Genomic DNA, 72,089 nt, shown 5'->3' with positions numbered 1-72,089 from the left:
AATTATTGATAGTAACTTCTTGTAGTGGGGGGGTGTCTAGAAGTAATACTAAAATTTTTTCACTTCAATATCATCAAGTTTAATAACATATTTTAAGTAGATTTTTACATTTTTTTCTTATATTAATACAACAAATAATTTTTTTAATAGCAAAGTACTAAAATATCCCTCATCAAACACAATACAATTTATACAAAAAAAAATATTTTTTTCCTCATTTCAATATCAAAAATAAAAAAAATAAAAAAAACTCTCTTCTTCTCCCCCAAACCAAACCAAAACCCAAACCCAAACCCTCTCTTTTTCTCACCCGAACCCAAACCCAAACCCAAACCCAAACCCAAACCCGACCCTCTCTTCTTCTTCATTTTCTTACAAACTCTCCAAAAAATCTCAAAATTCAAATAAAATCAAAACCTCACAAAACTTATAAAATGGAGTCACAAGACAATAAAATGGTGGTTTACATGGAATGATAACTCATTAAAGTATGTATTCATGTCTTTTTTGAGCTTCAAAGTCGATTTTTTAGGTTTTTTTTTGAAATTCGCCTAAAATTTTCAACACATACAGGTCGAATTTTTTATCAATTTTCAACACCAACTTGTCAAAAATTGTATTTAAAAAAAAATCAATTTTGACACATACGTGTCGAAATTTCGACATGTATGTGTCAAAAAAAAAAACATTGCTACAAAATTTTTTTTGCAGTGTTTTTTTCGACATTTTGAAAAATTTCGACATGTATGAGTCGAATTTGGTTTTTTTTATTTATATTTTTTTATTTATGTTTAATACAATTTTCGACAAGTTGGTGTCAAAAATTGACCAAAAATTCGACCTTTATGTGTCGAAAATCTATGGCGGGTTTAGAAAAAAAATCTTTAAAATTGGCTTTTAAGCTCAAAAAGACATTGATACATATCTTAAAGGGGTTCTCCTTGCTCGTAAACTACTATTTTATTGTCATTTCACTCCATTTTGCCAGTTGTATAAGATTTTGATTTCTTTAGTTTTAAGATTTTTTAGGAAGGAGGAGGAGGAGGAAGTAAGGGGTTTGTAAAGATGGTGATGTGCGTGAGAGGATTTGTGTGTTTGGTATTGAAGAAAAAAAAAGAGATTTTGTAATGTATTTTTGGTTTTGATTTTCATTAAGGGTATTTATGTCACTAACTATTTATTATTTAATTATTTTTAGGTGGTATTAAAGTAAGAAAATTTTAGTATTAATTCTATACATAATTATAATATGTATCTTACGTCACATAATATTTTTATAAAAAAAATAAATAAAAACAATTTGGCCATTTCCTTGAGTTCTTTGCTGTTCGAGATGAACTCAACATTAGTTTGTTGAGTTTGTGTTGATCAACATGATAACAATGCACTGGGTTCGTGTGGAACAACACGAACCCATCCTTTTATTCTTTAATTAAAAATTGAATAAGTATAATGTGAAACTACTTAAATAAATATAATTGTATATTATACAAACTTCATTTGATTGATATTTATTTTATTAAAGGGACTATTAGTGAAAACCCCCTCAAGCATTTTTTTAATAATAATGGATCTAGTCACTTATTCTTTATTAGTGATAAACCCATCTTTTATTTATTATCAAATTTACCCTTTTCTACTATTTGTTGCACATACCTTTTTTTTATTTCTTTTCTATTTTCCATTTTAATTTTCGTTCTGTTTATTTAAAAAAATAGTTTTTGAAATAATTTTTATAAATAATTTTTAATAACTAAAAAATAATATTATTTTCAACAATTTTTAGTTTCGTTTCTCCAAAATCAACTATAATATTTTCGAAATCGACTAAAATTTTTCTGAAAATCAACCAAAAGATTCGTTTTTTTTTTCATATCATTTATTTTGAATCCAAAACGAATTTTTTCCCAACTAATTTACCAAATTGACAAATTACTACATATTATTGAAATAACTATAAAAAATCAAAATCAACTAATTTTTTTAATTCATATTTTTTTATTTTTCCAGCAGGTCATATAATTGGATACGAAAATAAAAAATCAAAATCAACTACCAAAAACTTGAAAATCAACCAAAAAAGTCGAAAACAGCTGAAACTATCAAAAACAACTAAAAGAAATAGTAGGATAACGAAAACAGCTATAAAAAATAGCCGAATAACAAAACAACTATTTGCTGTAAAAATACCTAACATCAAAAGCATAAAAAAAAAAATCGAAAAAATCAGAACTATGGCGACGACAGGGCAGATGCGGGGGCAACAAAGTCTCTATATCGGCGGTGGAGTTGAGGGGTGGAGGTAGGGAGGGATTTTTGAGTTTTTGATGTCGTCTTCTACAACTAAATCGAGATCAGAGCGATGGCAGCGGCGGCGGGACGAGAACTTCAGATCTGGCGGCTTGGACATCAATATTGAGGGAGTGGAGAGCGATACGAGCGCGTCCTTGAGGCTGTTCCTAAAGTCATCGGCTCATGCTATGCTTTTCAATGGTGGGTGGTGGAGGCTATGATGGAGTGATTCTTTCCTTCACCATGGATTTATTCAGGAGAGAGAAAATAGACGGAATGGTGCATGGAGAGAATGATAGAAATCAGAGAAAAGAAGATGGAGGCGGTTGAATGGCGTAAAAAATTTAGGGCAGATGTGAAATAATATAGCATTAAGGGCAAATTAGATATTATTCATAGCAATTTTAAAAAGAATAATTAAATTTAATAATTAAGGGGGGTTTGACTAATATTGAAAAATGAGTTATATCAACCCTAATATATGTAAATGATGTGGGGGGTTTTCACTAATTATCCCTTTATTAAAATATAAAAATATGAGTACTTATATTTAAACATCACATAGGAGAGATGGACCGACTAGGGATGTGAACGAGCCGAGCTAGCCTATTTTGGCAGGCTCGAGCTCGACTCGAGCTTTAAATAATAATAATAATAATAATAATAATAATAATAATAATAATAATAATAATAATAATAATAATAATAATAATAATAATAATAATAATAATAATAATAATAATAATAATAATAATAATAATAATAATAATAATAATAATAATAATAATAATAATAATAATAATAATAATAATAATAATAATAATAATAATAATAATAATAATAATAATAATAACATTTTTTATTGTATAGTAGATAAAACAAAAATAATAAGAAGCTCGCGAGCGAACAATTATAATTAAACTCGAGCTCGAGCTCGGACAAAACCGAGCTTGAGTTCAAGCTTTTGTCGAATCAATTTGTCGAGTTCACGAGCCGCCTTAACTCGTTTACCACCCCTAAGACTAGGGGTGGTAAACGAGCCGAGCCGGCTCGCGAACTCGACGAGCCGGCTCGAAAAAAGCTCGAACTCGAGCTCGGGTTTTTCGAGCTCAAGCTCGAGCTCACGAGCTCGAGCTCAAAATTAGTTGTTCGTCAGCTCGCGAGCCGGCTCGCGAGCTGCCTTCTATTTTTTTTTTTTTTTTTTTTTTTTTTTACATATATATATATATATATATATATATATATATATATATATATATATATATATATATTATTCTTATTCTTATTATTATTATTATTATTAACTAAATAGTAAATAGTCTATAATAATAAATATATCTAGTATTTAAATAGAAACAAATCTATATTACTTAAATAATTCATAATAATATAAAATATTATAATAATAATAATAGAAAAAATAAAAAATATATATAACTAGAGTTCATTATTTATTTTATAATTTTTTTTTTATTTTTCTATGAATAATTTTTAATAAAAAATAAAATGATTTTAATAAAAAAATTAAATAATAATTAAAAAAAAAAAAATTAAATTAAGCCTGAGCTCGAGCTCGAGCTCGAGCCAAAAAAAACTGGCTCGATGAGCTCGAGCTCGAGCTCGAGCTCGGGAACATGGACTCGAGCTCGAGCTCGAGCTGGCCAAAAGAGCCGAGCTCGGCTCGAGCTCGGCTCGTTCCCACCCCTACCTAAGACTGACGACGTTTCGGGAGGGTTGGCCGACGGAAGGGTCGAGGAGTAGGCATCAGTATTTTTTTTAAAGTCTTCTTCACTTGCTATTTTTTTTAGGTGAAAACTATATAATGGGAGTAGGGGTGAAAATTGAAATATAGAATTTCAATCCCATTGTTTTTGGAACAATATTTTTCATTACGAATTTCGAATTGGTTTTCATTCTTCTAAGAACGAAGTTGGATTACATATTAGATTACAATTGCAATACTAAATTTTAATTTTTGAAAATATTTCTATCTTTTTTTATTTGTCAAAAATTACACTTACAATATAAGTATTATTATGTTTTTCATACTACAAGTGACTGTGAAAATGGAATTTTGAAATTTCACCAATTTCAATCCAATTTTTTTTAAATTTTGGACAATTTTTTTCATTCCAATTTTTGATTGTTTATTTCAGAACTCCGAAAACTGGAATTTTTTTTTCTGTGATAGTGCCTACTCCGATTCGATCTGTCCGATTTCCACTATACGTAATAACATTGCTAAACAATAAGATATCAAATTCTGATTTCTTATAATGATTAATCCTATTTTTATTTATATTAATCTCATCAAAATTATATTGCTCAAAATTTTAAAATGATATCTATATAATATATAAAAGTTGAATTGCACACCTAATTGATTGACATTTGTCAATTTCAATTGGTGACATGTATTCAATTTCATCCTATGTGGCAAATTAATTGGTGAAAATAAATTATCAAAAAACATGTCACCATTTTCCAAAATTAAAAAGATATTTAATTATTCAATTATATATTTATATCATACCATTTATAAAATGATCTAAATATATCAATTTTCTTGAAAACTCTAAATAGTTTTATTTTTTAATTTAAGTTCAATAGTAATTAATTCAAATTTATTTAAATTCAATTTAAAATCTTCACTTCTTATAATTGTATGATTGATGGTGTTACGAAAATTTTGTATTTTAATTCATAAACTTGGATTTATATAAAAAAAATATTGCAGAATAAATCATTTGATATATACATTTTACATGAACATGACCAGAGAACATGTTTATCATTTTTACTAATTTAATATTATATTCGTAATTACCAAAATTTCCTTGATGTTTGTTTTCGTCTTACATCGACCCCTTACGGTAAGATTTTTCACGGAAATTTTTTTATTATGTTGAATATTCCCCGAAAAATGCAGATTCCTGCACACGACATTTGTTTATGGTACTTTTTGAAGACAAAAATTACCCTGAGGGGTACTTTACACGAAATATTTATTCTTTTTAAATAACATTTTCACAACTTTTTAGTATTACTATTACCTCCCCTAAGGGTAATTTTTGTATTTAAAAAGTAAGATAAAAGAAATGTCATATTTGCAAGGGTACACTCCACAATTTTTGGGATATTACATGGAATAAAAAAAGATTCCGTAATAAACACACCATAAGGGGGTTGTGTAAGACATAAACAAACATCTGGGGGATTTTGGTAATTACCGATAAGTGGAGGTGATTTCCGTAATTTAGCCTAAGTTCATGAGGATTTTTGTAATTTATCCTACTAACAACGATTATCGTTATTTTCACGTCTTAATGTTTGCTTATACCCTTATATTATTTTAAATAATTTTATTTCAGTTTGATAATATAATTAAATATTAATTTATAATATATTTAATATGTGTTTTTTGATGTTTCAGGTACTACACATAAGGAATTTGATATAAAAGTGCGAGATTGAATAGAATTTTTTTGATACAAAATAATAGATAATTGCAAAACATTGATGCAAAATCATAATTAGAATTGTGATTAGTATTAGCTTTAGAATTAGGATTATAATTAATATTCTTTGAATTAGTATTTGTATTAATACTAGGATTAGGATTCGGATTAATATAGTATTATAATTAATATTAGGATTATGATTATGATTAATATTAGTATTAGAATTATAATTAAGATTATGATTATTGATTCGTACTACAATTAGTGACATGTATTAGTATTATGATTATGATTAGCATTTGGATTAGGATTATGGTTAGAATTATAATTAGAATTAACATTAGCATAGCATTAGTATTATTAGTAATAAAATTATTAGGATTATAATTAATGTTAGAAATAGGTTTAGGATTAGAATTATGATTAGGATTAGAATATGATTAGTGTTATGAATAAGATTAGGAATAGGATAAGGATTTGGATATATTAGTATTACAATTATAATCAACATAAGCATATCCAGATTAACATTAACATTAAAATAAGTATTAGCATTAGAATATGTACATTAGCATTAACATTAACAATATTAACATATTAGTATTATAAATAGTATTAATATTAGTATTATTATTAGTATTAATATTAATATTAAGATTAGTAATTGTATTAGTAATAGCATTAATATTAATATTAGTATTAATATTAGTGTTAATATTAATTTTAGTATTAGTATTAAATATTAGTATTAATATTAATATTAACATTAGTCTAAATATCAATATCAGTATCAGTTTCAGTATTCGTATTCGTATCAGTATCAATATTAGTATCAGTATCAGTATCAACATTTGTATCAATATCAATATCAGTATCAGTATCAGTATCAATATCAGTATCAGTATCAGTATCAATATCAATATCAGTATCGATATTAGTATCACTGTCAATATCAATATTAGTATCAGTATCAATATCGATATTAGTATCAATATTAGTATGAGTATCAATATGATTGTGAGTATCAGTATGAGTATGAGTATCAATATTAGTATGAATATGAGTATAAGTATGAGTATCAGTATGAGTGTCAATATTAGTATTAGTATTACAATGAGTATCAGTATGAGTATCGATATTAGTATCGGTATCAATATCAATATTAGTATTAGTATTAATATTTGCTATGAGTATCAGTATTAGTGTCAATATTAGTATCAGTATTAATATTAGTATTAATATAATATTACTATGAGTATCAGTATAAGTACAAGTATTAGTATCAGTATCAGAATTATTATTGTTATTAGTGTCAGTATTAGTCTTAGTATTAGTATTAGTATCACTATTAGTATTAATATTAGTATCAATATCACTATTAGTATCACTATAAGTATCAGTATTAGTATTAGTATTAGTATCGGTATTAGTCTTATTCTTAGTATTAGTATTAGTTTGAGTATGAGTATTAGTATTAGTATCAATATAACTATCATTATCAACGTAAGTATCAGTATTATTATCAGTATTAGTATGAATATTAGTATTAGTATTAGTATCAATATGAATATTAGTATTATTATTAGTATTAGTATTAGTATTAGTATCAATATGAATATTAGTATTAGTATTAGTATTAGTATTAGTAGTATTATTATTATTAGTATTAGTATTGGTATGAGTATGAGTATGAGTATGAGTATGAGTATGAGTATGAGTATTAGTATTAGTATCAGTATTATTATTACTATCAGTATTAGTATCGGTATTAGTATTAATATTAGTATTAGTATTAGTACCAATATTAGTATTAGTATTAGTATTAGTATTAGTATTAGTATTAGTATTAGTATTAGTATTAGTATTAGTATTAGTATTATTATTAGAATCAGTATTAGTATTAATATTTGTATTGGTATCAATATTCGCATCCGTATTAGTATTAGTATTAGTATTAGTATTAGTATTAGTATTAGTATTAGTATTAGTATTAGTATTAGTATTAGTATTAGTATTAGTATTAGTACCACTATTAGTACCAATATTAGTATTAGTATCACTATTAGTATTAACATTAGTATTAGTATTAGTATTAGTATCAATATCACTATAATTATCAATATAAGTATCAATATTATTATTAGTGTTAGTATCAATATTATTCTTATTCTTAGTATCAATGTTAATATCAATATGAATATTAGTATTATTATTAGTATTAGTATTAGTATTAGTATTGGTACGAGTACGAGTATGAGTATTAGTATTAGTACCAGTATTAGTATTAATATTTGTATTAATATCAGTATTAGTATCGGTATTAGTATTAGTATTAGTATTAGTGTTAGTATTAGTACCATTATTAGTACCAATATTAGCATTTGTATCACTATTAGTATTAACATTGGTATTATTATTAGTATTAGTATTATTATTAGTATTAGTATTAGCATTAGTATTAGTATTAGTATAAGTATTAATCGAATTAGTATCACTATTGGTAACAATATTGGTATCAGTATTGATATCGGTATTGGTATCAACATTGGTATAAGTACTGGTAGTGGCGTATACATCATATTTTTTATGCAATATTTATAAGTTTTATTGTTGTTTGAGTAATGTGCATCACTTATTGAACGTCATTAGTGATAAGCTTGCAGGTTATTTGAATATCTATCGTGTTACTTCTTTGCTACAGTGTTTGTTGTTACCTTAGTTTTTTTGCAGAAGATTCACATGGTGTAGTAGATTGCAATCCAAGAAATAAAATTATACCATATGTTTAAAATGATTTCACTTAATCTTGATATCGTGTTTTGCGCGATTCATGTTTTCTTATTTGTAATATTTAACTTAATTTTATATGTTATAACTCTAAATTAAGAGATAAAGTTCATTGTTTTTTATTTCTTTCCATTTTATTTTACTTGAATTGGTATTGTCATAAAGAAATAGTCGTTTAGATAAACTTATTTTTCTCATTTTAAAACTCACCTCCGTGCAACGCACGGGTGAAATACTAGTATGGATTAAGTTTAAATTTTACATAAAATAAATGTTCAAATTTTATAAAACAATTTTTTTTTGTGGTTGGCGTAGTAAAATGAGTAGTTTAAAACCTAATTTCTGTTTGTAATTTAAATGTTAAAGAATATTTGTTTTATGGTGTTTCAGCCAGTTTTAAATAATTTTAGTGTGAGTTATTTATTAAATTGTAATGGAGATTACTTTTTCTTTGGAGGTATCCGATGCAGTGCTACGATACATGGAAATTTCTGTACACAAGCGTTTCAACATTTCGGACACGTTTTGAAAACCAAAATTTCATGACATCTGCCCGAAATATTCTGGGACTGTTCCCTTAAATACCTAGAAGTTTCTGGGACGTTTCTAGCAATAATGAAAAAAAACAGAAACTCATTTTGCCCAATGAAAAGAAAAGCCTATTTCAAATTAAGACTCAAAATTGCATATGTATAAAAAAATATTAAATCTTATGTCTCTTTTTATTTCTAGTAGCCTTTTGATATTTTTTCATAGATATTAATCCTATAGTAACACGGATTTTTATGTCGGTTTAAATAATATGTGCATTGATAATACGGAATGTGGCTTGTAAGTTGAATATAATTTGTGGATATACATCTATAATTAACGTTAAATATATATGTTAATTTTTGTAATATCTTTTGAATTTATGAAGATAATTCTGTATTTTTAATATTTATACGGTTCTCCACATTTTTGTTTTCAATTATTCGAAAGTACAGGGTTTTCCCTTGCATGTACGTTTTTTCCGTTTCGTCGCACCGACATTCCCGTGTCCATGCTATATAGATGCAGTGTCATCCTTATGTAAAATACTTATTGCATACTCTATACGTAAACGTACAATATAACTTTATTAATCATAATAGTATTAGAATTAAAAAAAAACCTTTTCTTTTTCTCTTATGTATTTATTTAGTTGTTTATTTGGTATTTGTATTTGTATTTGAAACTAGCTGTCGAAAAATGGATTTACCGAAGCTTTAACATCTTTTACCTGAAATTAGCTTGCATTCAATTCTGCCCAAGATTGTAAATTGACTATTTTAACCTTTTTCCATTTTTCTTTGGCCAAAATAATTCTTTATTTCAGTAAATACTTGTGAGAGCTGAGTACAAGTCACACTATGTATAAATTGTTCAAATACATTGAACTTTGGTCAGTGGCAAAGTGGTCTTGAGTTGATTGTGAAATATATAATTTCCATAAGGGAAATGATGAATGCATGACGATTTTCAGTAAATGTAGGACATTTTTTTTTAATTTAATTTTTATCTCTATTTTAGAATCTATTTTAGTAGCTATAGACACTTTAATATAAAAATTAATTCTCATCCAATATTTATTATTAATTGTCTAGATAACTACATTTATTCTCTACAATTTTCAATCTCCAACACATCGAAGAAATTCTTTAAATTCGTTTATACTACAAAATATTTTGTCTAATGGAAAATATTCACTATAATCGACTTCTTTAAACGTCTCGAGGTGATCTTGGTCCAAATTAATAACAAAATTAATATATATTATAAAATTTAGCACATAAAACAAAAAAAGGGAACTTTCGCACATAAAACAAGAAACTTTTTTCGCAATGAAATGAATTCTCACTTTCAGCCGTATCATCCTCCAAAATCAATAAATCCATGTTCTTGGTGATTAATGATAAATTAATTGTGTGATATTCTTCCAAAGTAATGTCGATAGATGCTTATAAAAAAAGAGTTTGAAAGAATAAGATGAGATGTATTAGGTTTTGAATTTTTAAATAAAGTGTCTACGTTTACTAAAAAAATTCATGTGATATTCTGCCAAAATATGTCGTTAAAAACTTCAAAAAGAAAGGGATTTGACAAAATAAGATGGGATATATATTAGCTTTTAATTTTTTAAAATAAAATATTCTCCTGCATTTATTAAAAGACGTCCTGCATTTATCACCACCCTTTCCATAAATGTGTAACGATTTTTTTTTGTGAATTGCGAAAAAATAAAATAGGGCAAATTACGGCCACCCCTGAGTTATGGTCAAATTACGAAACTCTCCCAACTGTTTGGGTAATTACAGCCACCCCCTCAACTATGTATTATCTTACAAAAATACTCCTCTAGAGGTAAATTTAGGGATGTTAAATCGGTAAAATCGAACCTAAATTTCGGTACGCTAACATTTCATACCGTTTACCGAACTGAATATACGATTTTTTTCGGTAAATAACTGAATTACATAAATTTTAGGTAAAAATATTTAAAAGGAGGGGTGGTTGTAATTACCCAAACAAGATGGGTTTTTTTGTAAATTGTCCATACCTCAGGGAATGGCCGTAGTTTGCCCAAATAAATAATATAAGTCGAAACTAAAGTTCAAAACTGGAACAATTCGAACCGTACGTAGCTTATTTCATTTCATTTATTCGCACAACAAATATACGAACATTGTGATAAGGTCCCAAGGATGAGTGTGCAATTCTAGCTTCATGCATATATACTTGAATTACGGATACTTATTAGGGGTTGTCTATGGTCCGAGATAGTTGTACTTCTCGGACCATAAAAAAATTGATCTTAGCCGTATAAATTATTTCATAAAAAATCTTGTTCGTTGATCTAATGTACAGATGCAGTACGACACCAAGACCCCATCAAATAATGTACGTACCTATGAAAACACATTCGTACTCGCATCATACCCCATCGTACTTCACGTAATTTACCTTCTTAACCTTATATTCAAATTAATAATCTTTTTTTGTTTAGAGTAAATATTCAAATTAATAATCTAAATATTCATTTATTCATGAATTCAATGGAAAATATACGAGAGGAAACAAAAATTGAAACATCAACATAAATCCATAAACTCTCTGAACATGTGCGAATTCAAGAAATTAGGGTTTATATGCTTTTATTTCTAATTCTCCATACAATTGTCCAGAATCTCGTCAGATTTTTTAGGAACAATTCAATTGCTAAGACAGGGGTGTAGTTGGTAATGGGTAGCGAGTCAAAGATCGACGAATTGGGGTGTGGGTGTTGTTGGTGGGGGGGCTGATTTGATTCTCTGCAAGCGGTTCTGGTAAATATCAATTGTTGAATATTTGAGTTCTTTTTTATTTTTGAAATGAGTTCGTGTTTTATAGAATTGTTTCTAACCTATTTTACATTTACATTGCATTTACTGGCAAAATTCGAATGCAAGAGGCATATTATATTATTATGTCTTTCAAACAACAATTAACCATCAATTGCACTGGGATTGTTGGTAGTTACCCGAATTTTACTTTGACCCTAGTTTAGATTATGTTTCATGAAGGTACAGTTCTTTTTTTTGGGTTTCATAGTATTTAATAATTATATTGTTTGAAGTAGTTTTCGGCATGATATTAAATAACTGAAACTGCCCTTTTTTTACATGCCTCTCTGTTCATGTAGTTTGCAATTTCTTATTATTATTGAGATGGTTCATGTTATTCTTGTAATCTGCATATTTATTGGTGGGTTTTTTCTTTTCCCATAAAATTTTGACATTGTTTTTACTATATATTCGGGTAGTCTGCATTTTTATTTAAGAGACTCCATGAAATTTTTATTTGAACATTACTTAGGCATATTATATTTTCCTATTGATTAAATTTTGGCATGCCTGGCCCTCTTGGTGAAGCTTGGCGGTGTTTTATATTAAAACAAGACTAAAGATCCTTCTATTTTTTATGTGTTTTCAGCACTTCTAGTTGTTAGGATTTCACAGTAATATGTTAACTAGATTCTATGTTATAATTCTGTGTTTAGATCTGTTCGTTTTTTTAAGGGAGAGCACTATTGAATTGAAGTTTGATACATTGGGAGATAAATATCATATCTACTGTCCAGGTTTAAAAACTGGAATTTGTTGTATTCATGTGTTGTACATTATTCGTTAATCTTGAAAAGTTGACATGACTACATGGTGTGTTCATGGGATGTTATAACACCTAGCATTTGACAGTTTAGTAGAGAAAAAATGGGTTTTGCTAGTATGTTTTTATGAAAACAGACGTGTATAAACGTTACTTCCATGATTGTGGGCTGATTTGTTGAGCTGTATTCATAATTTGACATATTTACTCGTGCAGGTTTGAACTGCAGTTGGAGAAGACATATGACAAAAGGATTACTTCAAAGTACACCTCAAAATTGTATTGCATGGTTTGCAACAGGGAATTGAAAATTAAGGCAACATGTCAAAAATGGTTGTCGGGGATTTGTGTATCTTGATATTTTATATTCTCTTATTGTAGCTCAGACGTCTGTAACCTTTTTAAATAAAATATGGAAACACCAACACGAGCTGGTGGGGTGGAATTTCTCGTGTCATTCTTCAATTTTGCGGGATTCTTTTGTTTGATTTCCTTTTAAGGAAGATCGGTTGAGTTTTTGCTGTTTTGAAATTATACTGAACAAAATCCCAACAGAAAAAGGAAGAAACTAGTAACCCTTTTAGTTTTCTCGGCATATTTCTTAACCAACACGACAAGGTAAAATTTGTTAAAACCAGCAGCAAATGAAGTAACATGTTGAATCCTCCACAATACTATTTTCCTTACACACCATCACATAAGTCATTACAAAAAAAATAATAAACAAGTAACCAGAGTTTCTTAAAGTCTACAACTTGTTTCAATAAGATTCATTTAACATGGGAATTGCTCCCAGAGTGTGCTGCTCCGACTTGTTTACAATCACAATTTTTTTGTCAGGAAGACAGATATCGAAAACAGATTCGTCACACTGCCTCCAACATGATCTTGATTGTAAATAATTATGTCTTCACTTGTTGCAAGCACTTCGGGAACCTAATTACAAAAACACATCGGCGTTTAAAAGTATTATCCTATTTCTATGGTTGTGGTTGTACTTGAAGCTTGATTAACTTTGCGTTCTTGAGTTTTCGGAAAGAAAAAAAAAATTTAAATAAAGGCACAAAAAGCCTCAATTTCTGCATTTTGCCATTCACATAAGCTATAGGAAACGAAGTGTTATTACATCAAATTAAATAACCAAATTATATCACACGAAAGGAAAAAAGTAAGTGTATGGATCATCTCAATAGTAACTCTTTAGCAACACTTCTGGTAGAATATCCTTTTGTGTTCTTATATTCTACAAAATTAGCTTACTACTCCAATATGAAAATGTATGAAGATTTTACTTAGTGATCCACCAAATCCATCAATTGAAATCAACACAAAATTTATCATATAGTTATTGAATTTCAAACAAACAATTTAACAAAAAAATGCACACAGTCATACAGTAAAAAAAAAACACCATCTGACGCTAAATTGAATGAAAAAAACTTAATAAAATGATCAAATTATTTACTCTGATTGAACATTAAAAATTATTAGGTCATCCAACGGTGACGAGAAATCCTCCGAATGTGAATTGAATCATTTACCAATTTTTAAAACGGAATAGATATTTACCACAATACAACGAACATGACCATTGCAAAAGCTTTTACGCAATCTTACACTACAAGCGGCGCCTCAATTTTTCCAGGGAGAGAGAAGCGAAAATAATAGATGATGATGAAAAAGGAAACGATGCTTCACGGGCCGGAGGTAGCGATTGATGACGAAGGAGAAGCATTGCAAGCACGATTGATGTCAATGAAGTAGGGTTTACGATTTATTAGATTAGATGCAAGATTATTATTTATTTTAATACAATTTTTAATTTGTTGATTTGTAATTAAACTTTTAATTTGTTTTTATAATTAAATTTTAAGTTTAATTAGAGTGGACATTTATGTAATTTTACATGTAACCCAGGGTTCGTACGTTTTTTTACTGGGTACGTACTAATCCTACGTGTCATATTTGTATTGGTTGATTATGGTCCGAGAAGTACAACCCTCTCGGACCCTAGACAACCCCTACTTATTATGGGAAACTGTTTTTTTCTTTCTTTTTTATATATATTAAGAGTTACTTATTTTATTTATTTACTTATCTATTTATTTTGACGAAATAATTCGCAGACAACCATATCGATATAGGTATTCTATGTAAATACTAAATATTTAATCTCGTGAAGGCCCGTTCCTAGCACTATCGAACGATTTTTTTACTAATTTTAGGGAGCCTAAATTTTAAAAATAAATACACCTTATACATTAGTATTTACTTATAATATATCGTCTTCAAGGGTCTTATGTTTTTCGTATATTTGCATTTTTGTTTTATGAATACCTGAGTACTTTAAAAAATAAAAAAATTGGGGCGATGCTTGCGAACCCCCACATATTATGACCTATCCACCGTTGTATTTAAGGGAAAAAAATCATCATCCATGTTAGGGGCTTGATTTCAACCACATTCATAAAGTTCGCCTCTCTCTCATGACTGGGCCTGCTCTCGTGCAATAACTTGCACATCATTAGCGAAAAAGAATTGTTTTCGTGCAACTCTGCCACACCCTAGACTCTACACTAGTGAACATCTAAAAATACAATCGAAGTTGATGATGTCGCCTCTCTTGACCATCGTATCCTGAAGTTCGACTACTCTTGGTAGATGCATCACAAGTTCGACTACCATCAAAATTGCGTCTAATGATTCCTCTGATGGTGGTAGTATGTGATTGTGCGTTTCTTCGTCCCACAGATTTTGTCGATCCTCCCCCCGTTTAATTAATTGCTGCATTGATGTTTGTATTTCTCGTACGGAGTGTTCAACAATTCTAATCTCTCTTGGTTCATGGGCAATGTTACTAGCATTTTATGCTCAGATACTAATTGATCAACACACGATTTAGCTCAGATACTAATTTACGTTACTTGTAAATTTCTTTTAACACGAGACGAGAGCCTTTTTTCGCAATTCGAGATTACACAAAGTCTAACTCTCAAAATGTCAATTATCCATTTTATGAAAAGCTAATTCGCCTACATGGAATATAATAATCTACAAACTAAAACAATCTTATCCATGTAACAATGGTCAAGCTTTTGCAAAACTATACCTTACTCATTGAGCATGTGACACGTACGCATTAAGTATGACTAAATTAAAATAAAATAATTATAATTAGCTCCCCAAAAAGCTTAATAAATTAGCTCAAAGAAAACTAAATTGACACTGCCGCCATATCCAACCACAAATCCCTAATCCCAATTTGTTGAATAATTATTGGACAACACCTCACCTAACCATGGTTTAGGCGTATTTAACCAGAGGGTTGACCAACTAATTTTTTTTTTTTTTTTTTTTAAAAAGCCAACTTAAGTGGGCCATGTTTCGTTTGTTCCGACATGTACCATGAAAAAAAGACATGTTTACTTGGCGTTGTTCGATTGGCCGAAGACCCGCAAACTATGGTATAGTTTGATGCTAGAATTATTAGGCAATGGCCAGCTTGTAAGAATTCTATATTCTGATCTGCTTTAGAATAATATAGCAAGCAAATCTTATTAAATAATGATTTCTGATTAATATAGTACAATGATTGAATGTTTCATAATTTGCCTAACTTCTTGCATCAAATTATATGGTAATATTTTCGAATTGACCTGTAAAGTATTTGAGCAATTTCAATGGATAGACATTAAAGTGGGCTCTTAAATATTCAACTGATACATTTAAAAAATGAGAATTTGAAAATTTGGGAAACGTGTAAATATTAAAAGTTTGTATATTTATAAATATACAATATAAACATATATAAGTTTTTTATTTACATATAATTTTCTTTTCATATAAATATATTCAAAATAATATTATTATCAACTACAAATCGCAATTGACAATTAAATCATGTAAATAATTAGGAAAATAATAAAATATTTAAAAAATTGCTATTCATGTTTCTAACTTTTTAGAAATTGCAAAATGATCCATAAAATGTCCACCAAAATATGTTAAGAAGTTGAAGTTTCCATGCAAGTTAATATGACATGGTACTTTGATACTTCCAAAAAACTTTTATGTTCCAATCTATAGGTATATATCAAATACATTGTTGTTAAATAAAATTGAACCAAAATCAACTTAATAGATATATGGGATAATTAGTGAAAACCCCCCAATTCATTTACTTATATTAATGTGGATATAACCTCCTTTTCATTATTAGTGAAAACCCCCCACCTTATATTAAATAATTTTTTTTTAATTAATATTGTTTTTGACATTACTAATATACCTAATTTGCCCTATTATATCTAAAATAACCAAACCTATTTCACGTTCTCTCTATTTTCTTATTCTTCTCTCTCTTTTCTCTCTACATATCGGCGCCTCCAACTCTCTTCCATCTGTGTTCTGCCACCGCCTCCAACCCTCTTCCGTCTTTGCGCCGCCATCGTTACTCTCTTCTCCCAACGGCGTTTCTCCCTCCACCAACGCGAAAAGAAGACGATCTTCACCCCTGGGATTCTCTCGTCAAGAACGATGTTAGGGTTTTCGCTAGGGAGAAAGACGAGATTATGCAGCGGCGCTAGGGTTGATATTGCGTCTGAGATTTCAATACAGACCACCGCCACATTGTTTCATTGTTGTCGTTCTTCTTCTTCTTCGTCTCTGATTTTTTGGAACCCGATTCTCGAATCTTAATTTTCTTAATTGGAGTTTTTGGTTGAATTCTTATACAGAAGGCTAATTTTGTGTTCAATCAATAGTATAATGGATGTTTGTTTTTGTTGAAATTGTGTGGTGTTATTTACAGATTTATAGATATTTTTGTACATCAATATAGTTGTTTTCGTACAGCAATATAGTTGTTTTCGTACAGCAATATAGTTGTTTTCGTACAGCAATATAGTTGTTTTCGTCCAGCAATATAGTTGTTTTCGTACAGCAATATAGTTGTTTTCGTGCAGCAATATAGTTGTTTTAATTACTTTTTAGTTGAATGTAATAGTTGATTTAACAAATAGTTGATTTTGATAAATGAGAGTTGCTGGAGATATATAGTTGTTTTAATCATATTTTTTTAATAACAGTTGTTTTAATAATAGTTGTTTTATTGAAATATAGTTGTTTTAACTGAAGACAAAAAAATATAGTAAAAAAATATAATAAAAAAGTTAATTTTTTTTTTAAATAAGAAATAAATAAAAAAATCGAAAATTAAAATTAAAATACAAAAAAATAAAAAAATAAAAGTGTATCAAAGTAGTGTATAATAGGTAGTAAATAGAGGAAGGGTAAATTTGAGAATAAAAAAAGGATGGGTCTCTCACTAATAAATGAAAAGGAGCTAGATCTATCCTCATTAAAATAAAGCTAGAGGGGGTTCTCACTAATAGTCCCTAGATATATCTATTATGTAGGAATTTGTTAATATTTTTAATTTTGTGTTGAAATTACGGTTCCTAATATTAAGGAATATTTGAATTTTTTTTCTGGGATATATTTTTGTACCTCAATGAAGTGAAGTATCAAAAAAATTGCTCATTGAATACCTCCATTTAAAGGGGATTTTGTTTTTGTGGTATCAAAATGGTGATTTCATCATTTGATTCTCCATTTATTTTCTTCATTGGAGTTGCTCTTATATACCTTTCAAAAAAAAATTTGCCATGATTTTTTTTTTCGCATTACTTACGATGTTAAAATATCAAAGTATACTTTATTTATGAACAATTTTTACATTATCCTAGCTAATTAATATTCACGAGTATATATATTAATGCTAATATAAAAGGATGAAATTATTTAATTTGACCATTGGTTCAACTAATTTTTACCATGATGTCACAAAAAGATGTCATACCGTTACACTTGAAATTATGTCGATCACAAAGTCATTATTTATGCTTAACTATATTTAATTTAAATAAACAAATTAAATGAATAATGCAATATCATTCATTCATTCTTCAACTGCTACAAGGATATAAAATTGCAAGTTGACTGGATATTGCTCTGATCTCATGAAAATGATAGTGATCATCAAATACAATGTACATGGTATATGAATTTGTCATATTTCCTGTACTTTCGAGATTCTAAATATTATATATATTTTCTGGACAAAATTATTTTTTATGGGTTAATTAGGGAGACCCCTCAAATCACATTTGTACATAATATCAACCCACTTGATATTTGTTTTTTAACCAATATTCTCCTCATTTGACATTTAAATTAACTGAAATGCTAATTGCAACGGGACTTTTAATAAAATTACCTTGTTTGTAGCGGTAGTCTCATTTCTCAGTTTTCTAACTTTTTAAAAAAAATTGAAATTCTCTCATAAAAAAAAATTTCAAAATCTTGGAAATCGAACCTCGTTTGACAAATTTGCTGCCGAGCAACAACACCAACTTCAATGTCCGATCCAAATTACAATTACGAGGTAAAAACGAAGAGAGAATAAAAAACGGGGGTAGGGACGGGGGGTGGGGGGTTATCGTGCAGTGGGGTGTATCGTGCAATGTAGCACGAGACCACCTATGTTTCGTGCCCCAGAGCACGAGATTCTTGGTGGGTAGTGCAGTAGAGAACGAGTTCACCTCGTAAAAAAATTAGTTCTTAATTTATATTTTATTCATTAGTCCTAATTTACTAATTATTAATTTTTATAATTTGGTAGGACAATGAAGGCGAATTTGACGATGAATATGAGAACGAGTGCGAGAATCCCAACACGTGTTATGATGTTCCTCAAAACACAACAACAACATCTAAAGATCACAGTGAATATTTCAATGTGGATATTGAATTTAAAACTAGCAAAAAATTATTGGTATGGACAAAAAATACCGCTGATACTCATGGTCATCGATTGATAGAAGTTTCAAGCGAGAAAAACGTTTATGTACTAATTACATGTCATCTGTATGGGAATGGACGTGAAAAAAGAACCGATGTTGAGAGGCCACGAAATGTGGGAACAAAGAAATGTGGATGTACGTTTCCTTGATACGGTAGCAGAAATCGATATGATGGACTATGGCGAATGAAGTTAAAAGATGGCATCCACACTCACGACGCTACCGTATCCTACAGGACAAGGTCCCATGATCCATTTCCCCTTATCTTGGTGTGCCTTCTATACAAAATTAACATTCAAATTAATTAACTAATATTTTTGAATTAAAATAAATAAAAAATAAAAATACATAAATAAATAATATATAAAGGTATCGCGCTTTGCGGCACGATTCCACGGAAATCTTCAAAGAGATCAAGCTTTAAAATCTTCAAGGGCTCATGCTCTAGAGCACGATTCTTTGAATATTTCCATGGAATCGTGCTCTAGGTCACGAGACATTCAAAACATTCAAATTGCTTGAAGGTCTCGTACTCGAAAATACGATTTCATGGAAATTTTCAAAACAATCGTGCTCTAGAGCACGAGACCTTCAAGAATCTTGATTGTCTTGTGCTCTAGAGCACAATCCCTTTGCAACGAGCGGAAACTATATAACTCCCACATTTACACACAAGACTACAAGAGATGATTGGTTAGAATGTGCAACTTGAATACAAGGACCAAACAGAGATACGAGACATTGAGATAGTCACACTAAAATCAAAGAACACTCGGTTCATACTATCAAACAACACTCTGCGCATACTATCCTCTTCTCCTCACAAGTATTGAGGTAATAGATCATCGTTAATCGGGTCAAGATTGTAGTCTCCATATGATTCAAATTTAAATACAATTTTAAGAGATATGACAAACTCAGGCAACATGTTTTTTTTTTTTTGAGGAACAGGCAACATGTTGACTGACATAAAAATTAGCTAATGTTCAGAATCCGACACTGATGTATCTTGCTTTTTATAAAACTCAAACAAAGAGATGCATATATCAACACTTGCCACCACCACTAAGAAAAACGTGTTGATGTTCCTCCTACAATTGACGGTAGAAATCCTTTTCATTCAAGGACTATCTTACTTGAAAATCATACACTAAGAAAAATTGTTACAAAAATGGAATAACTACAAATTTCAGAATACATATGATTGTATCAAATATGAATAGCAACGACTATGTGTCTAATACTGTCAAATCAGCTGTATGGGCTATGGAAGACATAGCATTGTAAACCTTGTTGTTCAAGATCGACTTATCGATCGCAACCATCCCCATAAATTTATAATCTTCATGCATCTTGACCATTGTTTGCACATCTTTCACTGTATGAACCAGTATATCTTTGAATTACAGAGCCGTTGCCAAACCTCTACTCGAAGTCCAACTACCCACCTTCTTCTTATTGCCGCCGGGAGGGGAGTGATCGCGAGTGTTGAATGCTTCTATGAAGTTATGAAAGACTTTAGGAATGTCATCGTCCGGCATAATATTTACCTCTAACATCCGAGCAGCTTGTGTTTTAGTATGATGGCTTCCAAGCGAGGCCTTAGCCTTGGTTATGAAGAACCTATTGAGTTTTCCACCCAAGCAAACCATTTGGATAATGAAATCTTTGTTAACATTGTAATCCTGAAGCTCTTTATCAACTTGATCCAACTTTTTGTTGTTGAAAACCAATGTTGGATCATTGGTGAGATTCTTCATTTCTTGGATCATCGTCTTGACTTCCCCGATTGTTTCGGATCCATTGACCTGGAGGGCAATAGTTTTGCCGCTATCGATTTTGACGAAGAATTCGGACGTGGCAAGTGGAGGATGGAGGGTTAATTTCTTCGCCTATCGTTTCTGATTCACCCATGACATCGCCGATTGATACATCAACAATCTTCGTAGTTAGGGTTCTGACAGAGACTTGTATGCCGCCACCGAGGCAGAGGACCAGATGGAGAATGTTGTAATTGGCTACGATTTGGCACTTGTCCAATTGTTTTTTGGCGAAGATCAGCTGTTGTTGATCAGCCGGAATTCCTTCCTCGCAATGGAGTTCCTCCTTGACGTTGAAGATGGTGGTGTCGGAGTTCTCGAAGGCAGGAGCAATGGTTTTCACAAAGAATGGCATTTCAATGGAGAATTTGGTACATAGTAGACGGTTATGGTCAAATTTCTGCCGACTGATTGTTCGGGAGTAAGAAGATATGTGGTGGATTTTTTTCACCTTAATAAAGTGTCAGTGTGTGTGCGTGTTTTTTTTTTTTCTTAATTTCGGTAAGTGTTGTTTGGCTTCCCTTTAGTTGCTTTTTGTCTCTTGAATTTGGATGTTGAGAGTACTGAAATGTTAATTGTGGCGGAACTTTTACTGAAATTGACTTATTTGCAGCGGTAGTCTCATTTCTTATTTTTCTAAATTTCTAAAAAAACTGAAACTCTATCAATTAAAAAATTTCAAAATATTGGAATATGAACCTCGTTTGACAAATTTACTGCCAAGCAACAACAACAACTTCAATGTCCGATCTGGATTACAATTACGAGGTATCGTACAGTGTAGCACGAGACCTCCAAATAATTGAGGATCTCGTGCTACAAAACACGAGAACACCCAAAAAAAAATGCTCTTCTCGTGCTCTATAGCACGAGACCACCTATGTTTCGTGCCCCAGAGCACGAGATTACAGAAGGATCACGCTGTAGAGCAAGAGACCACCTTGTAAATTTTTTTTAACTTCTTAATTTATATTTTATTCACTAGTACTAATATACTAATTATTAATTTTTATACTTTAGTAGGATAATGAAGGAGAATTTGAGGATGAATATGAGACGAGTACGAGAATCCCAACATGTGTTATGATGTAATTCGTCAAAACACAACAACAACATTCGAGGATCACAGTGAATATTCAATGTGGATATTGAGTTTGAAACTATCACAGAATTAGTGGTATGGACAAAAAACACTGCTGGTATTCATGGTCATTGATTGATAGCAGCTTCAAGGGAGAAAATCGTCTATGTACTAATTACATGTCATCTGTATGGGGAGGGACGTGAAAAGTGAAGCGATGTTGAGAGCCACGAAATGTTGGAACAAAGAAATGTGGATGTATGTTTCGTTTATACGGTAGCAGAAATCAATATGATGCACTATGGCGAATGAAGTTAAAAGATGACATCCACATTTACGTGACGCTACCGTATCCTACAGGACAAGGTCCGGAAAGTTGTTTGACACCAGAAGAGTACGAGGTAGTAAAGTTACTGAGAAGGAGCCACGTGAAGCCGACATTAGTTATTGATCGATTGAGGAAGGATAATCAACAGACGTCGACGAGCGGGGAAGACATCGATACAACACGTGATGTCGAACCTTCAAGAAACTGTATAAGAATACTGGTATAGATGTAATCAAGCCGGTGATACACTGAGTGATTTGATGTTTGCCGCTACTATTTCACTCAAACTTTTGCGGTATGTCATCTATACAAAATAAACATTCAAATTAATTAATTAATATTTTTGAATTAAAAATAAATAAAAAAATAAAACATAATATGAAGTATCGTGCTCTGCAACACGATTCCATGGAAATCTTCAAAGGGATCGTGCTCTAGAATCTTAAAAGGATTTTTTCCGACGGCATAAATTGGGCGTTCTTCTTCTGACATTGTGGGAAACTCTTTCCCCCTCTCTTCTTTATCAATCCACTTCAAAGCCACAAGTTTTATCGATTCGATGTTGCTCGATCCTGTTAACAATGAGATGGTGCTACGCGATTGACTGTGTTTTTTGGTTGTTTTTCGCGCGGCGACATTAGTGTTTTTGTGCGACAACTCTAGGGGTTGGTGTTGGTCGCGGTCTAGGATTTGGTGGCATTGTGTTTTGGTGGCGGCGCTAGATTTCACCCGGCGAAGCCAGGATTTAATATTGATTGCAACGCCTTTCTCGCGAAGTGCTGGCCTAGAGAGGAGGTATTGATGGAGATTCATAATTTGTAGTTGTTTTGAACTGTATGAAAACAACTACAAATTAATGCTTTGGAGTTTTTCTAGTCGTTTTGTTAATTTTTATTGTTGTTTTTCTGGTCATTTGCAAGTCTTTTTCGTGTGGCGGCGTGAGGGTTCGCTGGAATTGTTCCTTTTCTGTCGTCGGTTTTCAAGAGTTTTGGTTGTTTTGAATTTGATAATCGTTTTTAGTTTTGGATTTATAGCTTGAATGAGTATTTTTTTATAGTCGTCTTTGTTATAATAAATAGTTGTTTTCAATTGTATGTACGTTAAAATTATAGATGAACAAAATATAGTTAATTATCTAATAAATTTATAGTTGATTACTATAATTTGTGTTGATTCCTGTAATTTGTAGTTGATTATGATTTTAGTACAAAAAATGTAGTTGATTATTATAATTGATAGTTGTTTACAATGTGGTAAATATACCAGAAAAAAAAAAAGATGAATTTACTCAAAAATAAACTAATTAAAAACAAAAAAAGAAAAATGTAGAAAATGGAACGATATATAGGTAGTGGCTAAGAGGAGGAGAAATTGGAATAATGTGAGGATAAAATGGGGCTATGAAAAGTTAGGGAGTATCTCAAATGTAAATATCAAAGTAGGTTTGTTATATTAAAACAAATAATGAAGGATCTCTTGCTAATAGACCCATTTTTTTATTATATATATATTTAGGTAAACAATAATATTAAAATTATTTTTTTATTCTTTTATTACATGATCCATTCCTCAATGTCTAAGCCAAAACGTGTCAAGGATTGGATTCAAATTTAGTTTAAGTCATGCAATTTTACCCGTACCATAATTTCCCGGATAACCTAATTCAGATCGTTGTCTGGTTCGAACGATCAGAACAAAGAACTGAAAAGGTTTCATCAACTACATAAAATTCTCCATATCACGTAAACTTGCATCAAAATTTCAAATATTTAATTTACTGCATAAAATTCTGAGAGTATAGATATTGCCTAGTATTGTTTACATCTCTCATATACTTTATAAGCTATTATATCAAACTGTATGTTTACTCAGTGCACCTATATATTTGGTTGCGGGTTCCTTCATTACCAAAAAATAAATAAAAAAATGGAGATAGAAGATGAAATATTTCCATTAAGCATGTCGTTTAAAGATTCTACACACATAAAAAAAAATTAAAGTATGGTTGAATCTTATGAAAGACACAAAAAAAGAGATCAAAATAACATTTAATGAGGTAGTGAGAGCAAATTTATGCTTAATAACGTTGGATTAATAAGTTATACATACATACATACATATATACATACATATACATATACATATACATATGATCTTGTATATGCATGTAGGCAAGCAATTTTGTTAAGAGGTTTTCTTGAGTTTGCTGTCCTTCCAAGCTTTGATTTCAGCATCTACTTTAGCTTGTACTCTAGCATGGAATCCCGGATTCGGCTCGTATCCAAATGCAGATTGCAGTCCCTTTCGATCACACGCAATAATTAGTTATAATTTGCTGAATCGTTAAAATTTTTTATTAATATATATAATGTACCTCGAGCAGCACAAAGAATGGTGCCATGAGGAATGCTTGAGCAAGGTTGTCAAACAGCGCAGGCGCTCGTTTCTGCAAAATTTATTTCATGTATATATCTTTGTCCGAAATATTGAAAGAGAAAAAAAAAATGAAAGAGTTAAATAATGCTGCAAGATAATTCGTTCGAATAATGACCTCAAATACACCATGGCCTATGAACTGACCAGTCCAGCACAGTATTTGAGATGCAAGAACAACCTGCTACAACGACGGTGAAACGGTCAGAAAGAAACTGAAATTTTACGTGGAATCATCACAAAATCAAATATGAAGTGATGAATTGTTTTCCAATCATTACAAAAAGGATAATGTATAAATTTCAAATTTGTATCTCAAAGTGTAACGTGTATCTTACATAAATCTTTCGAAGATTGTCTTGAAATAATAACAATATAACATATCATGGAAGCTTGGTATGACAATTAATAAGACAATGCCCTAATCGAAAAACGGCATCGAAAACATAAAATGTAAGGCGATAAATGATCCATTTCAACACATTATTCCCAGTCCCATCCCCAAAGACTGTGATGGAAAAAAAAACGGAGTAAAATAGTGAAAAATGACATCTGAAAAAATAGTCTATTTGTTTGATTGGACTCGGAGATAAAAATACTGCGTCAAAAAACAACATGGTATTTACTCGTTTTCTTTGATTCAATATACAAAGAACAATTTCCAACAATGAAGTTTTTAACCATCAACTTTCACTAATTGCTGAAATTATAACTAATCATATAAAGGGACCTCGTTTAATTAACAAGGACGCAGATCAAGTCTCGCCAGACTGAATTTAAGAACTAGCATGTAGTAATTCACCCATACAATGAAACTCGAGTAAGCAAAATATATTTTATTTGAAAAAACGAAATCCTCCAGGGTGTTTGGAGAAATTCATTAGGGTAAAATATAATACGAAACTCGGTACGCTCTCAAAGTGTAACATTTTGATGCACACATGAATTACTAATTAAATAGTTGATCGTTGGATATTTATACCTTTTTCTTGAATCACTATTCGGTACAATCCAACCACTAAATTATATTAATATCTCAAATTTAAACTCAGCACTCAAAAGGCGTGGTCAACATATAATCGAGATCAACAAAAAAAATCAAAACGGAAATAACAAATCCTACCATTCGTAAAGAATATCATAGAGAACAAGGAAATAGAGATTTGCAAACAAATCCAATAACACACACTTCGCATGTCCTAGTTTTCTAGAAAACGAAAAATAACAAACGATGCCGACAAATAAACGTGCAAAACAAATTGATGTTTCGGTTAAATATCGAATTTTTTTCCCAGAATGTTTGTCATTCTAATTCATTTTTTCCTTTCCAATTGTACCCTCAGCATTGATTCTTGTAACTCCTAAATTCTTACAGCTGATTTATCTTTGTTCAATAAGAATTCATTCAATGTAAGAGTAATTAATCAAGAGACAAATTTTATAAAAATAAAATGAAATAAAATGCAATTAAAAACAAAAAAAAAAAAAAAAAAAAAATGACCTTCCAAGCCGAAGAGAAGCCGAGCCGATGAGCAAGAGCGCTGCTGCCAAGCCAACAAGAAAAACACAGGAAAGCAGCAAAGGAGCCAGCTTTTCTGTCCAAAATCACATAGTACGCGCCGTAAATTACAGCAAACAAGAACCCATAATTCAATACCAAGAAATTAAGATCCCAAAAATCAAATTGGGGGTGGATGAAAAGAGGCGGAGTAAAATACAAAAGAACCATAAGTGTGAACGCAATCGGCCAGACAAAGATCATGTGTAATACTATGTTTACTGGGTTGCTGTGGTAAGCTCCATAGAATGCAAATTGCTCTTCCAAATCAAACAACCCCATCTCTCTCTCTCTCTCTCTCTCTCTCTCTCTCTCTCTCTCTCTTATTTTCTTGAACTTAATTTATGATTTCTTTCCCGAATTAGAATTTTCAAGAAATGGGATGTTTTCGCCCTTTATGTTGGGTTTACAGGGTTGACGGGAGATTTGATTTTCGTGTTCTTGTCTTTTGCCTACGTTTTCTTCGATGTTGTCTATCCGTGTGGATGAGCTAAAATGCGCTAACATCGTACCGCTCTCTAACCTACTCCTATTTCGTAATAGAGTAAAATTCATTTTGCACCCCTGTACTATGTGAAATATATCACTTACCCCCATAATGTATAGAAAACATCAAACACCCCCCCTATTTTTAGTGGTGAATGATCAAACTATTATCGGTGTTAAATTTGAGTGTACAATGACTCTTTTACCATGCTTTATATCTGATGTAATCCCTTAATTTTTTGAAGCGTATTTTTTGTGGATTGTTGACGATTTTTAGCATTCATTCAAATTATGGTTTTTTGTTGATTTTAGTATTTGATTATGGGGATTTTCAGTTTTCTTTTTCGGGGTATTTTTCCATTATAATATGAAAAGTTTTTTTTTTTTTTTTTTTTGCAATTCTTTCATATGGTTTTATTCCAATTTTGGGTTTCTTTTAGATTTTAGGGCTTTTAATTTTCTTTTGTGTGGATTTTATCATAATCTGCAAAGCTTCATTGTTTAATCAACTTTTCAGTTGTTTTTATAAGAAAATGACTGAATATAGTAAAAAAAATGGCTGAAAAAAGTGAAGTAAATGGCTGAAGAAAGTGAACATTTGTCAAAACTAAGCAACTGATATATATAGTTGGGGGTATTTTCGTCAAAAGAAAAGGCCAACATTTCTTTACTATAGTCGGTCAAAGGGTTTGACTAATGGAAATTAGGAAAAAGGCTAACAAAAGGGGGGTGTTTGATATTTTTTATATTTCAATGGGTAAATGATACATTTCTCATAGTATAAGGCTGCAAAATGAATTTTACCCCTGGTAATATGATGTTTTTTTCCTGAACGAATTAATTACTAGTAAAAATAATATTTAATGAATTTAAAGTTACTTAGTTCAGATTAAACTTTAAGGAGGTCTATGTAATGCTGTTTAAAATACATGGGATCTTTACGTAATTAGATCTAACTTCAGAGGAGAGAACAATCTAAATTATCTAACATACTCACTATTTTATCAAGATTAAGAAGAAAATTTGTATAAACATCAATGGTCGAATGGATTAACTGTTAGCTAATATCATACATCAAGGGAAGATTGTGCAATTTTCTAAATTATAGGGGGGTCCCAACTATAGTTATATTAAATAGGTGTAATTTTCTTAAAGCTTCTTTCTTCTCTACATTGCCTTTAAAAATATAATAATTTAATTGGAATATGGAATTAAGCTGATCTTTCAGAAAATGGAGTCAATCAGTTTCCGTTTAAAATTCCGACAAACTTGTTCGAATGTTGATCTTCCCTGTAAATAATAAGTAGCACTTTGGATAAATTATTCAGGTTACTAACACGGTTAAAATGTCAATTTTTCAGCACAAATCCTATTGTATTCTCAAATTTCCCTAGTCACTTAATTATGTTATATGCCTGGTATAGTGAATACACTGTATGTAAATTCATTTTCGCGCGGTTGCAAAATTAGAATAAATTTGGTATCCGTTGAGCGACGGCCCTTCCACTCGGCACCGTCTCGACAAACTTAGAAAACAATCCTATAAAAGAAGAAACTCCAAAAAGGCATTGGAAAATCCAAGTAAAGAAGCTACAATAACTGTTAACATATTCTTGAAGGTGGATTATAGGTCGGAAATTAATAAACAGCAGCAAATTAAAAATCCAAAATTCGTGAAGCGAAAAAATAAATAAAACAATTAAAGAAAAACACAATTTTATCATTAGATCAAACCCATTTACACCAGAAGCATACATCATTAATGCTGAAAACTAATCTCTCATTTACATTACACCACAAAATTCTAACAACAATTTGTGGGCTCACAATTAATATCCCAACCGGCAAGTACTACCGATCATAAATTTCTCAAGCTCACTTTCCGGGTACGAAGTTTGTGGCAAAGGCCCACGCGTTGTTGTTAACCGGGTCCGCAAGATGATCGGCAAGGTTCTCCAACGGTCCCTTTCCAGTAACAATCGCCTGAACAAAGAATCCGAACATCGAGAACATCGCGAGTCTCCCATTCTTTAGCTCCTTCACCTTCAGCTCAGCAAAAGCTTCCGGGTCCTCAGCGAGGCCCAACGGGTCGAAGCTCCCACCCGGGTAAAGCGGGTCGACAACCTCACCGAGTGGCCCACCGGCAATTCTGTAGCCCTCAATAGCTCCCATCAACACAACCTGGACACCCCAGATGGCCAGTATGCTCTGGGCATGGACCAAGCTAGGGTTTCCCAAATAATCGAGCCCACCCTCACTGAATATCTGCGATCCGGCCTTGAACCAAACCGCCTCCCCGAATTTCACGCCGTTGCGCGCTAGAAGCTCGGGGAAGACGCATCCGAGAGCTCCGAGCATGGCCCACTGTAGAAATGAAGAAACACATAATGAAAAAGATGAATTGTGTCTTGTATTTCATCAATGAGAGCTTGTAAATTTATATACACACAAGAGAGAAATAATAAAGGAAGAAACTAATTACACCTAATCAAATCCCTAATCAAATCACTAATTAAGACTTGATTGAATCTAATCAAATCCCTAATCAAATCACTAATTAAGACTTGATTGAATCTAATCAAATCACCTAATTAAGGCTAAACTAAATCAAAAAGAATATATATTATATTCTTCTAACACCCCCCGTCAAGTTGGAAGTGGTATTGATATATCAAAAACACCCAACTTGCGAACTAATCGTCGATAAGCTTCACCGCCAAGTGGTTTCGTAAAAATATCTGCCAGTTGATCACTTGAACGTAGGTATGAGGGAGCAATGAGCCCTGCCTGAATTTTTTCTCGAACCGAATGACAATCAATCTCAATGTGCTTGGTGCGTTCATGAAAGACAGGATTTTCTGCAATGTGTATAGCAGCTTGGCTATCACAATGAATTGGAATTGGTTGAGAGTGGTTGAAACCGAGATCCGTTAGAACATATTTTAACCACTGTAACTCACAAGTAAGTGCAGCAAGAGAACGATATTCGGCTTCGGCAGAAGAACGAGAAACGGTTGGTTGTTTCTTAGTTTTCCAAGAAATAGGACTAGAACCCAACATGGTGAAATAACCAGTGGTAGACCGACGAGTGGTAGGACAACCAGCCCAATCAGAGTCGGCATATCCTACTAGAGTGAGAGAACTAGATGCAGAAAGGAATAAACCTTTACCAACAGTACCTTTAAGATAACGAAGGATTCGATTGGCAGCATCAAGATGAGTAGAATGCGGATTTTGCATGAATTGACTAAGAGTATTTACCGCATATTGAATGTCAGGTCGTGTTACAGTGAGATATAGCAGGCGCCCTATGAGACGTCGATAGATTGATGGATCGGAAAGAGGAGTCCCATCATGTGGACGTAAACGAAGATGTGGTTCCATTGGAAAATCAGACGGACGAGAACCAGTCATCCCGGAATCAGATAAGATGTCTAGAGTATACTTGCGTTGACATAAAAAGATGCCTTGTTTAGAACGAGATACTTCAATACCCAAAAAATATCGAAGATTACCAAGATCTTTTATGGAAAAAGAATTGGCAAGAAATTTTTTGATATCGGAAATAGCATCATCATTATTTCCTGTAATGATAATATCATCAACGTAGACGAGTATAAAAATGGATGTCTTATTACGAATATATGTAAAAAGACTGTAGTCTGAAATTGATTGATGAAAGCCTCGACTAATAAGAGTGGTTGAGAATTTGGAGAACCATTGACGAGATGCTTGTTTGAGACCATAGATTGATTTATTTAATTTACATACACGAGTCTCCCCTTTGTGAGAGAAGCCAGGGGGAAGTTTCATATAGACCTCTTCATTAAGATCTCCTTGAAGAAATGCATTGTTAACATCAAGTTGGTGGATGGACCAACTTTTAATGGCAGCAATTGAGAGTAGGAGACGTACAGTAACTAGTTTTGCCACAGGTGCGAAGGTATCATGGTAATCAATTCCTTCAATTTGAGTATAACCTTTGGCAACTAGACGAGCTTTATATCGATCAATTGAACCATCTGACCGATATTTAATTTTGAAGACCCATTTACAACCAATGGGTGATTTGCCGGGTGGAATTTGACATAAGGACCAAGTGTTATTTGATTCTAGAGCTCGAATTTCCTTGGCCATTGCATCACGCCATTCAATTGATTTTATGGCTTGAGAATATGATCGCGGCTCTTGATTCTTAATGATATTTGTGAGAAAGGCTCGATGGGAATGACTTAAATTACGGAAAGAAATGTAATTTGCTAGTGGAAAATCAGTGGATAGTGAAATATGATTACAAATATAATCATTGAGACGCTTTGGTTGGTGACGGATGCGTTGAGGGTAATTACGAACAATGGTTGTAGAAGGTGAATCAGAAGATGGTGTGCCATCGGAAATAGATGGAGAATTAGTTGAACCATCAACTTGAGAATGTGAGGAAGGAGATTCGGAAATAGAGGGAGAATTGATTGAATCATCAAGTTGAGATGGTGGCGAGTCATCCAAACTCGTAGTTTCATTACGAGGAATAGAATCACCCGAAGGAGGGTCGATGAGTGGTGTTGGGTAGTCAAAAGTCCCATTATCATTGATCGGAGTAATTGAAATTGGATCTTGTAAAGATGAATTTACAAGATCATGATATGGAAAAATTGACTCATGAAAAATGACATCGCGTGAAACGTAAATTTGACGAGTTTTGAGGTCGTATATACGATATCCCTTTTGTCCATAAGGATAACCAACAAAGATGCCAGGTTTTGCTCGTTCATCAAATTTATGTTGAATATTTATATTTTTAGCAAAACATAAACACCCAAAAACTCGAAGAGAGGAATAAGATGGAAGATGTCCAACTAAGACTTGATGAGGAGATTTATATTGAAGGACTGGAGTTGGAAGTTTGTTAATGAGAAATGCAGCGGTTAGAATACATTCACCCCAAAAAGAAAGAGGCAAGTTTGCTTGAAATCGTAAAGCTCGAGCGACATCAAGGAGATGCCGATGTTTACGTTCTACAATGCCATTTTGTTGTGGGGTCGCAACGCAACTACGTTGATGAATGATTCCATTATCATGAAACCATTTTTGAATTTGTTTGGAAAGAAATTCAGAACCATTATCTGAACGTATGGTTTGAAGTTGAGGAAGAAAAATATCCCCATTTCCGGAATTGAAACGAGAGACTTTTGTGTTAAATTGACGACGAATTAGATTAAAAAAATGGGTTATCATGTTGAAAGTTTCGGATTTGTGTTTCATTAGATAAATCCAAGTGCATCTTGAATAATCATCAACAATAGTTAAGAAGAATCGTGATCCATTTTGTGAGGGTATAGAGAAAGGACCCCAAATATCAACATGAATCAATTCAAAACAATGAGAAGAACAAGATGTACGTTGAGGAAATGAAAGACGTGCCTGTTTAGCACGTGGACAAACATCACAAACAAAATCCTTATTTGGAATAATATTTTGAGAATTCTTAACAATAAAATCAAAACGAGGCCTAGATGGATGACCAAGGCGAGAATGCCATAGATCAAATTTATTACATTGCTTAATAGAAAGAGCAGAATTAGAAATCAAATGGCAATCTAGATAGAAAAGGCCATTGTGAGGATTACCCCGACCAATCGTCTTCTTCGTTGATTGGTCCTGAAATACACATCCAGACGAAGAAAAAATTATATCACAATTTGTGGATTTCGTAAATTGTGAAATCGATAACAAATTGAACTTAAAAGATGGAATGTAAAAAACATTCGTGAGAATGAAAGTACCAAAACATTTGACTGTGCCTATGTGAGTCACAGGCGCGTGAGAGCCATCAGGCAATTGAACATATATGTTTTTACGAATAGGGGAATATGAAGAAAAAAGTGAGAGAGATGTACATATATGATTAGAAGCACCGGAGTCAATAATCCAACAAAATGACGAAAATGTGTGATTTTTACCTGCTAAGTGCACTGAGGGTCCACTAGTTTCTTCTTTGGCAAGAAGTGTGAGAAGCTTGTTGTATTGTTCGTGCGTGAGTGAACTAGCCATAAGAGTGGAGTTGGATGGAGGTGGCACGGATTTCTTCACATGTTTGTCGGGAAAGCCATGAAGTTGATAGCATGTAGCAAGAGTATGACCATGTTTGTTGCAATGGTCGCAAACTGGACGTTGACGTTTTCCCGACGGACGAAATTGAGGTTTAGATGCTTGAAGTGCAGCGGCATCAACAGTAGGAGTTGTGAGAATATTGATCTCTTGCTGCTTTTCTTCTTGACGAACCAAATTATAGATACGTTGAATGGAAGGAAATGGTTCCATCAAGAGAATTTGGCTGCGAATAGCGGAAAAACGATCATGTAGTCCTTGAAGAAATTCCATGGATCGATCTTGATTTTGTTGGTCAATAATGCTTTTAGCATTACCACAAATGCAAGGAGTGATATGGATAATGGAACCGAGTTCATCCCATAGAGATTTGAGTTGCGTAAAATACAATGAAACAGACATGCTTTCTTGTTTGAGGGAAGAAATTGATTGTTTCAATTGATAAATTTTTGGAGCATTTGATTGAGAAAAACGATCCTTGAGATCGGTCCAAATTTGTGCTGCAGTTTCAGCATACAAGATACTTGGACGGATCTCAGGTGAAACAGAATTAAGGATCCAACTTCCTACCAAATCATTACAACGTTCCCAATTAGAAATGTCAGATTTCTCTGTCGGAATTGGGAGTGACCCATCAACGAAACCAAGCTTATTTTTGGCACGAAGTGCCATTGTGACTGCACGACTCCATGATCCGTAATTATCTCCTGTCAACAAAGGTGTGACAAGGATAGTAGAAGGACTATCGGAATGATGGATTGTGTATAAATCGGTTATGATGGGTGTGGGTGATGATGAAGAAGACTTTGTAGGAAGAAGATCGTCGGTAGACATTTTGAAGAATGAGGAGAAAAAAAAATCAAAGATTCACTGATACCATGTAGAAATGAAGAAACACATAATGAAAAAGATGAATTGTGTCTTGTATTTCATCAATGAGAGCTTGTAAATTTATATACACACAAGAGAGAAATAATAAAGGAAGAAACTAATTACACCTAATCAAATCCCTAATCAAATCACTAATTAAGACTTGATTGAATCTAATCAAATCCCTAATCAAATCACCTAATTAAGGCTAAACTAAATCAAAAAGAATATATATTATATTCTTCTAACACCTCGAGTGGATCACCTCAAGTTCACGATTCTTGGCGAATGTTTCCGGGTCGGCCGAAAGCCCCGCGGTGTCCCAGCCGTAGTCACCGGGGAATTCACCGGTGAGGTAGCTGGGGGCCTCGCCGGAGAATGGGCCCAAATACTTGACACGGTCCGGGCCGTACCACGGGCTCCCGGACGAAGCGGGCTTGGGCTTGGGCTTGCCTGCGGTCTTCCTCATTGAGATCCTGCCGCCGGAGCTGGCGAATTCGGGGGTCGACTTGACCGCCTGGCCGGCGAAAGACGGAGACGATAGAGCCATTGAAGAGGCCGCCATTGAAGGAAGGGGAGTGTTTTTTTTTTCTTTTTTTTCTTTTTGGGGTTTGTGAGTTGAAAGAGGAAGTATTGTTTGAGGATGAATGAGGAGGTAGTTGGTAGTTACATATAGGCGGGAATTGTGATCAGTTGTATTATCTTGTGATATCTATATCTGTTATTTGATTGGATTTCAAGATTACGTGGGGCCCACTATACAGTTGGCAATTTGTAGTCCACTTCTGTAGATTTTTGTTTCCAAATGAACGAAGTTTGTAAATGTATCTTGAGGCTGAGGTTGGGTCTATATTTCCGTGGTTGAGATTTTCCTATGCATATTTTATTAATTTTTATATGTTCACAAATTTCTTTCATTGGCAACTCATGCTACAAAAGGCTAAAAATTTTCTGACCCAAGGGAAAAATCAATGTTGTTAGAATCGGATCAAACCGGTCGGTCAGACCGGTTCGACCGTGACCCGGCAATAAAGCGGTCCGGTCTGACATTTAAAACCGGACAAATCAAAAACTGGGGTCAATGACTAAAATTCGGTTCGACCGGGTAAAATCTGAGAACCGACGAGTCAGTTTAGGAACCCGGTTTTTCGGCCGAAACGCCTTGAATCACCGCTGAGTTGGTTATTTGTGGTTAGATTTGAGCGAACCTTCACAGACTTAGTAGTGGGTGGACGGATCTAGTCATGAGTGGTCGGAAGATTGTCGGATATGATCATGTGTGATCGAATAGGGGTGGCCGATTACCGAATTTGAAGAATAAAAATTGGAAAAATATAGAGTATAAGCAATAAAATATAGTAAAAAGCGAGGTGAATTAGATAAAAGTGAAAATAATAAGTGGAAGATTAAAAATATAAAGCAAATAATATTTTTAAAACATTAAAATTTATAAAGTAATGGCATATTGAAAAAAAATCAAAAACCCGGTTGAACCGGTTCGACCCTATAAACCCATGACCCAAATGGTCGTCCGTTTCTATAACCGGTTCGGTTCTGATAACATTGGGAAAAACATTAGGATATTTACATTCTTTCGCTAGGGTGGAAATCGGATTGAATGGATCGAAAATTGTTTTTTTTTGAAAAATTTTAAATTTTTACGGAAATAAAAAATGGGTTCCAATTTCCTTTCAAAATAACTTGGAATACAAAAAATTCATTCCGATTTCTGATAGATATATATACTACATACCATTATCTTAAGGGAGCTCATTTAAAACGGATAGCCCGATAAATAGCATTAATCGGATGCCACTAATTTATTGACACGTGGACTTGGGAACCCAAGTTGGTGAACAAAACTGATATTCTTGGGCCTTTCGTTATTCTGATTATCTTGGGTACTCAGGTCTCCCATGGCATCCGTTCACATATATATTTTTTTTTTTTTTTTTGAGGAAACCGTTCACATATTTTAATCTATGTACGTTTATCCTCAATGAAAGATTTGAAATGGAAGCACAAAAACTATTTCAAAGTATCTGGCGAATAGTATTTTTTTAAAAAACAAAACTTAGGATTGTATAAATTAAACATGTGGAATACAATTATATTTGAATCCATTAAATATTAATAAAAATTATAGATTGAGGAATTAAATATTCTACTAAAAGTTGCAATTTAACTAATTATTTTATGAGATTCAATACGTGTGATTCTGATTCTTTGGAGCAGTGTTAATGGCGAAAACGGCTGAGCAACGAAAAACCAATCTTAGGTTGAAGAAGAAAAGGCACTGGGGCGAGAGATTTCGCATTTTTGTACAAGAAAAGGCAGGACACTAATTATACATGCGTAAAAAAATTAATGTTAAACAGTTAAATATACATTTTAATGTTATTATTAGTAGGACTGGCAATCGGGCCATGTGAGCCGAGCTTAGGTTGGCTCAAGCTCATATACCATCGGGCCTCATTAGTATAGGCTCAAGTTCAAATACCATCGGGCCTTATCCCTATAGATTCAAACTCGGCTCACTAATTATTTCGGGCTTCGGGTTTATATCGGGCTTATATCGAACGATAAAAAAATGACTACTTTTACAACTTTGCACTCAAACATGTTCATAAAAATAAAGAAAAAAAAAAACCTTCGCAACATAAGAGCAAAATTTAAAATACTCATGAAGATCAAAATAAGATAAAACGACATAGTCTATTCCTAAAAAATATGAAGTCTAATATCACAAATAATTAATCCTTAAGTAATTAAACGACAAAAAATGCATAAGTCCAAATCGAAATGAAAAAAACAAAAAACTAATAGAAGCAATAGTCTCTAGATGCACTCCTAATCCTTTCCCGAAATCTTAAGACCTGCAAAAAAAAAAGACACAAGAACAAAAAAACAAAACAAACAACATCAGTATACATTAATTTAATTAAAAAAAAATATTATTTACAACTTATTATAAAATCAATGCCCTTACCTGAGAAATCATCGTCAAACTCATCACCGTAATCACACTGTATTTCATCTCCACGAATCCAATTTGTAAACAAATTAGTGCTTCAACTGTAGTAGGGAGTAGTGAACTACGAAACTTATTCAGAACTCTTCCTCCAATACTGAATGCGCTTTCTGAAGCAACAGATGACACTGGAATTGCAAGAATATCACGAGCCATTCTAGCCATGATAGGATACTTCGCAGCGTACAACTTCCACCAATCTAAAATATTGAAGTTATCTTCTTGAACAATTTGGGCAGGGTGCAGCTTCTCCTCCAAGTACAATTTCAATTCTGTTTTATTAATTGCATCTTCTTGTTTAGCAAATTTGTAGAATTCAGCCATCATGTCTATCGTCGATGAATTATCATCTGGCATAATTTCTTTAGATATTTTTGAAGTCCCCTCCAATGGATTTGAAACTTGGCAAGTAATTGTATATTCATCAAACAGGTTCTTAAGTTCACGCTTCACACGATTTGTGAACCTTGTTGCCAATGTATTGTCATAGATTTTCATGTAGCAAAACTCCAGATACTTTAATTTGTATCTAGGATCTAGAACAAGTGCAACCGAAAGCAACAAGTTTGGTTCCTTATTCAGCCAATACTTCTCAAACTTCAAAAGCATATTAAAGGCCATTTTCCTCAATAACGTGCTAAGATCATTTGAGGTTTCACGCAATAATATTAATAATCGATAGACCTCGCGGAAAAATACATTTGTTGTACAATCCTCACTCCCAGAAAATATCTTAGTGACAATATTAAAGGTCTCCAAGAACTTGTGAATTACAGAAGCTTTCTCCCAATCTTCTGCTAATGGTGGATCTTTGAATTGCATGTCCCGCGATCGCATACGATCGTAAACTTTTCTGAAATGCAAGGCTGATTCAAGCATCAAATATGTTGAATTCCATCTTGTACATAAATCAAGGACCAACATTTTACCTCGTGGTATACGCTCTTGATCAGCATACTGAAGAAACTCAAGCTTTCTTTTCGGTGATGCTTTAACATACTTTATTGTCTTTCTAACTCTAGATAGAGTCTTTGATTTCTCCAATTCCTTCTTGTACAATTAAATTAAGAACATGACACCAACACCTTACCTGAAGATGACGGCCTCCAAGTAATAATAAGTCTCTCGAAGAATATTGCTCTGAAAAAATCTCAGCGACGATGTCATTAGCAGAATGATTATCCATTGTAATAGTGCAAATCTTTTCTATGTTCCACTCTACTAAACAATTCGTGATTATGTCTGCCCCACTGGCCTTAATTGGGACAATGACAAAGTTGAGAATTACCTTATGTAGCTTCCATGAATCGTCAATAAAATGAGCAGTTAGCGCCATAAATGGCAACTCAGTCTTGAATGTCCATGTGTCGGTCGTGAGACAAATTCTTGGACTTAAGGTTTGTAGAGTATCTTTCAACCTTTTCTTCTCAGTCTGATAAATTTTCAAGCAATCGCTCTTTATCGTATTCCTCGAAACAAACTTGAATTTCGGACATAAATTAAGAACGAACTTCCTAAAAGTTGGATCGTCAACAAAACTAAATGGCAGCTCCTGAATAATAATAAGTTCAGCAAGATCACTTCGACTTTTCACTTGATCAAATTGCCAAGACACCATTCTAGCATCTTGAATTTGATTTTTATCTTCAACATGGATAAGAGCTTGAGACTTACCGACATTCTAATTAGTTTGCATCTTCCGATAGATCGGACATTTTAACTCAGTGATATGACAGAGTAAGTGTGTCGTTCCACCTTTGCTCGGACAAGAAAACGCCTTTTTGCAGTAGTTACACTTGCATTTGGCTTTTGCTCCATCTTTGCTCTCAACTTTTGAGAAGTGATTCCAAACTTCAGACCTCAATTTTACTGATCTTTTTCTTTTCGTATAATGATTCAAACATGTTGTCGTAGTATGTTCCTCGACCATATCTCCATCTTCATAGGTTGGTACCTAATGAATAATTATTAACACAAAATAATGGTCCGACCAAATATTATTCAGGAATAATAACTTCAGCCATGTAGTTTACCACTTAATTTCATTATTTAAAAATGTATATCCATCATATTTAAATCTATTGCAAAAAAAAGTAATATATATTACCAAAAAAAAAAACTGGGAACACAAACTCAATAAAACAATTATGAACCAATTTTTGTCAAACGGTGAAGATAAGTATTCAAAGTTATAGTTAATACCTTTTGAGATCACAAACTGGAATCAATTACAATAACCCCAAGGTTTCACTTTAATTTTCTCAGAATATGAAATTGTATTGAAGAAAAATTGAGAAAAAAAAACAATAATAAATTAAAATTACCTCTATTGATGACATATGCAGAGAAACCCTAAACGTGACTTTTGCAAGATACTGTAAATTCTAGTTTTAATGTTTTATATGAATTAAGAAAAAGGTTAAGAGCCTGTTTGGCTAAGCTTATAAGCTCCTAAAAACATCTTATAAGATGTTTAGGAGCTTATAAGTTGTTAAAAGGTGTTTGGTAAAAAAATTGCAAAAGATCTTATTTTTTCCAAAAATAAGCTGTTAGGGAGCTTATAAGATGTTTTTAAAAAAGTACCTCTACCCCACATTTTTTCTTTAAGATCTTATTTCTTCTTTACTAAAACATTTAAAATACAAAATTAACCTCAAATACTTTATTATATTACATGAATACTAATAATATTTATATTTTATCAAAACAACGTATTCTTGTAATCAAGATTAATAATTAGTTAAATATAATTATCGTAATTATCATAATAATTGTAAAGAAAATTATTCTCTATTTATATTTTATATGTATATAAAAATACACGAATATTCTTATTATCTCCATAATAAATTATATTTCTTTCATCTAAAAAAAAATTATATTTCTTTTACAATTTTTATTTTATATTATTATTATTATTTGAAAAAATAATTTGTAAATACTATAATAATATTTTAGGAACAAAAGTATTTGAGTCAAATAAGTTTAACAATTATACTGGCGTCATGTACTTTTTTGTCATTATAGCAATAAACAGACCTTTTATTTCCAAACACCTGAACAACTTATAAAAACAAAAAGTAACTTATAAGCTACATATCCAAACACCTTAAAAAATAATTTTTAAAATAAGATCTAACAGCTTATCAACTCCTAAAACATCTTATCAGATGTAGGAGCTTATAAGATGTTTTAAATAAGCTTAGCCAAACGGGCTCTAAGATACGGTTAATATCTTTGATGTAGGAAACTTTTCATATTCTTTGATTAAATTTATAAATTGATTACTACTAATTAAGTATGTTGACTTGTTTCCATCTGTGTCGTGCATATATTACTTACTCCCTCTGTTCCAATATCTGTCTCTTTTGAGAATTTTTTTTGTTCCATATTATCTGTCATTTTACAATTCCAATGCTGCATTAATTGCTTATTTTTCAATTTTACCCTTATTAATTCTATAGCACTCTTCATGCATTAATTAATAAACAAGGGTATTTTGGTCCATCAATATCCATTTTCCTAAAATCAAGACATATTTATTGAGATTCTTAAAATTTGTGTCAATGTGAAAAACGACACCTATTTAGGAACGGAGGGAGTATTTGCTAAACTATTTTGCACACACACACACACACACATATATATATATATATATATATATATATATATATATATATATATATATATATATATATATATATATTATATTTAAGTATCATTATTTGGGTTGAGCCATAGTAAGCTCAAACTCGGCCCATAGTTTAATCGGGTCTAATTAAAAGGCTCAAACTCGGCCCGGATCACAATTAATTCGGCTCGGCTCAAATAAAATCGGGCCGAGCCATCGGGCTCGGGGTAGGCCTGACTCAATTGCCGGTCCTAATTATTAGTATTAGTTTATTCAAAAAACAAACAATTACAATCCGTAATTACAATTAGAAAATAAATGTACGAATCAAAATATTCAAGTCATAGTATGGAGCAATGGAATTTAAAACGGAATCATACACACATGTCCGAACTCATAGGGTGATTCCTTAATTAAATTTCCAAGATGAGGGGGGTTCTTGCTAATTTTCTCTATTTTGATATCGTATTAATTGGAATTTCTATTTTAATTCCTTGCAAATATAGTATATTCATAGATTTTAATGTTTGAAAATTCAAAATCAAATTCAAATTAATCTATTATGAAATTTATATTTTTTATAATTGAAAAATGTGTGTATAGATTATCCATAAAATGAAGATTAAAAACGAATATTGTAATTTAAACTAATATGTTGATATGGCCGAGTTGGTCTAAGGCGCCAGATTAAGGTTCTGGTCCGAAAGGGCGTGGGTTCGAATCCCACTGTCAACATTATATTTAGTATATTTTTTAAAATTTGAACAATATATATATATAATATATATATACATATATATATATAATATATATATATACATATATATATATATACATATATATATATATATATATAAATAAATAAATAAATCAGCGAAAATGATAAATGCAGGACCAGAAATGCTGAATGCAGTTTGGGCGAAAATTGCATATAAGGGTAGTATAGTACTTTCGCTTCTCCAGGGGTATGTCAAATGATGATTTGGGCTAGGGTTTATCTAGTTTATTTGGTGGCTAGTGGGTATGTAAAATAACCCCTAATTAAAAAAAAAAAAATATATATATATATATTTATATATATATATATATATATATATATATATATATATATATATATATATATATATATATATATATATATATATTTGTTTAAACTTATTTTAAATAACTGATAAACTCTTATATCTGATAAACTGTTACGTCTTATTTTTAAAATTATTTTTTATTGTGTTTGGGTAACAAACTTATGAACTCTTTTTACTCATTTTATGTTCATAAACTGTTTGCCATTGTAAGATTTGTTTACTATCACAATGACCAAAAATGACAAAAAAATCCATGAAATTATTCTTTCTTGGTATCTACTTTAAAATAAAAAAAATATGACTAACAATGTACATTTTCATCTCAATCTCAGTAGAAGAGAACTAGAATCAAATTTTAACACACGAACCCATATTTTAATTCTTCTAATTTACTTCTATTTCTTCGATAAAAAAATTAAAAAAATATTTATATTTCAAAATAAATTAAAAAAATCTATTTCGTCAAGACCTAAGATCAAGAGAAATCAAAGTGATATGGAAACAAATTGCAACGTATCATGTTGAAAAATCCTACATATAAGATATAAAATTCCAGTAGTTTAATTATTATCCGTATGATTTGCCAGTAGTTTCAAATGAAGAATTCCAGCAATTTCAAATTCCATTAGCTTCAAATCAAAAATAAAAACAGGTTATGATGGCCAATAAAATCCATGAAAAGTGTACAAGCAAAACAAAACGAAAAGCTAAAATACGTGTACTGGTAATCACCGATCTCATGTACTTACCAGAAAATAATCAATGGCGTTGAAATATTTCTTATCCAATAATGCTTAGGGTTTAACATAATACGCAGGCTGTAATAATATTTAACGACATATATTATACGAAGGAGGGTGTTGAGGGAATATGCTAAAATATTTGAGGGTATTTTAGTATTTTTAATGCTAAAGTAATTAAACCAAAAAGATCTTAAATAAAAAAGGTGGGCAGGTAGTAGTTTTTAAAAAACAGTTTATAAGATCTCCAACAACTTATTTTTGGAATTTTTAAGATCATGTATAAACATATTACCAAACACTTTTTAAGAGCTTATAATCTCTTAAACTTCTTATAAGATGTTTTGAACAATTTATAAGCTTAGCCAAACATGCTCAACACTCAACTTAAAACGAAATGACACTTTCTCGTGTGATCACTTATTTTAATATCTCAATAAGAGATCTCTTGAAATATATTTTTTTGTCTAAATGAATATTTTCATATATAAACTAATTATCAATTTTTAATAGATATTATTTTATATGAAAATACATGAATATACTTTTTTTAAATGAATATTTTCATATATCAACTAATTACCAATTTTTAATAGATATTATTTTATATGAAAATACAGTTGACGTTTAAATTATATTATTAAAAATAAGTAATATATTAACAATTGACAATTTTTATTTCATGTCATCACTTATCAGTTATCACTAACTAATTAAAGACATAAATGGTAGTTATATGTGGTTCCCTCGGATTATGCATAAATAAACAAACTTGGGTCAAATAATATATTTTATTTTTATAGCACAGTTTTCTTATTTTATATTTTCTTTTATCATTTATTTTGTTTATCTCAATACTTAAATCAAATGAAATTGATATTGTCTTTAATTTTTTTAGATTTTAACGTATTATATATCAACTATTCAAAGTTTTCGTTCGATTTTTTATCTAAAACATATTTTTATTTTTTATATTACCCACATGAATCGCATTAGTTTGATTTACATGATCAACGTATTTTAGTCATTAAAATCGTACGGGTGAATTACTAGTAACATATATAAACCAATATCGGTCCAAAGAAATTTGGAAAAATTAGAAAGTAGAATTATTTCCGATGACCATTCTTGTTTTCTTTCTACCTCCAGGCTCCACCCTTTTCAAGCTTTTTTCCATGCCTTCCTTTTGGGAGTTGATTTATTTATTTTTGTTTCGGCGACAAACACAAGATTTGATGGTTTCAGAATTTTATTGCAAGAAGAACGCAGGATCTAGTAGGTTTTGGTAATTCTGCGTTCTAAAGACTCCGACACTCAAGTTAGACGTATTATATGAAAAGAAAGTATGTAACTGTGTAGTGTATTCGTACCTTCTAGAGGAGAAAAGAAACAAGTTATATTTACAGGAAAGCGGACTAACGAGTTTTCCAAATGCGACGAAGTACTAAATAAATGTGTTGTGTTAACTATGTTGAAAATATACTTGTGTATGGACCATCTAAAGAGTAAAGACTAAAGAGCGTGTAATTTAATTAATATTTTCCATATGTGGAATATAACCCCTTTCTGGTCTTTAATGCAACGTCACTGACGAATTACATTTGAAGGTTTGCACTTGAAATATTTGAAATGAATAACGCTGGGATTCGAACTCATGACCGTTTATTTAACTCAGACTCTGATACCATGTTGAATGATCACCTCAACTAAAAGTTTATTTATTGTTTACTCTGAGAAACTCTATAATGATTAGTTTTATGTTTTAGGCTCAAGGCAACTTTCATAATGACAAATTAGGAGGGATATTAGGGGGATAAATTACTAATTGGAGATGACGAGAAGGAAATACATCAAGTACAAGCCAACTTATCAGTACGTTCTCACACGAAAGCACTTGGAGAATTAAAGAACGTTCTCGGTCTCGAAATAGAAAAAATCAGCAAAGGGATATTTTTATGCCAAAATAAGTATGCTAAAGAGTTTCTTGAAAAGTATGGATGACGGAACGCAAACCTATCTCTACTCCCCATTGACGTAAATGCACGATTGAGTTATGCCGAAGGAAATGTACATACAAATAATTTGCCGTCGGAGTGGTGAGTCGATTTATGCAAACTCCGAGAAAACCTCACTTGGAAAAGGCTAGGAACGAGCAGAAGATCCAAATTAAATGAATTAAGAGTAGCAAGAACTTCTCTATTCTAGAGAATTCTCGACTAGTCTTTTATATTCATAATTGTACTAGAAACTTCATTAGGCACTAATCTTAATCGTACTATTAATTACGTTCGGCGGATCGATTCGCTGCTCCAAACCACCGCCTTTTATTATGTAGAAATATGTATCGGGCCTATGTAATGTGTGTGGGAAAGAAATCGCAGTAAACAATTTTGTTAAGAAGTTTTCTTGAGCTTGTTGTCCTTCCAAGCTTTGATTTCAGCATCTACCTTGGCTTGTACTCTAGCATGGAATCCAGGATTCGGCTCGTATCCAAATGCAGATTGCAGTCCCTTTCGATCACACACAATAATTAGTTATTTATATTTGCTCAATCTTTAAATAAAAATATTATCAATATATGATAATGTACCTCGAGCAGCACAAAGAATGGTGCCATGAGGAATGCTTGAGCAAGGTTGTCAAACAGAGCAGGCGCTCGTTTCTGCAAAATTTATTTTATATTATATATATGTCGAAAAATAAATAAATAAATAAATGCTGGATGATAATTCGTCCGAATAATGACCTCAAATACACCGTGGCCGATGAACTGACCAGTCCAGCACAGTATCTGAGACGCCAGAACAACCTGCTAAAACGATCGTCAAATCGTCAGAAAGTAACTAAAATATTAAAGTGATGAATATCTTCCGATCATTACAAAATGGATGAAATATAATTTTTTATCTCAAAGTGTAACATACATCATTCGATCATTGTCTTAAATTAATTAACAAGACCCTAAGCAAAACGACATCTAAACATAAAATTTGACGCCGATAAATGATACATTCAAATATCTGAAATGATTTTTACGGGTCTAATTTTACGAATACCGTTCATTCAAAAAATTACTTTCTCTCTCTAAAACTCCCGAGCATTAAAACAAATTTTGGTATTTAAACAAGCATTTTCACTAATTTACTCGTTTTATTTGATTCAATCATAGCCAAAATGCATTTGCACCTTTAATTTACCACACTGAAGGGAATTAAAATGATTGAATGCAATTATACCCCCCAAGGATTTTTTTTTCAAGAAGACGTGTTCTACACGAGGGTTCCTTCGGATACGTTGATGCATCAAATTCCAAGTGATGCAATTGAAATCTCGTTTATAAATAGAAGGAAAAAAATTAAAGCATCAAGCATGTACTAAATCGTGAACTGAATTTCATTACACTCTCAACATGAAAGATTTCGATGCATACTTTTTCAAACACAATAGGATTTAATAATTCAATCGTTGAACCCTGATATAAACATTTAACAAATGAATATTATACTGAAGGAAGTATGAGGTTCAGTAGTATTAGGCCGCGTTTGGTTGCCAAGATAAGATCAGCCAAATAATCTAATGAAAACTCAATTATTTTATCGGACCCGATACGTCCAACAAAAAAAAATCCCTAAAAGGCAAGATAAGTTATGATAACATAATATTTGCAGGTCGACCCAACAAAAACATCTAACAAAGTCCAATTATTTAGTTAATCATGGCTAATCTCCCCAACCAAACGAGGCGTTAGTCTATAAACTAGTGGTGTGCCTTGACATATTGTTGTTCGAATAAGATGAACATCAGAAAAACTAATATTGTATCATTTAGTACAATATCTAGAATTCAATGAGATAAAGCGCGTTACGAAAAATACCCACCACGACAATGAAAGAGCTAAATTAAGAACCGAAAAATCCTAGTGAACAAGAAAATCGAGATTTGCAAACAATCAAAGTTTTCCAGAAAAAAGGAAATGTCAAAAGATGCCGACAAATAAATGTGCGAAACAAATTGATGTTTACGATTATAAATAATTCTTTCCTTTCTAAATTCTAACACAAACAAGTTCTTTTATTGCAATTTGCAAGCACAACATCTCATCCAAGAAACTATAACCGAAACCGAAACCCAAAACCCGAAACCGAAATAGACGAGTAAAAACAAAACCAACCCTGAAACAACATAAAGAACAATTGCCCAGAGCAAAAAATCAATTAAAAATAATGACCTTCCAAGCCGAAGAGAAGCCGAGCCGATGAGCAAGAGCGCTGCTGCCAAGCCAACAAGAAAAGCACAAGAAAGCAGCAAAAGAACCAGCTTTCCTATCCAAAATCACATAGTACGCGCCGTAAATTACAGCAAACAAGAACCCATAATTCAATATCAAGAAATTAAGGCCCCAAAAATCAAATTGGGGGTGGATGAAAAGAGGCGGAGTAAAATACAAAAGAACCATAAGTGTGAACGCAATCGGCCAGACAAAGATCATGTGTAATACTATGTTTACTGGGTTACTGTGATATGCTCCATAGAATGCAAATTGTTCTTCCAAATCAAACAACCCCATTTCTCGAATTGGGATTTTCAAGAAATGGTTACAGGATTTGACGAGGGATTTGTGTTTTAGCAGAGTCTAATTTTTTTTATTTTTTTTTTTCCTTAAATTTAAGATTTAGTTTGAAGACTTTGGCAAAGTCTAGTTATTTTAGTAGTTGACTGATTTTAGCTTGTTTTTGTAATAATAAATAGGGTAAATAGCACTTAACCCCCTTGTGGTTTGGGCAGTTTGCACATGACCCCCCTTTGGTTTGAAATTAGGCACATAACCCCATTGTGGTTTGAGAATTTGCACATGACCCCCTTATGGTTTGAAATTAGGCACATAACCCCCTTGTGGTTTTGAAATTTTACACATGACCCCCTTATGGTATTAAAGTAGCACATACCCCCTTGAATAAAAAATTGGAAAAGACTAAGTTGCCCCTATCAAGTCAAAAGTTCTTGTTTTAATTTAAAAATAATTATTCTACAAAATGAAAAGATTAATGTATTTTTTTGTAAAATGATAAATATAATATATTATTGTGTTTTTTCTATTTTACGGCACATATATATATATATTTTTTTTTAATTTCATTTTCATTTCAACAATAGAGAAATGTTTTTTTAGAATTTTCCATAAAAGAAATAAAGACTTTGTTTCTTAAAAAATTAAAGTTCGATAACAACTATAATATAATATATTATATAGAAAATAGTAATATAATAGTCATAATTAATGACATGTTAAAGATTTTCAAATTGATTTTTAAAATCGAATAAATTGTCAATCTTACAATAACTAGTATTATATACCTTTTGTGCTGTAAAATAAAAAAAAAACACGATAATATATTATATTTTCATTTTACAAAAAAATACATTAAGCCTTTTATTTTATAGAATATTTATTTTTAAATTAAAACAAGAACTTTTGACTTGATAGGGGTAATTTAGTCTTTTCCAGTTTTCTATTCAAGGGGTTATGTGTTAATTCCATACCACAAGGGGTTCATGTGCAAAATTTCAAAACCACAAGGGGGTTATATGCCTAATTTTAAACCACAAGGAGGTCATGTGCAAAATGCCCAAACCACAAGGGGGTTAAGTGCTATTTACCCTAATAAATATTCAATGAGTTATTAATATTTTTTTTATAATTCTTCTCAATGTTTTAAACATACTTGGATTTTTTTTTTCTTTCAATTATAATATGGGCAAATTACAGAACCCTTACCAAACAAATTACACACCCATGTAGTATCGGTAATTACAAATACCTCCCTCAGCTATTGTCCTTTCTAACAGCTATACCCTTAGGAAGCTATGATTAATGGTATCTTCTACATTTCATGGAATATTTGATTAAATTTCCAAATCTATCCCTAGGGGATAAATGTAATATACCCACAGAGAAGTAAATGTAATATTTTTTCTTACCCAAAGTGTACTTGTAATTTATCCAAAATTTGTTTATTTAATAAAAGGGTAGTTTAGTCAATTATTCATATAAAAGGGTATCCGTAATTTACCCTTAAGCCAATAAGGATAATAAAAATTTAAACATTTAGATTTTCATCTCTGATATTCTTTTTAGATATGTTCGACGGTCATTTTCGAGCATAAAGTAGAGGTTGTATTGTATTCCCAACTCCAAACAATTGTTTAAAGGCCAAATCTCATTAATAGTCCCTCATAATAGTGTTTCGTTCCTCTTTAATTCATCGTGTTCCAATTATCTCATTATCATCCTTGAACTCTATAATCTATCTCAATATAGTCATTTGTTGTAAAATTTAGTTAACTTTAACGAAATCTTTTATTTATTGGATGGAATATTCTGTTCTTATAATTATTTATAGTAAACTTTAAATAAATTAATAGATACTAGAAAAACATATATAATTGAATTACTTCTTCAAATAATAACATAAGATCACAAAAAATATAAATAAATTTTTGATAGAGAATATATTCAGACGACATATTATAATTATTTAAATACATTTCTAAATTCAACTCATATATCCACAAAATAAATGATCCGTTTTTATATTAATATAAATTAATATTTTGTGAAAATAATAGTTTTTTAAGTTATATTTTTATAAGTTATATTTTGTTGGTTTCAAATATTATTTTTAAATTACAACTTTATTATTTACTGAAAAAAATCATAAAATATCAAAAATAATTCTAACAATGGAATATTTCTTCTGTTTTAAAAAGATTCTGTTAAACATAACAGATTTACACACCAAGGAATGATAATGAGATGGATTATAGAAATGAATGATGAAAATGAGACAATTCTTGATGGAGACATTATGGACTAAAGTGGGACTAAATGTGAAGATGAGGGACCATTAATGAGATTTGACCTTGTTTAAATAACATGTAATGTTACCCGATTTCAATAAGATAGAATAGGTTGGACATTCACGTGGTAGTAAAGATATAGATAAAAAAAAAAAAAAAAAAAAAAAAAGGTAAATATCACTTTAACCTCCCTGCGGTTACAAGTTTTTGCAGATGACCCTCATGTGCTTGTAATATAAGTACATATCCCTCTTGTGGTTTATGGAATAGCTTCCGTTAGTTTTTCCATCAAACTTAACCGCGTGCGTTAAACTTCAAGGGGGTCATCTGCAAAAATAAAGGCACAAGGGAGTCATCTGCAAAAATGAAAAGGGAAATGAAAGCACAAGGGGGTCATCGTCTGCAAAAAAAATACTTTGACGTTTGACTTGCAGTTAAGTTTGACGAAAAAACTAACGGAAGCTACGCCCTTCAACCACGAGGGGGGTTGTGTGCTGATATTAAAAGCATAAGGGGGTCATCTGCAAAAGTTTGTAACCACGGGTGGGCTAAATGCTATTTACCCTAAAAAAAATAATGATGAGATCAATTGAAAAATACAATCCAATTGTCACAATACAAATATGATAATTACAGTTTTGGTCCCCCAAGTTTACACGTTTTTCACTTTTGGTCTGCTATTTACCACCGTCAACAAAATACACACTAATGTTGTCACATTTTAATACATTGAGTCCCTCCGTCTGTTTGACCGTCAGGAAATAACGGTCAACTGTTGAATTAGGCCTGAATTTGGAATTTTTCATAGAGAAAATTGCACTCAGACCCCTGCATTCTTTTAAAATATTCTAAAAACCCCTAAAATTTAATTCAACCCTAATTTAACCACAATTTCATCATTTAATCAATTTTGACAAAAGACCCTGATTTTTCCACCATTATCGCTGACTGTTGACCGCCGTTGATTTTCTTTTCTTTTTTTAACTTTTTTTTTCGGCATTGATTTTTTTTTTAATATTGTTATTGGCGCCGTTCACCAACATTGGATTGTCGATTAACAATGTTAACTTTTTTATTTTTCTTAATTTCTTTTTAGCTTTTTCCTTTGACTTGTTTTTTTCGATCAACACAGTATTATCACTGTATAACACAATAATATACTATATTAATATCTAGTATCGTAATATTAAAATTACAAACTTCTAACAAAGTTTTATCAAACATTTTGGGGCCAAAATACAATTTATAAAAATTCTAAAAATCCATAATTTCTTCCTCTCAATTTTTTCTTCGTGGAACCGCCAGTGCATCCCAAATTTCTTGCCAAAAGAATATGAAGAAGATGAATTAGGCATTTGCAGAGTAATTTGGAAATGATATTTTTATACGAGGTTGTTATAGATTCGACGCGTGGAAATGTACATTGGTTGTGTATTCATTGATCATTTACTCGATCGATCAATATGCTGGTTATTTATATCTAAATGAAAATCTAAATAAAATTAGATACTACACCGTACCCCTTCGAAGTGTAACGACCTAACTCGATCTATTGCATCTCAAAATAGGTGTCCTTTCTTCTAATTTATTAGTGGTTTGTTACATTTTTTTTTTTGTTTTATTCACCATCTTAATTTTTTTGCCTCTCTTTATCGATATGTTTTTTTGCCTCTCATTTATGTATATGAACAACAATTTATATGTACGCGCAATTCTGTAGATAGTGGAGTTATATATTTCATGAGATATCGTATTTTCAAGGGATTGCTCTTCGAATTTTAGTTTCTATATCATCTAAAAAAATTGGTAAGCAATTTTTTTTATATAGAAAAGATGGATGGTTTTAGCTTTATTTACATAACCATTATCGTTGCTCGTGTAGGTTCAAGCTGAATCAAGCACTAGACAGTCGTCTCTCGAAAAGAAACGAAGAGTAAGGTGTGTAGTCGAAGGAGTTTGGAATATCTCGTTCTACTTTTCCAACATCGAGAAGACGGACATTATATTCTAGAAATGCAAAAGGTATGTGCATTGGATATTTGTAACTATTGTGCATATATTAATTACTTCATTGTTATCATCTTCATTAATTTCATTAATCATCATCTTTAAGAAGTATTTTTTCAAGATTGAATCATAATTTTTGAAGCGTAGAGGCTACAATTTTTAAATAAACAATTATGGTTTAGTTACTTTATATAGAATTTATGATGAATAAAATAATTAAAAAGAAACAATACTTTTTTCTATCGGGTCACAAATTTAGGAAAAATATTATCACTTTACTAAGAAAGAAAGTTAAAATAATTAATATTACATAAACATGTGAGTAAAACGTAATTCCATGTGCACATAAAATCCACCAAATAAACCATATATATATATATATATATATATATATATATATATATATATATATATAAAAGATTTCTAAATATTGTCATCAGTCTGGTGCACGAATAATACCCTAGTTAGATTTTTATTATAACTTAATTATAATTTATATATTAAACATCCTTAACTGAGATTAGCTAATTTTTTTAACATTTTTTTATCTCACTAATTAGTTATATTCTAGAAAATTTGTTCTTGTAATAGAATGTACATGAAGAACATTCTTTTACAAGGTTAATATCACAACTATTTAGACTGCATATTTTGTAAAGACTGGTTTTGACTGATTTTCTTAACAAATGTGACACAGAATGAAACAAGTGAAACGAATATGTATCACTTATTTTCTTGCCGAGAAGAAGAAAGGTCGGCGTTAGGAGTGAAAAAGACTCCAATCCAACAACACGACGTAATGATTCCTCTTGACGAAATATCAAATCCACCAGTTTAACCGAATTACAACATATCTTTGCAAGAACGGTTGGCGGGTTGGGTAGTGCAAGAGATAAAACGAAATGGCTCGAAAGCCAGTGATAAGGTATATATCACACAATTTTCTAAACATATTAAATAAAATATGTGTGTCATACTAATGTTTTTTTGCCAAAAACATTGTGTAACAATATTATATGCATGACAAAGTTAGTGGCAACTTTCGTTCATTGAAGGAGGTTGCACTTTTTATATTGTATAGTTGTATGAGAGAAGATCTCGTACGACTTGAAATGGTAAATACCTTAATTAATTATTTAGTTACTTATTTACCTCTCAAATTGGATACATAATTTATGAATTTTAGTGCTCATTTAAAGGAATTATATGCTTCTTTTTAGGAGACGTATTGCAACTACTATGAATCTCATGGCGGTGTTACAACTGAAAGTCATACAAACAATGACATTTCTAGTGAAGAAGAAAATACGATATAAGGTATGTGACATATGTTTCTAGTTTTAACGATAATGTTCATTTTTTATCGGCAAAATCAAGCTCATTTATCTCGATTGAGTGCTTTTAATTTTGAATAGGCGATCCAACAGAGAGTATGGGCGAAGAAGATACTGAGATGGATAGTGAAGAATTCAATATATTTTTTTATGCTTATGACAACCCAATCACCAAATTGTAGCTCGATGTATATATTTTTTTTAATTTATTGTATTATTTTCTAGATACAACTTTTTATTACAATTATCACATCTTACTATAACATAATACCAAGTTGCATATATAACTTAGTGAAGAATAATTGGTCTAGATTAATATTTTTCTGATCATTTTTCTTATTATTTTGAAATATTACTATCAAGTGCACATCATATTTGATCATATATAACTAAATTATTTTCTATGATAAGTTAGATCCATTTAGTATTTCACATAAATTGCACTATTGATTCACTCGGTTAGCATTTTGTATCATTCATCCATATTGCGAATAAATCATTTTACTCATCTAAATCCTATCCCAACACTATTATAAATGACTCCAATTTATATATAATAAAATATCAAAGGCGTTTCTATATAAATATATGACCAAATATTACATTTGACGAACCAAAAATTAATTACAACACTCTCCCCTTGATTTTATTTTTAGCAATTTAATATATATTACACAAGGAAATACAAATCGAAAAACAATTACCTTATATAACTAACCAATGGAAAATATCCTTTGTTTTTTTTTTTTGTTTTTGTTATAATTAGGCTAATAATTATAGGGCAAATGACAAATAGGCTCATGACAAGGGCACTTAATTAAAAGAGGGACATCCAATTTTTTTGTCTTTCAAATAAATCCAGCTCATTCAAACTTATTTGCAAATAAGGCAAATCCTTTTATATATACCAAAATTACCCCCAATTCGTTGAAACCCATTTCAATTCCAATTTCATGATTTACGCCACAATTTAGCCCAATTTCATCAATTAACCAATTTTAACCCTAATTTCAATTTTGACCCCAACTTTGACCCGCCACCACCGGAGACCGTCGGTCGCCGGCGTTGACTTTTTCTTTTTTTTTTTTTTTGAAAAACTTTTTTTTCCGGCCGGTCAACTGCCGTTGACCGCCGGTTCTTCGGCGTTGACTTTTTTTTTTTTTTTTAATAATTTTGTTTTTTCTTAATAATTTTTTTTTAATTAATATTACTGTCTTGGCTGCTAAATTACTGTCTTCGGCAGTTATTTAACTGTCGGAGACAGTAATTTAACTATTAATTGACTTTTTTTTTTCTTCAAAAATATTTTAATTAATATTACTGTATTTGCTACTAAATTACTGTCTCCAGCAATTATTTAACTGTCGGAGAGATTAATTTAACTGTTAATTGACCTTTTTTTTTTAATATTTTAATTAATATTACTGTATTCGTTGTTAAATTATTGTCTCCAGCAGTAATTTAACTGTCGGAGACAGTAATTTAACTGTTAATTGACTTTTTTACTCTTAAAAAAAAAAAAATTAATATTACTGTATTCGTTGCTAAATTACTGTCTCCAGCAGTTATTTAACTGTCGGAGACAGTAATTTAACTGTTAATTGACTTTTTTTTTTTGAATTTTTTTTTCTTAAAAAAAATTATTTTAATTAATATTACTGCCTTGGCTGCTAAATTACTGTCTCCAACAGTAATTTAACTGTCTTAGACAATAATATTAATAATATTACTGTTCGGGAAAATAATATTCATAATATTACTGTCCCAAACAGTAATATTACTGTCTGAGACAGTAATTTAGTAGCCAAGACAATAATATTAATTAAAATATTTTTTTCTAAGAAAAAGAAAATTCAAAAAAAAAAAAAAAAAGTCAACGCCGGAGACCGGCGGTCAACCAACAGTCAACGCTGGTTGACCGGGCGGAAAAAATTTTCAGGAAAAAAAAAAAGTCAACGCCGTAATCTTGCCGGAAAAAAAAAATCAGAAAAAAAATTATTTTCTGAAAAAAAAATATTTTGGGGGTTAATGTGATATATTTGTTTAAATCCGGGGTCAATGTGTAATATTAAGAAAATTATAGCATAATGGATGAAATTGATAAGAATTATATTATGGAGGGTATTTTAGACTAAAGACATGGGGATGAGTTTAATTGAGAGACTGTTTTTTTTGTGGACCAAAATGCATTTAAGTCCCATGTGATGGGCATTTTTGCCATTCGCCCATAATTATAACACAACTGCAATTTCTCAACATGTAAAGATTAGAAAAGGAATTACATAACAAGTTTATAAATGGGTGAATGGCAAAAATAATACATATATATATATATATATATATATATATATATATATATATATATATATATATATAGGGGGCAACTATTTTAAATCCCAACTTTTGCTTACTTGAATACTACCCAGTTTAAAACCAAAATTGAGTACATATTTATCAGATTTTTCTTACTTTAATACCAAAATAAAAAGAAAAGTACCAAAACACCCTTTCATCAAAATATCAATTATATCAAATTTTTTTAGAAATTACCTACTCAAAAACCAAATAAAAAAAAAAGAAAAAAAACCTTTTGGTGTAAAAAAAAAAACCTCCACCATTTCTTCTCCTCTCCAACCCTCACCGCCGCCGCCGAACGCCACTGTACGCCGCCGCCGCTTCTTCGTCCATTGTTATCAACCCGCTGAACGCCGCCGCCGCTTTTGTACAAGTAATATTTTTTTTGAATTTTTTTTTCTTTAATATTTTCGAATTGTTTGATATGGGTAACTAGGATTTGATTGTTTTAGGTAGAAATGATCGTTAATTAGTAATGGGTGCATCCAATTTCAGTCGATTTGAGATTCGTGGGTCGGTTCTTCATTCAAAATAATCGACCTGTACATGTCGATTTTTGCAGAATTTTCGACAGATTGATGTCGAAAATTCTACAAAAATCGACATGTAGTTGTCGATTATTGTGAATGAATGGAATTACACAGAGTAATTTCGACAGTTAGCTGTCGAAATATGCTAGAGAATTCGACAGTTAGCTGTCGAAATTGTGTAGAAAATTCGACAGCTAACTGTCGAAATCTCTAGCATATTTCGACAGCTACCTGTCGAATTAGATCTGTGTAAATTTTTTTTTTTTGTTTTTTTTTTAATTATTAATTTGTTTTCTTTCCTATTTTTATTTGCTTGTGTTTATATTATGTATATTAATTTTTATTTGTGTGTTATTTTGCAGTGGAAGAACCACGTGAACCTCGTATACCTCCGACTGTCTCGAACCGTAAGAAGAGGAAGGAATTATCCGATAGAGGCAAGGGCAAGGCAATCACGACCAAGAAAAAGACCACGACCAAGAAGAAGTCTGGAGAGGGTTCTTCGTCAACGAATCCGGTGTCGGCTCTACCTTCGACTGTAGGAGTTGGTGATTCGAGCAACGAACCGGTCCGAGGTCCCGAGATACCGGAATTGTACACAAATTTTGATAAGCACATTGCTTATCATATTGTGAACGGAGGGCCAGATCGCTCGGAGCGCGGCTCAGAATTTCGAATTCGAAATCACACAGGAACTTTGAAAGGTTGGGTGCCGACGTCGTTTATTACAGATGTAGTACAAAGATGTGGATTAATGTCAGTTGTACAAGCATCGTACAACACTGTGGACGGCCATCTACTTAGAGCCTTCATAGAGAGATGGCAGCCAGCTACCAACACATTTCATTTACCTGTTGGAGAGATGACCATCACACTTGATGATGTGAGTACGTTGGTCGGTTTGCCAGTTGTTGGGCGTACCGTATCTTGCGAGCGTTTGATCCGTGATTCCAAAACGAAGCCCAGTAGTTTGATGTTCGAGTTGCTAGGTGAGTACCCGGACGATGTAAACAAGAAGAAAGCGGTGAAGTTGGAATGGTTGAAGGCTAAATTTAGCAAAGTGACCATGAGAGATAGTGCGGAGAAGAGGACATACGCCATTCGGGCGTATTTGTTATTTTTTCTCGGGTGTACTATACTGTGCGACAAGACAGGCAACATGGTAAGCGTGGAGTATCTAAATCTCGTATCTGATTTGGATCGGATCGGCGAGTATGCTTGGGGCACTGCATGTCTTTGCCGGTTGTACGATGAGCTTTCGTCAGCCTCACAAAAATCAACGAACTCGATGGCTGGCTGGCTGACGCTCTTTCAGTCATGGATTTACGAGAACTTTCCTTATTTGGCGGGTGGCACATTGAAGACGGAATTCGAGGGGCCATTAGCGAGCCGATGGGAGCCTCAGTCAAAGACTACTTCAACGCCTAAACGAGCGTCGTACCTGCGATCTCGATTAGATCATACGGTCATGTGGGGGACCCTAAATGATATTGTCAGATTGATCGAGCCGGATGCCCCACTTCCACCTCCATCGAGCTCGTCGGATGCCCCACCACCACCTCCAGGTAGCTCGATAGGGCCAATTCCACCTCCATCGAGCTCGTCCGATGCCCCACAGGCGGTTGTGAAACGCGTGTTTAGTAGGAAGAAAAAAACACAGGATTAGTCTTGTGTGTTTTAGGCAATTTAGTTGATGGATTGTGTGTAGTTTAGATGGTATTTTTTAGATGGATGTTGTTTGATGGATTTTATTTGATTTACTTGTTTTTTAATTTAGTTTTATATGGATTTTGGTTGTTTTAAATGAAAATATTTTTGATAATTTGAATTTTATTTTTTTTTTGTCCAAAAACACTTAGAATATGTTTTTTATCTTACATTGCAATATATTTGGGATTAATTTCACAAAAAAAAAATTGCAATTTTTTCAAAAAAAAAAAAATTGATACAGCTCAAATTCGACAGCTAGATGTCGAATTTACACTGTATCAAAAAAAAAAAATTGAAAAAATTGCAATTTTTATTTTTTTTGTGAAATTAACCCCAAATATATTGCAATGTAACATAAAAAACATATTCTAAGTGTTTTTGGACAAAACAAATAAAAATTGCAATTTTTTTAAAAAAAAAATAAAGTGAAACAGTTAAAATTCGACAGCTAACTGTCGAATTTCAGTAGAAATTCGACAGCTAGCTGTCGAATTGCTATTGAAATTCGACAGCTAGCTGTCGAATTTACACTGTTTCAAAAAAAAAAAAATTGAAAAAATTGCAATTTTTATTTTTTTTGTCCAAAAACACTTAGAATATGTTTTTTATGTTACATTGCAATATATTTGGGGTTAATTTCACAAAACAAATAAAAATTGCAATTTTTCAAAAACACAACACTTAATAAAATTGAAACTAACACCAGTAACTTTACATAGTTTTGTTCGGAGAACTATCACCATTGTCTGATATAGTAATAATCTCGAAACTCTCTCGCGTGGCAACATTTTGACCTATTAGTTCTCGGAATGCTGTAATCCGACCATCCATTTCTGCAGGCTTCCAACCATGAGCTTTAGGATCATGACATCGGTACCAATAATCGGCGATAGGAGGTATTGGACAATTGTTGTTCAAGACAACATGCACGAAGTGACAGTTGTCGACGAATGCCATTCCGTGCTCTTGTCTCTCGCTGAAAAGCTTTGGATCGCTCGATAGAGGAATGAACGTGAGACACTGATACTTGGATAAGTAGACAAGCACAATATTGTATGTTGAAGCAATTACATGACCCATATTTGGAAAAGACATCCAATGATCACGAGTGGCAGGAACATCCCAGTTACTCACAATAGCTTGCATGCTTCTAACGGTTTCTTCGCCACGGTGCATGGTCGTGTAAGTGGAAAAATTAGAAGTCAACTCCCGTAGCATGTCATCTCGCACTCGACCCCATTCATCTTCTCCAAATCCCATTATAGAGGCAACTGCCCGAAATCCACAGTGTCCATCTGAACCGACATTGATGATTTCTCGAACGTGCATACGAAATCGTGGATGGATCGTGTCAATGTACTTATTCTTGCCAATCAAACCTGGTGGCAATCCCACATCTGCATCTTCAAATAATGGTTTGAACGACTCTTGCATCGGTATAGTGCTTTTTCCTGACTCTTGAGTTGGTATAGTGTTAATAGAATCATTCGAGTGCCCTCGTAATCTCATCAGTACAGGTATAAGCTGCAGTATATTACACTTCATTACTCAGCACAATTATAAAATACAACTTCAATGAAATGAGACGATAGTAGCGACATTTACCTTTGGAGAACAACTAGCTTGCTTCGATTTTTTTTTCTTTGGCTCCATATACTCAAAATGTGATTTGTCCCGAGTGCTTGATTTGTCTTTCCTATTTTTTGCCGGTCGACCTTTGCTAACAATTTTTTCACTTGGCTCCGTAAGGTTAGTCTTCTCTGGGTGGGTAAAATGTCTCAAATGGTTGCGCAATTGAGTTTTTGCATCGAGATCGGCACATTCAAAGAGCTTCTGGTATTCCGATAATTCTTCGTCGATGGTTGGTAGGATGACTTCGTTTGTGGTCGCGACGGGCTCCATGCTCATGTGTTTCCAATACGAGCCTATTAACTCAAGTGGGATAGGACATTTGTTCACAACAACATACTCATGAAGTTCATGGCAACATGGTAGACCGTGAGTTGTTCGAATGGCGCAACTACAACCCATATCGCTCGGTTGCAATAGTTTCGCATTGTCCACCTCAACTTTGAGTAGTTGCAGAGCGAATTTTGAGATACTTCCACGAAGCTCGTTGTATATCAACGTTTTGAAAGTGTGTTCGTAAGTATTTTTACTTACTTCAAAAGAAGCTTTGATGTCATTGTGTTGTTCGACAATTTGGTTGTGGACTTTCGTATACAAATCCACAAAGGTGCCAGTTGAATTATGCACATCCCTTTTCATTCGTCCGTGTGCCCCCTCCACCCTATTAGAAGTGTACGTTCCAAAATGAGTACACTTATTTGTCCACACCGATACAAGTCTCTCCTTGTACGGATCCAACCATGAATTAGCTACATATTCTATAGCCGGGAGATAACCGATAAATGTTCTTTTCATTGACTCCCAATCCTCATTGAACTCCTCTATGGTATTTCTTTCAATAAGAGCCGAAAAAACCGACTGAAATTGCTTCCATTTGGTGATGTCCTTTGTGAACAATTTCTTACAATTGGCCAATATATTCTTGTTCACATGCCACCGACACAGCAAGTGATGACTCGATGGATACACATTGGCCACTGCTTTCATTAAAGCCAAATCTCGATCTGTTACAATGCAATTAGGCCGATGACAACTTGTCATGGCCTCCTTCAAACAACGCAACGCCCATTCGAAATTTTCCGTCTTTTCGTGATCCAAGTATGCAAAGGCAATGGAGAACGTCTTGTTGGTACAAGTAAAACCCACAATCTCAAGAAATGGGAGTCCGTAACGATTGGTCTTGTACGTGCAATCGATGACGAATACGTACGGATACGACTTTGCCAACTTAATGCATTTCGGGTGGATCCAAAACAAGTCGGTAATCGCATTCAACTCGTTCGATCTATGGTACGAGAGGTATTCATCTTCTTTCAACTTGACGAACAATGATTGCAATTGAGATCTCCCATCCAATTCACTGAAATTTAACTTAGAGATAGTATTGTAAACTGTCTTCATACCAGTTACATTAGACGGGTCCTTTTCCTTCAATGCTCTTAGAAGTGCCCTTGGTTTCACCATTGCTTTCTTCATAGTGTGAACAAAGGAAACCTGCTCCTTTGATAATCTTCCAGCATAAGAGTGTCCGTGCAAGTTTTCGAATAAGTTGTGGTTGTGAATACCACTATAAACATCCAATTTCCACTCAGCATTTTCATTGTCCTTGGATTCTTTTAACCCCTTCAATTTAAACGGACAATTGCATTTCTTTGAACCGGTGCTCCTTTTTCCCGGTCTTTGATCATCTTCACCTGGTACCTTCTTGCCAACATAATGGCCCCCACGCTCACAACGAACAATCACATACGGTGTCCTACATCCTATATCCCCGTCACTCGAACCCGCAATCATTAACACCATTCCAATTCTTTTACATACTTCACGAACCCATGCCAATAAAGCTTCTTTTGTTGGGAATTTTTCTGACGTGGTAAATGAATGGGTGCAATCGATCTACACAAAAGTGTCGAAAATATAAGACATGTAAATTTGCAATATGAACAATTTTCGACGCCTAAGTGTCGAAAATTGTAGCAAAATTCGACACTTAAGTGTCGAAAATTGACCACAATTTTCGACACTTAAGTGTCGAATTTTGCTACAATTTTCGACACTTAAGTGTCGAAAACATGGGTCATTTTCGACACTTAGGCGTCGAAAATTGTAGCAAAATTCGACACTTAGGTGTCGAAACTGAATACAATATTAATTGTTATGTTTTTCGACACATACATGTCGAAAATTAGGCATATTTTCGACCTGTATGTGTCGAAAATCGGTGACGAGTTTAAAAAAAAAAAAATCAAAATCGATGTTTTAGCTCAAAAAATACATGAATACATACCTTAATGGGTTCTCCTTGCTCGTAAACTACCATTCTATTGTCATTTGACGCCATTTTGCAAGTTGTGTAAGGTTTTGATTTCTTTTGTTTTGAGGTTTTTTAGGAGGGTTTTTGGGGATGGAGAAGAAGGAGGTGGAGGAGGTGAGAGGTTTGTGAGTGAGGAAGGAAATGTTTTTTTTAGGGTTTTTGATTATTTGGTATTTAAGAAAGAAAAATAGTGTTTGTAATATTTTTTTGGTTGTAATTTTCATTAAGGGCATTAAAGTAATTTACAATTAATTATTTATTTTTTATTTTTTTGGTATTCAAGTAAGCAAAAGTTGGGATTTGAAATAGTGATCCCCATATATATATATATATATATATATATATATTATTTATAGGTGTATTTTTTCGGAAAAAATGGATTCTTTTGGAATTAATTTCGTAAATAAAATCGGATTGAAAATCGGAATTCCAATTTTTTTTATATAATTTCAATTACAATACAAAAAAATCAAAAATTGTAATTTTTCGGATCAAAACCGGCGAAAATTAAAATTTTTGTTCCAACTTGCACTCCTACTCATATATTTCCATTAGCAGAATAAAATGCATCATTAGACTCCAAAAAAAAAAATTATTGAAATTGATTACCTAAAATATATGCAAATATATTAAGGGGAAGTATGCAATACCCCCTAGTAGTTTGACCAGCTCGAGCTCGAGTCCATGTTGCCGTCAAAAATCACTTTAAATTAGTGAGACTCTTGTGGACTTGTGTGAGAATACAAAAATTCCCTTACCGTCATAAACCTAAGTCCTCTCTTTTCCGCCTCTCTTTCACTCCCACTATCTCTTTTCGTTTATCACCCCCACTTCCAAACCCGTTCTATTTTCTCTCTTCCTCATCTCACCAACTTCAAGATTTTACACCACCAAGGGGTTAATTTTCTTGTCATATAGTTTCTAACTAAACAGCAGTTTACAAAACAAAGATTAGAGGAACAAGTTATACTCAGGGTTCTAGAGGCTGCCAACTGCACTCTCGATACGAATTTGATGCAACTGAAAGTTCAATTTTGTAAATTAAACTGCTTTAAAACATATGATTTCTTCAAAAAACAAATTAAACATATGTATAATAGATACATGTGATCATGTATTTCACTTCATTTTAGATTTATAATTCCATCATTTTAGATTTACAATTCCATCATTTTAGATTTACAATTCTCATTAGTTGTGCAGTTTCTTAGAATTTTTGTAAGACTACTAATTGATTGAATTTACCTAATTTTTTTTGGGAATTTATATGAATTATTTTTTTGAAACTTAAACTAAATCAAAAATCATGTTGAATTAAAATTATTATTGGAAAAAAACAAAACAAAAATTGTGACTTGGTGTTGTCTTCTTAATTCGATGTGGAACCCGGGTTAGAATAGGAACGGAGCGGACACCTCAATATGGCTGGTGGGAAACAACAACTTCATAATCTACACAAAACGTCCTATTCATATGTGTTACCAGGACAAGGTAGGAGACTTAATCGACATTGACACTCGAGCTTCGAAATCGGATTTTATTGAAGAGGTTTTTTGGCCGATGGACAAGGAAAGAATCATGGCTGTTCCAGTGGCAAAAGACAAAATTATTTGACATTTGTCGAAGACGGGTCAGTTTACCAATGCAAATGTTCGTGAGGTTGAGGTCAATCGGCATCCACACCAATCTTCATGGCTAGGGATTGCATGGGTCGATGCTTATGGTGGAGGGTCGCTAGGATCGTTGGTCGTCCGTCTGTTGAAGCAAGGGCTGCTGAACAAGCTTTGTCCGTAGCTTTGGCAAGGGGATGGTCTAGAGGGTGATTGTAAGAGAGTTATGGAAGCTCTGGAAGCAGGGGATGCAATATGTCTCCCTTTTGGAGATGGCTAAGTCATTTAATTCTTTTAATTTTTCCTTCGTTTCGAGACAAGGCAATCGCCTTGCTCATGCTTTACTTTTCTCTACGAATCTCGTAAGTTTGGAAGGCTCGCATTGATAGTCTAATAATATGATCAGTTTAGAGTTTTGATGAAGTTGAAAATGGTGGCGCGGGTAGTAAAGGTGGGAGCTTTACGAAGCGTAGGCATTCGGATTTGGGTACTCGCAAGTGGGAATATAACTTAGAATTTGATTCACCGCTGTTACAAAGAGAACAATGGCAGAGATTACTACTCATCAGCTTAGGGTTCAATTTCATCAGCTGATAATGATTGATTGATTATCTTCATTTTAAGGAAATACTAAATCACCACATTAACATATAAAATCAACACACAATTGCAAGAATGCCAATTTATAACAAATAATCATCTCATTACATAGCCTGAATAACGGTTTATATTATGCTACATACATTGAATAGATCTTTACCATTCATGAGCGCCCACATTGGTGTGTGTAAGCTCATTCATACACATTTCACCAACTACGACAACAAGAATCTATATAAAAAATGGCAAGTAATAAATTTGGTTCAATTCCTCCCACCAAAAAAAGAAAAGAAAATCCCTCATCTTTTAATACACCAAGTAAAACATATCGATGAATCGTAACCAGACAAATAATTCAGCAATCAATAGACAAAATACACGAGGAAAAACATCTTATTGAATTTAATCAACAACTCAGAAACATATATCGTATACATACACAATCTCTTTGGATTCACAGCGAACTGAATGAATGACAGCCCAAATTCGAATCCTCCCTATAACCAACCACTCCCCTACTTCCTCCCTACATGTACAAACAAAGATACAAAACAAGCCAACTCGTCTTCAATGAAAAAACTGGCATGTGGCGCTGTTGTCTCAACATGTACAACAAAAAAACCCAACAATTTTTCACAACTTACAAACAACAACAATGCTATACAAAATTCTTGCTCATTCCTCCATATCGAGAAATAAATCCCTCGTCGCCAGAAGAAGCAAACAGGGCAACTGAAATTTCGGACATTTTCTTTGCAGTCAATCTTATGTATTTTATGCCTGCCTAAAATACGTTGTTATGGCATAGGTTAATTTAATTTTGATGACACTAAATAAGATTAGGTAATTAAAAACTTGAATATTTTAATATTCATATAGATCTACATATTCTAGTATAACTTTGAATTGTATCAAGCTAAAATGGCAATTGTTTGAAACAGTATCAACCTGTATTAATACAATAAAACATATGCATCAGAGTTCATATTAGTCAAGATTTCGGTCATAATTTTTATCTTCAATGCAAAATTTGGAAATCTACAACATAAATACGGCCAATGTTATAAGCTATTGTACAGATCCAAAGTCAAGATATCAATTTCCAAAATCAGTGTTGGCTGCATCATCCGCTGTCGAAGAATAAAAGCTCCATGCAGACAGACAATTTTCATGACCTAAAATTTACAAACAAAAAAGATACCGTTAAACTCACAAGTTAACATAAAGTTGAGATCGTCTCAGATTACTTTACGACCTCACGGGGCATTGACTAAAAGTAGACTAAAACTAGGAAGTGCACTGAAATAGAATATAAAGAAACGTAAATTTTAAGAAGTATAATATAGTTACTGAAAAACTGATTGCAGACTATAAGCACACGTGATGATGAATGGGGATAATATATTGAAGGACTGATGATTTCATACCATTTAAAGGGTTATTTTCTTGAGAGTCATCCACTAATCCTGCAAATCGTCTATGTCCTGATGAAGTTGCTGCCATCGGGAGAAACGGGTGGAAAGCAAAACCATTTACGGTATCTGAAATACAAATGCAAGGGTCAAAATAAAAGATAGATTGAAGATACTGTTTAAAACGACAAACAACATTAGGGGTGGGTGGATTGGGTATGTGTGTGTGGTGGGGGTGGGGGTGGGGGGTTGAGCAAGCACCTACCTAGCGCAGCTTGAAAGCTTGATACCCATTCCCCTGTCTGGAGATCATAGATATGCACAAGACCATCCTTGAAAAAATAATTTAAACAAAAGTAAGCAATCAAATGATTTTGAATTGACAGCCTGAACAAAAATACAAAAGCTAAAACTGGTACCTGACCGCCAGTTCCAAGATATCGACCACGAGGCTCAATATCAAATTGTATCCTTTGGTTGGTAGTTTCCGATGATCGATATAGTCTAACCAGATGTGGAAAAAACAGTGAGTTAAATTATGAAGTTATATTCTAATAATAGTCCACCGTTCTGAAATGTTCATTTCGACATGGGAAAGAATATTAGTTGGTTCCGTGAATTCCATTTAAGGTTACTTAAATCCATGATCAACAAGGTCGTAGTTACATTTATTGCATGAGTATTATAAACAATAATTTTGGGCTACTTACTATCTCCCTCAAATAAAATATCCATTTGTTATATCAGGTTCCTAGAGGAACAGGAGACTTACTTGTAGACAATATCAACAGTTTTGCGAATATCCCAGCATAGCACATATGGATCCTGTATGATATTTGAGAAAATATTCGTGATCGACTCTTAAATAATTTTGTATTACCAATGCTAGAACGTTCAAATATGTGCAGTTTTACTATACCTTACGCCCCCCAGTGTACAAATAGTTGCCATCTTTCGAAAACTGAACCTGAGAGATGGCTTAAGAATGATTAGTCACTTAAAAAAAATCGCAAAATATCAACCCTAAGAATGGTAATTCACCCAACTTACTTGGGTAACACCACCTTCTTGGCCATGCAACACATACAACAGCTCCATATTATCTTCTCTGTATATAGCAGTAGTTTGGCTATAGGAACCCGCAGCCAGCATCCCAGAATCAGTGGGAGAGAAAGCAATTGAAGATATAATACCTGACGACAAGTAAAAAACAAGTATCACATGTAGCTACTATCACACAAATTACATTAAAAAGTAAACTGAAGGGGAATAACAGATAAACATCACAAATATGGTACTATGCATTTGAAAGTTTCACTAATGCAAAAATCTGATAGAATTACCTGATTGCCCTTCTTTTTTTCCCGAAAGAGTTGAATATTGTTCAAAATCTCTCCCCGGGCGATGAACATCAAATACTCTAATAGTTTTATTATATCCAGCAAAAATCCTGAAGTGGGAAAAATAACAGTCATTGAAATAGTTAATGGCACATCCTTGCGAGAAATGAAAGTATTATTACTTAAACAGCATAATAATGGGGCCATCTCCTCTCCTCCAAGGAAATGAAAATCTCCACTAATTTAACAGCACAATTTAATAACGGGGCCCTCAATGAACACCTAACTGAATATTGTACAATTTAGAAACTATCAACAATATCGTAATTATGACGTATATCACACGAGCGCCAAGTCTTAACGAGGATTGGAGAGATAACAAGTCAACAAATTGGTGTCACGCATGTAGGTTGATGCTTACTTGTTTCCATTAGGGTTGAAGCCAATTGAGAAGGCAGCAGTAATCTCATCCATGGCATCATAAGCACGGTACGTGCAGCGGAGCTGAAATTACCACATTCATATATACTCATTACTCAAATCAAATAATACGCAAAGTAATACACAGACAGACCAAGTTGTCATTTATCCAACCTGTCCAGAATTAGAATCCCATAGATGAATTGGATGGTCTTTCGTAGACGTCGCTAATACACAAAGATCTGGATCTGAAATATCAAACGGGCAACATAGTAAATTCTACTTTCAAAAGATATATCATAGTTTGGAATAATAAAACCATGTCATGAAGATGTACTTGAAGCAGACATGTATGGGTACCAGCAATAGTCATATACAGATTCCCCCTCTCTCACAACAACGTTTGCTGCATACGAATCTGCAATTAGGCTGAATACATTAAGCGGCATTTCCAGAAGAAAAAAAAAACAAATTATTGCAAAAAATCAAGCTACCAGAATCTGGCATGGAAGCAGAACCATCTAGACTGCCACTCTCATTGTAAGGCCTAATGATAAAAACATCGATAATCAACAATCAGAAACACAAATTAAAAGGAATTAAATAAAATCGAGAACTAAGAATTCATCATGATCAATAAGCTTACAAGCTGAAAATCGGGAGGGTATTATCGTCGGAGCAAGTTAGGAGGCACGAACCATCCGGCGACCTGTTGAGAGAAAACTAGTAAGATTGGTAATAGCAAATGAGATGATTTGTTTATCCTCTTCTGAAATTGAAGATAAATGAAACATAATTTCGGTGTAAATGAAAAGTACCATTTGACGCCCTTCAGAAAGTTGTTAGGGTTCGAATCGGCGGTTCTAAACTGCTGGAAGAAATGGTAGGTTCTATACGGAGCGACGTCGTACTGAACAGCCGGCCAGGAGTTACCGCCATCGGAGATTGTTTCCTTAACTTCGGCGGCGGAGTCCGAACTAGGGCGGAGCTCCTCTGCTTCTTCACACATTAATCCTCCCCTCAGGTGACTGAGAAAAAAAAAAAAAAAAAGTTGCCGCCAAATGACAATACTAAGGTCTAAATCTAAGGGCCTTACGGGTTTTACATATTGGGCCTGCTTATCGGATTCCTCATTAGGCCCACACTCTTTATAAATCATAATCCAATTTATATATATAATTAATAATTATTTGTTTAATAATTATTTGTTTTAAGTAGAGAGAGATTTTTTTTTTTTTTGTAATGAAATTGCAAGTTATGCTGCACACACACACACACTCTGTTTTACACATACACACACACACACTCTGTTTTACACATACACACACACTCTTTAACACACACACACACACACACTCACATACACACACACACTCACATACACACACTGTTTCACACACACACACACTCACATGCACACACAGCTTCTACACACACTCACATACACACACTGTTTACACACACACACACACTCACATGCACACACAGCTTCTACACACACTCACATACACACACTGTTTACACACACACACACACTCACATGCACACACAGCTTCTACACACACACACTCTCTGTTTCACACACACACACACTCACATGCACACACAGCTTCTACACACACACACTCTCTGTTTTACACACACACACACCCGCATACACAGTTTCTACACACACACACACTGTTTTACACACACACACACACTATTTTACGCACACACACATACACACAAAGTTTCTACACACACACACTGTTTTACACACACACGCACACACACAGGGCCGTTCCTGAGATTTTGGGGGCCCTAGGCGAGATTTGAAGACGGATAAAAAATGGGGCCCCTTCTCCAATTTACAATAAAACTTTTTTTTTACAAAAGATGATAAACTCTATTTTAACTCGATTTTGTAAGGTACGTAGTCAGTGGCAAGGCTAAAAATTTGTGATATAGTAGGGTTAAAGTTTACGGGGGTTCGGGGGCAGCGCCCCCGATTTTTTTAAGGATAATTTGCATGAAGTAGCACTAAAACAAGTGAATATATATATATATATATATATATATATATATATATATATATATATATATATATATATATATATATATATATATATATATAAGTAAATAACTAATTCATTACAAATTTAAATTTAATAATTAGGGGCCCCTGATTAGAGGAATTCTAGAAATAAGTAAGAATTGTTGATATATAGCTATTTATGAATTAAAGTTCTCAATAATTATATATATATTATATATTTTTTTTTCAATAAATGTTCATATATAAAGGGTATAAAAAAATTTGGGGGCCCTAAATTTTTTAAAAAATCCGGGGGCCCTAGGCGACCGCCTACTTCGCCTCCCCTCAGAACCGGCCCTGCACACACACACTCGCATACACACACAATTTCTACACACACACAGACACTCACATCCACATACACAGTTTTTACACACACTCAAATCTAAGAACGTCTTGAGAATTTTTAGGAATTCCATGGTCAATAACTTTTTGAAAAAAATTCCAAACTTGAGAACTATTTTTCCTAGTTGTCCTCGACTCAACCGAAGAACTGTCCTCATCATCATTCTCCATCTATTTCAATCTATATCAAAGTATACTATAAAAGTGTGTAAAGACCATAACTTTACAATAAACTCCAAACCAAGAATCACCTGGGAAAATTCTCAAGCTTGTTTCTTACGTGGCTCTAAATTCCCCCCCCCCCCCCCCCCCCCCCCCCCCCTTTTGTTAAGGCGGCGAGCGGCGTGAGGCGGTGAGCGGCGGCGAGGGCGAGCGGAGTGGAGGCTTTTCACGTCGGCGAGCGGAGTGCAGGTTGTTGACGGCGGCGAGCGGAGTGGAGGTTGTTGACGGCGGCGGTCGGCGAGGAGCGGTATACGGCGGCGAGGAGCGGCGATGGAGGTGGGGAATGGCGATGGGTTGAGAGATTTTTGGGGTAAAATCAGAGAGAGATTTTTTTTATCGATTAAACTTTTAATTAAAATAATATCTTGACTTTTTTTTGTGAGAAAATTGTGTTGGTATTTAATGGGCACTTTGCACCCTTGAATTACATGTTATTGGCACTTTGCACCCTTAAATTAGAAAAATAGCAGAATGTACCCTCTAATTACAATTTTTTGGCACTTTGCACCCTAGTTCATATTTTGCCTAAAAAATGACCGGTAACCTATTATGTGGGATTTGTCTTTCTTTTATTTTCTTCAAAAATTAAAAAATCGTTCATCGTCTAATAATTTGATTCATTATTTAACCCATGTTCTCTATTTTCTTCCCTTAACCCCTCCATTTTCTCCCGGCAATTTCCTTTCTCTTTGATTCTCCGATCCTCCCCCTTTTATCGGGCTCTGTTTCCATTTTTCCAAAAATTATATTCTAAATCGAAGAAAAAATCCAGACGACTTCAACTATATAGTTAACTTGTCGGTAAAGTTAGAGAAAACCTGTCTGAAATTTACAATACGGAATGGGGAGTGTTTCTCGTTGAGGTTTCTCTCTTTTCTCACATTATGGTACTGTCACTACCAAATCTTTTTCAAACAGAAAATATTTATTAAGAGAGCAATACATGTGTTTCTTTACTTCACCAAAATTAGTTAAAAGTAGTTTTAGATTTTTATGCTTTTACTGTTGTTAGACGAAGTTTCTTGAAGTCAAGGTGTCAGCAGCCACCAAGCTTGTCTGGTTCAGCCGTGTTGTTGTCTGCCTTGTGTTGAGGACTAGACTATAAAATGAATAAATCAGCTCCACTCTTGCTTCTTTGCTCATTAAAACTTAAAAGTATTTTGCTTTCGATTGTTTTATTGTTTTCAGCAGGGATAATTACACTTTTGGTCCCTCATGTTTGGCCCGATTTCACTTTTGGTCCCCCTTGTTTCAAAGTGAACAAAGTTCACCTCCAAGTTTCAATTTTAAACACTTTTGGTCCTTGCCGTTAAATTTCCGTTAGCAAGTAACCGAAAACACTATTTTGGGGTGAAAATTGAAATTTTAAATTTTTTTGGGGCTGAAAAATTATTACAAATTAAAAATAGACTACTTATAAATTTTAATAATAATAATAATAAAAAAAAAAAAGAAATTAACCAAACAAATTATTTTTTATTATACTTAATATTATTATAATTATATTATTTATAATTAAATTTTTAATAGTAAAAAAATTAACTAAACAAATTATTTTTAATCATACTTAATATTATTTTTAATTATACTACTTATGATAAAAAAATTAATAACAAAAAAATTAACTAACTAAACATATTACTTTTTATTATTCTTAATATTATTATAATTATCCTACTTATAATTAAACTTTTAATGATAATATTTTTTTTGCCAAAAAGATTTTATTTTTCCACTATGATAAAACGTTTTGTGGCCTCGTTGGTAATAAAAAATCCGAAGCGACCCTATCGATTCTTTTGTTTTTAATAATAAAAAAGAAAGTAATTAAATAAATGATTGTGAATTATATTTAATATAGTTTTAATTATACTACTTATGATTAGTTTTTTAATAATGAAAAAAGTAATTAATAAAATTTCATTATACTTAATATTATTAAAAATTTAATTATAAGTAGTCTGTTTTCAATTTATAATTATTTTTCAGCCCCAAAAACTTTAAAATTTCAATTTTCACCCCAAAATAGTGTTTTCCGTTACTTGCTAACGGACATGTAACGGAAGGGACCAAAAGTGTTTAAAATTGAAACTTGGAGGTGAACTTTGTTCACTTTAGAACAAGGGGGACCAAAAATGAAATTGGGCCAAACATGAGGGACAAAAAATGTAATTATCCCTTTTCAGCATGAAGAAAATGGGGTCGAATTGAGAACATGGGTAAAATGATGAATATGATTATTACATGATGAAGGGTTTTTAAATTTACGACAAAATAAAAGAAATACAAATCTACCATTCTTCAAATCCCACAAACAGGTAACCGGTCATTTTTTTAGGCAAAATATGAATGAGGGTGCAAAGTGCCAAAGAAATTCTAATTGGAGGGTGCATTCTGCCATTTTTCTAATGGAACGGTGCAAAGTGCCAATGAGATGTAATTCGAGGGTGCAAAGTGCCAATTACCCGTATTTAATTTGGTTTTGGTATGGATCCACTTTATTTTGCAGTTAAACTTTCAATGGATTTAAAGTGGATCAACATGAATCCAGTTTTAAAAAAATATCAACTGGATCCGATCCGATTTGT

General features: G+C 32.5%; 6 protein-coding genes, 1 non-coding gene and 1 pseudogene across 7 annotated transcripts; 1 reads left to right on the top strand and 7 right to left on the bottom strand.

Moving 5' to 3' along the window:
• Positions 1–20,970: 20,970 nt before the first annotated feature.
• Positions 20,971–21,742, bottom strand: LOC148767913 (polyubiquitin-like). Its single transcript, XM_088822685.1, has 2 exons — positions 21,425–21,742; positions 20,971–21,375 (listed from the first exon to the last, which is right to left on the bottom strand). The coding sequence occupies exons 1-2, from the start codon at positions 21,740–21,742 to the stop codon at positions 20,971–20,973; spliced, it is 723 nt and encodes a 240-aa protein (XP_088678811.1).
• Positions 21,743–24,729: 2,987 nt separating this feature from the next.
• On the bottom strand, positions 24,730–27,325 carry LOC105959757 (ER membrane protein, putative (DUF962)). The gene is made up of 4 exons (XM_012983899.2): positions 26,731–27,325; positions 25,348–25,410; positions 25,171–25,242; positions 24,730–25,097 (listed from the first exon to the last, which is right to left on the bottom strand). Exons 1-4 carry the CDS (start codon positions 27,067–27,069, stop codon positions 24,981–24,983), a joined length of 591 nt encoding a protein of 196 aa, XP_012839353.2. The 5' UTR covers positions 27,070–27,325; the 3' UTR covers positions 24,730–24,980.
• A 1,653-nt stretch (positions 27,326–28,978) lies between these two features.
• LOC105959758 (chlorophyll a-b binding protein 1B, chloroplastic) lies at positions 28,979–34,921 on the bottom strand. Its single transcript, XM_088823570.1, has 2 exons — positions 34,503–34,921; positions 28,979–29,638 (listed from the first exon to the last, which is right to left on the bottom strand). The coding sequence occupies exons 1-2, from the start codon at positions 34,814–34,816 to the stop codon at positions 29,149–29,151; spliced, it is 804 nt and encodes a 267-aa protein (XP_088679696.1). The 5' UTR covers positions 34,817–34,921; the 3' UTR covers positions 28,979–29,148.
• Positions 34,922–37,101: 2,180 nt separating this feature from the next.
• On the bottom strand, positions 37,102–38,900 carry LOC148767912 (zinc finger BED domain-containing protein RICESLEEPER 2-like; annotated as a pseudogene).
• A 2,667-nt stretch (positions 38,901–41,567) lies between these two features.
• On the top strand, positions 41,568–41,648 carry TRNAL-AAG (transfer RNA leucine (anticodon AAG)). The gene has a single exon. It is a non-coding gene; the product is annotated as a tRNA-Leu (tRNA).
• Positions 41,649–44,736: 3,088 nt separating this feature from the next.
• On the bottom strand, positions 44,737–47,435 carry LOC105959759 (2-hydroxy-palmitic acid dioxygenase MPO1). The gene is made up of 4 exons (XM_012983902.2): positions 46,967–47,435; positions 45,485–45,547; positions 45,329–45,400; positions 44,737–45,248 (listed from the first exon to the last, which is right to left on the bottom strand). Exons 1-4 carry the CDS (start codon positions 47,303–47,305, stop codon positions 45,132–45,134), a joined length of 591 nt encoding a protein of 196 aa, XP_012839356.2. The 5' UTR covers positions 47,306–47,435; the 3' UTR covers positions 44,737–45,131.
• Positions 47,436–58,243: 10,808 nt separating this feature from the next.
• Positions 58,244–60,876, bottom strand: LOC105965718 (protein FAR1-RELATED SEQUENCE 5-like). Its single transcript, XM_088822684.1, has 3 exons — positions 60,856–60,876; positions 59,138–60,784; positions 58,244–59,056 (listed from the first exon to the last, which is right to left on the bottom strand). The coding sequence occupies exons 1-3, from the start codon at positions 60,874–60,876 to the stop codon at positions 58,244–58,246; spliced, it is 2,481 nt and encodes an 826-aa protein (XP_088678810.1).
• Positions 60,877–64,613: 3,737 nt separating this feature from the next.
• LOC105959760 (uncharacterized) lies at positions 64,614–68,067 on the bottom strand. The gene is made up of 14 exons (XM_088823568.1): positions 67,676–68,067; positions 67,504–67,566; positions 67,352–67,404; positions 67,195–67,275; positions 67,032–67,105; positions 66,859–66,941; positions 66,441–66,547; positions 66,148–66,290; positions 66,017–66,064; positions 65,870–65,922; positions 65,517–65,601; positions 65,363–65,429; positions 65,113–65,226; positions 64,614–64,860 (listed from the first exon to the last, which is right to left on the bottom strand). Exons 1-14 carry the CDS (start codon positions 68,014–68,016, stop codon positions 64,781–64,783), a joined length of 1,392 nt encoding a protein of 463 aa, XP_088679694.1. The 5' UTR covers positions 68,017–68,067; the 3' UTR covers positions 64,614–64,780.
• Positions 68,068–72,089: the final 4,022 nt, after the last annotated feature.

Source organism: Erythranthe guttata, chromosome 9 (genome assembly GCF_056151865.1).
Source record: "Erythranthe guttata isolate IM_541 chromosome 9, IM_541, whole genome shotgun sequence".
NCBI lineage: Eukaryota > Viridiplantae > Streptophyta > Magnoliopsida > Lamiales > Phrymaceae > Erythranthe > Erythranthe guttata.
This window is presented reverse-complemented; position numbering and strand designations above follow the sequence as displayed.

Bases quoted from the DNA above. Each gene is read 5' to 3' on its own strand.
- LOC148767913 (XM_088822685.1), bottom strand. From the start codon at position 21,742: ATGCCATTCTTTGTGAAAACCATTGCTCCTGCCTTCGAGAACTCCGAC. The intron at 21,376-21,424 runs GTCCGAATTCTT...ATTGCCCTCCAG, and splicing joins CTCCATCCTCCACTTGCCAC to GTCAATGGATCCGAAACAAT.
- LOC105959757 (XM_012983899.2), bottom strand. From the start codon at position 27,069: ATGGGGTTGTTTGATTTGGAAGAGCAATTTGCATTCTATGGAGCTTAC. The intron at 25,243-25,347 runs GTCATTATTCGA...TAAATTTTGCAG, and splicing joins TAGGCCATGGTGTATTTGAG to AAACGAGCGCCTGCGCTGTT. The intron at 25,098-25,170 runs GTACATTATATA...TGTGATCGAAAG, and splicing joins CATTCTTTGTGCTGCTCGAG to GGACTGCAATCTGCATTTGG.
- LOC105959758 (XM_088823570.1), bottom strand. From the start codon at position 34,816: ATGGCGGCCTCTTCAATGGCTCTATCGTCTCCGTCTTTCGCCGGCCAG. The intron at 29,639-34,502 runs GTGTTAGAAGAA...TTCATTTCTACA, and splicing joins CTTGAGGTGATCCACTCGAG to GTGGGCCATGCTCGGAGCTC.
- LOC105959759 (XM_012983902.2), bottom strand. From the start codon at position 47,305: ATGGGGTTGTTTGATTTGGAAGAACAATTTGCATTCTATGGAGCATAT. The intron at 45,401-45,484 runs GTCATTATTCGG...TAAATTTTGCAG, and splicing joins TCGGCCACGGTGTATTTGAG to AAACGAGCGCCTGCTCTGTT. The intron at 45,249-45,328 runs GTACATTATCAT...TGTGATCGAAAG, and splicing joins CATTCTTTGTGCTGCTCGAG to GGACTGCAATCTGCATTTGG.
- LOC105965718 (XM_088822684.1), bottom strand. From the start codon at position 60,876: ATGTTGGCAAGAAGGTACCAG. The intron at 60,785-60,855 runs GTGAAGATGATC...TTTAAATTGAAG, and splicing joins TGTTGGCAAGAAGGTACCAG to GGGTTAAAAGAATCCAAGGA. The intron at 59,057-59,137 runs GTAAATGTCGCT...AATATACTGCAG, and splicing joins AAGCTAGTTGTTCTCCAAAG to CTTATACCTGTACTGATGAG.
- LOC105959760 (XM_088823568.1), bottom strand. From the start codon at position 68,016: ATGATTTATAAAGAGTGTGGGCCTAATGAGGAATCCGATAAGCAGGCC. The intron at 67,405-67,503 runs GTAAGCTTATTG...TTTTATCATTAG, and splicing joins ACCCTCCCGATTTTCAGCTT to GCCTTACAATGAGAGTGGCA. The intron at 65,923-66,016 runs GTATAGTAAAAC...AATATCATACAG, and splicing joins TGTACACTGGGGGGCGTAAG to GATCCATATGTGCTATGCTG.